We start from the raw sequence: 72089 nt of genomic DNA, 5'->3' as shown, positions 1-72089 counted from the left end.
GATACTCTACTAGAAGTAAATCATATAGAGTATTAAATAGAAGAACACTTTGTGTTGAAGAAGTAATTCATGTGAAATTTGATGAACTTAGTGAAGAAATCAAAAAGTCACGTGATGATGATGATTATGAACTAACCCACCGAGATACAAACCAAAATGAAATTGAAAATGAAGTGCAAGTTGATAATATTAGTGAAATCTTAGAGACACTAGAGCTAGAGAGTCCTCCTAAAGAGGTTAATGATCAAGGAAAAGGGAAAATGATTCTATCCAGTTACCCAAGTACCCAAATCATTGGTGATACCTCTCAAGGAGTTAAAACTAGATCACACTATAGAAATGTATGTGAGTTTGCTGTCTTTTTGTCACAAATAGAGCCTAAAAGTATAGATGAGGCCGAAAAAGATGAGTTTTGAATTATTGTCATGCAAGAGGAACTAAACCAATTTGAAAGAAACAATGTTTAAAAATTAGTTCCTAGACCTAGAGACCACCCAGTGATTGGTACTTGGTGGGTCTACAGAAATAAGCTAGATGAACAAGGAAATATTCAAAGGAACAAAGCTCGATTGGTAGCCCAAGATTACAATCAAGAAGAAGGAATCGACTATGATGAAACATTTGCACCCATTACCCGGTTAGAGGCCATTAGGATGCTTCTTGCATTTGTTTGTCATAGATGATTCAAGTTATATCAAATGGATGTCAAGAGTGCATTCCTAAATGGGTTCATAATGGAGGAAGTGTATGTTGAACAACCTCCCAAATTTGAAGATTTCAAATTTCCTAACCATGTCTATAAGTTGGACAAAGTCCTATATGGATTAAAACAAGCTCCTTGGTATGATAAGCTTAGTTCCTTCTTATTAGACAAGGACTTTGAAATGGGCAAGGTTGATAAAACCTTTTTCATCAAGAAGCAAGGAGATGACATACTTATTGTGCAAGTCTATGTTGATGATACCATTTTTGGTTCAACAAATGAGAGTATATGTAATGAGTTTGCTCAATGCATGCAAAATGAATTTGAAATGAGCATGATGGGAGAACTCAAATATTTCCTAGGTCTAAAAATTCATCAATTGAAAAATGGCATATTCATTAATCAAGAAAAATATACAAAAGAATTGCTTAAAATGTTTGGAATTGATAGCTCTTTAACAAAGCCTATTCCTATGAGTACATCCAACAAACCAAGCAAAGATGATCTTGGCCCATCTATTGATCAAAAGAAATATAGGGGTATGATAAGGAGTCTACTATATTTGACTGCTAGCCGACCCGACATTATGTTTAGTGTCTGTTTATGTGCTAGGTTTCAATCGGACCCTAAGAAATCCCATTTGTGAGCTGTCAAAAGGATATTCAAATATCTCAAGGGGACTCCGAGTCTAGGTTTATGGTTTGAAAGTTCCAAAGAATTTAACCTAGTAGGGTATTCGGATGCTGACTTTGCCGGATGTAGAGTGGATAGAAAATGTACAAGTGGCACTTGTCAGTTCCTAGGTAGATCCCTTGTACCTTGGTTTAGCAAGAATCAAAATTCAGTAGCCCTATCTACTATTGAAGCTGAATATATTGCGGCAGGAGCTTATTGCGCACAAATTCTTTGGATGAAGGATACTTTGGAAGACTATGGTCTCAAATTTGAGTGTGCTCTAATCCAATGTAATAACACAAGTGCGATCAATCTAACCAAGAACCTCATTCAACACTCTAGGACTAAACATATTGAAATTAGACATCATTTTCTTAGAGATCACTCACAAAAAGGTGATATATCTATTGAATACATGAACACTTATGCATAGCTTGCCGACATATTCACTAAACCCCTAAGTGAAGAAATATTTTGTGATCTTTAGGATTGGTTTGAATATGTGATCACTTCAACAAGTAAAAGAATTTGATTGAGCTATTGCATGTATCTACCTATATTCTATGTACTTAAGTGTTTGTGTGCTATTGAATGCATGGTCATGATGTCAACTTAACTTTAAAAGTTACTCAATTGGTGCTCTTAGTCCTCTTACCTAGTAAGATGAAGAGTGTACCCTCATCTTTTAATTAAGACATCTAATCACTAAATAAATGCCTCATCAAGACCATGAACATGCTCATTTGCTTCCTAGTACTATATTTATTTAGGCATGCATTTAGTTATCTAGGGGAAAAGATTTTTACCAAAAAAAAAAGAAGGGGGATTTTCACATGTTTTATCTTTCTCCATTCTTTTTTATGTGACTAAAGGGGGAGAAGAAGTGTATATTGATTATGTGTATGCATGCATGCTCACTTTTGCAATCTCCCTTAGTATTCCATGCATATGTTTTCTCTAGTCACCATAATAGCACTACCTATGCTTATCTTGTGCTCATTGTTTTAAATCTTCAATTAGTGCATAAATCTCTTAATCATCTTAATTATGATAAGCATATATTGAGGGGGAGGCCCATTTTGCATAATTGTTTTACTAAGGGGGGCCTCCAACCCCATAATCAATTTAGGTTTATCATCATAAAAAGGGGGAGAATGTAAGCTCAAGGGTACATCCTTCTCTTGTTTTGAAGATCAACAAATCCAAATTGATGGTAGTTTGCTAATGGCTTATCTAGTGTTGTGATTTAGACAGCTTATATTCATTTCAACACTTAAAGGAAGAAGAACCGGACTAGTCTTGGAGAAAGTCAAGTCATGGTGGTCAACCTTTAAGGCGGATGGTCTATCAAAGAATCAAGGGAACCACAAGCGCGAGAACAAGTTCAAAGACTATCTCAAGACAAGGAGAGGTTCATGCAAGCGTCCAAGAAGATTGAAGATCAAGAAGACTCAAGGTTTGCATGATTTAGTGTTTTCAAAGCTCATTGAAACTTATCTTTACAACTCATAAAAGGTATTTGAAAACATATGTACAAAGCCCAAAGACCATGGCCTAAAGTCCCTTGGAACAAAATTTTAAAACCAAGTTTTTAACACAGGGCCGATCAATTGGGCTAGGCCAGGCGACCGCGGAAGGTTGGCTGGAAATCCAGTAACCTCCGAATTTAAGCAGGCCGGTCGACCGGGACCATGCCGGTCGACCGCAGATCAATTTCTCAAGATAAAGAAATCATCCAGGAAGGTCTTGGCGGGCGACCGCGTAATGTTTTTGAGCTAAACAATTTTCCAAACAGAAAGCCTTTGGTGGGCGACCGCGATGAGCTGGTCAACCGCACCACATTTTGAGCCAAATATTTTATCGGACAGATTGCCCTAAGCAGGAGACCGCAGCCACCCCAGTAGACCGCGGCCACCCCGATCGACCTCGGCAGTTTGAAATTCAAAAATAAAAAAGAGAGCTCGATAAGGGTGAGCGACCTCCGTAGCTGGGTCAACCGCCCCGGTCTGGCAAAAGAGTCATTAGAGCCTGCGAAGGGTAGGTATACCTACCTAGTTTATTACAGTTTTGCCCCTAAACGGTCTTAAATGTGCTTGGGCTATTTAAACACTAATAAAGACCTTCTAAACCACCTTTTGAAATGAAATTCGAAAGGGCAACAACCAAGAGGGGGTGAATTGGTATTTTTAAATTTTTCTATTTGAAAAGCTAGGGCAAGTGAGTTTGGCCTAATTAGTTCTAACCCTTGTTCAAGTATATTAAAAATAAAAGGGAAAGAGATTACCAACACCACAAGAGAGATGATGAAGAGTAAGGAAACCACACGATGATTTATAGTGATTCGGTCACAACTTGACGTACTCCACTACTCAAGAACTTTGCTTTTCCTTGAAATTTTCTCCACTATGGTGAGACTCCTTGACACCGTCTCACAAAGCGTATACACATTCACCACCTCAACAAGGGAACACACCCTTGTATTACAAATCCACCTCCAAAGATATTCTTCTTCGTTGCACACCGGCCTTGAAGCAAGAAACTCCTCTTTGCAATCTCAAATACATATGAAAGAAAAAAGAAGGAAAAATGAAGAACACTCAAGCCTCTTGTAGGCGTATACAACTCTCAAAGCCCACAAGACTCCCAATGATTGAAATAAAAGCTTAGGGAGAACCTCTTGGCAAGAAGTGAATGCAAGTTTAAATGCTCAAGAAATTTGAAGAAGAATCCTTTTGATTTTCAAGAAAAAGCTCTAAGTTTGATTTTTTAAATATTCAAAAGGTAGTAATGAGGGTCTTTGTTGGGGTTTAAATAGCCCTAGTTCATTTGGGAAGAACCAAGGGCAGAACTGTAATAAAACTAGGTGGTTGCACCTACCCACTGTAGACCCTAACGGCTAATTCGTGATACCGTCGCGGTCGACCGAGCCACGGTGGTCGCCCGCCGTTATCGAGCGCCTCTTTTTATTTTCAAAATCTTTATCGCCGCAGTCGCTTGTAGAGGGCTAACTGTTTGAAAAATATTTTGGCTTGAAAAGGCTTACGCGGTCGACCGGACCTTCGCGGTCGCCCGCCATGGGCAAACTGTTTCTAAAAATTGTTTTACCTTAAAACGTTCCGCAGTCGACCGAGGGGGTCGTGGTCGACCGAGGGGGTCGTGGTCGACCTCCAATACCCATCTGGATGTTTTTTGGATTTCCAGAAAACAAATCCGCGGTCGACCGTATTGTCTCGGTCGACCGGCCCGATAAATTTTGAGATGCCCTGAAATTTCAGGTTCCATCCCGTAATCGCTCGGCCTAGCCAGGTCGACCGACCCTGAGTTAAAAACTTGATTTTAAATATTTTGTGCAAGGGACTTTCGGCCATGGTCTTTGGGTCTAAAACATGTGTTTTCAAATATAATAATGTATTTAGAAAAATAGTTTTAAAGATGATTTGAAAATATCAAAACATGCAAACACTAAATGCTAAGAGAACTCTCTTGCATTCTAAAACTATAACCATGAGTCTTCTTGATCTTCAGAGTGCTTGCATGATCTTCTCCTTGTCTTGAGATAGCCTTCAATTACATTCTTTCACTTGTGGCTTCCTTGATTCTTCAATAAACCATACGGCTTGAAGGATGACCACCAAGACTTGACTTTCTCCAAGACTAGCCCTTGTCTTCTTGCTCCAAGTGTTGACATGAATGAACTCTGTCTTAATCACAACACTAGAGCAATTATTAGCAAACTACCATCAATTTGGGTTTGTTGATCATCAAAACAAGAGAGGGATGTACCCTTGGGCTTACATGAAATATTATCTTTGAAACCCTAGAGCTTAAATCTTTGAACATAAAAAGGAATCCTCTTCTACCTCTTGTTCATTTACATTTGCATTCATTACTTGTCAAGAGGGTCTCCCCAAGCATTTAGTTTCAATCATTGGGAGAATATTGTGAGCTTGAGAGTTGTATATGCCTTAAAGATGCTTAAGAGTTTTTCATTTCCTTTCTTCCGTTATTTGGTGTTTGCAAAGAGGAGTTTCTTTCTTCAAGGCGGTGTACAACGAAGAAGAACGTCCTCAGAAGCGGATTGTATGCAAGGGTTTGTCCCCTTTTGGAGGTGGTGTTTGTTTGTAACGATTCGTGAGGCATCGTTGAGGAGTCTCACCATAGTGGAGAAAATTCCAAGGAAAGACCAAGTACTTGGGTAGTGGAGTAGGTCAAGTTGTGACCGAACCACTATAAATCGACGTGTAGTCTCCTCACTCTTTCTCTCATTGTAAGCCCAATAGTTCCCACCTTGGCATTCCCATCTTCTTTTGATAATTCCAATACACAAGTGATTTTATATCACTAATGTGTTTAATTGTCTAAGTTGTAGATCATGATTGTGTTAAGACAAGAGTGCTTGGATTGAGGCCAAGAAGCTCTCATTGGACTGCATTCGGAAGGCCAAAGGCATCAGAGATCCAAGACGCATGAAGACTTGAAGCATCGCAATTGAAGATCGAAGTCGTTTAGATTGTATAGGATCCAATCCTAGTTTTAGGTGTTAAGAGGCATGAATGAAGTAATCACACACCCCTAATGGACTAACATGTTTAAGTGATTGTCCTTTTGGTGTTCCAAGCCTTTGGAACCCTCATAACAATCCCAATCTTGTATAAAATGTGGAAGCTTGAAGCCCAAAACATATTTGAAAACCAGCTGGAATTAGGCTTCTCGGAGCTCCGAGAAATGGTCCAGTAATATTTTTCCAATTTATGTTTGTATTCCCGGAACTCCGAGAGAAATTCTCGGAACTCCAAGACCACTATGTCAGGAACAAAATTATAACCGTTGGGATTTTTGCCAGAATTACCACTATGCCCCTCAAACGGCGATATTTGGGTTTTCTATATATATGTGGGTTCTAAACTTCCCAACCATCAATCCTAACACACAAAAAACCTATTGAAATATTCTAAGAGTGTATTAAGCTTGTTTATGCCTCTCATCCTCTAAAATTAGGATTTTGATTATAGGCTCAAATTTGTACATCTTCTTCAACCTTGTAAACCCTTGTGAGGGATTTTTTATTTCTTTATTTCTTTATCAAGACGATTGTATTTGGGCAAGTGTTCGGAGAAGCGAAGTCCTCTCTCCGTGGTGAGGATTGCCACCAAGGTTAAAAGCAATTGAAATTGTAATCGGCGGCGATCTTCGCCGAAGTTAAGAAGATCAACATAGTGAAGCCATCAACGGGTTTGGTTGGTGGAGTGGAGTAGGCCTTGCGTTTTGATGACCGAACCACTTTAAATCTCGGGTGATTCTCTCTTATCCCTTGCTTTATATTTACATTGCACTTAGGATTTAAGTTGTATTCTTAATTTCCTTTTTGATCTCTTAAATCTTCAAAATTGGGTTAGAGTTTTCAAAAGCTTAAAACTTGTTAATAACCTAGTTTTCCCTCCTCATAAGTTGTCATTAGAATAGTACTTGGGCATACCCTTGGAATTTCACTCATCTTCTTTGGGTTGTGGTAACTTCTTTCCTTTACTTAATTATAAATTGAACAAGGGTTAGAACAAATTAGGTCAATTTCATATATTTTGCAAATTTGGGGAAGAAAATTTAAAACACCCAATTCACCCTTCTTTTGTGTTGCCCTTTGGAATTTCAATACTCCCACTTTTCACACCTTTAAAAAGAGTTTATGGCCAATGATGTTGAGGAAGGAGAAAGTGTTGGAAGGGTCGTAACCCCCGGGCGAAATCGCTGTGCGCAGCAATACTAAAAATCACGTAGAGCAAAAAATTTCTCGTCGATTTCACCATCAAGCCCAGGATTTTAGGGTCTAGATGATCTGATGGTGAATTAAATAAGAATATAAAATACAAAAATACTTTTGTGGCTATCCGTAATAACAGCCTCTGCTTGATCTACGCCTCGAACGGCCATGAATGATCTAATCGCCGTGGAGCCGCAAATTGAACCAATGGATTCCATCAAATTGTATGAAGGAAAATTGAATTACTGATCATATCAGCACTATGGATGGGAAATTTGAATTTTCTTGATGGAGCTTTAGTTCTTTTCGAAAACAAAAACTAGAAGAAAAAGAAATATAAAAGAGAAGAACCTGAGAGAGAGAGAGCTTTTGACAGTTTTTTAAAACGTAATTGGGCATTTTTCTAGCCTTGACTGATGTCCCAAAATGTCCTCAATTGAATACATAATATTTATAAAAGTTGTTTTCTCGGTTTCCAAAGATTTCTACACAAAAATAGGAAACTAGCTTCATGTTTAGGAAACAAACTTTATAAGAGACATACACAAAACCGTGTTGCACGTTTTTGCTTCCCAAGTCGGGTGTGTTCCCATCTTTGCAAAATATGGGTTTCTTTATTTCAAATTCAATTTCTAAAAGTTTTCTAACAATATCTCCTAAAAGATCTCCACCGGTTTCTCTTTCGCTTAAGTAATTCCTTTTCCTATTATCTCTCCGAATAAATAGAAAAACAAGATTCGAAATACCTTTTAAATATCTTCAATGGGTAGAAAATGTGCCTCTTTCAACAAGTTGGGCGTTTTTGCATGTGGGACCCACCCTAATGCAGGTACATTCCTGCTACAATGTTTTTAGCAAATTTTCAACCCCATTTTTGAACTGTTCATTTTCTCCTTAAGACAGAATTTGCCCCTTATAAATCTGCAAAAGGTAATCATCAAATCTGCCTCCCAAGATAATTTAGGCCCAGAAATTAATCTGTTTCAATTACAAATTGCAGTTTTGTAATTGAAGCAAAACTACAAAAGTAATAGAGAAGAGAGAATGAATTTGAAGTGCTTTGAATTGAATCCCAGCACACCTATTTCTAACCAACCAATAATCACTTTCTACAGACATATATTTTCGAACCATCATCAATGAATAGACATCTCTATTGCCTTTTCATTTGAATCAATATGTCATTTCAAAACAGATATGTCTGTTCATCTTATAAATTCGAAAGATATTTCAGTTTGAAACAATGTGATTGTTGGTATAAAATCATGACTGTTCACCAAAGATTGCAATGCTTGGGTATAGAATCATGACTGTTCACCAAAGATTGCAATGCTTAGGTATAGAATCATGATTGTTCACCAAAGTTTGCAATGCTTAGGTATAGAATCATGTCTGTTCACCAAAGATTGCAATACTTAGAATAATATTCAGAAACATTGTAACTTTTGAGAAACATTGTAACTTTTGAGAAACATTGCAACTTTTCAGAAATGTTGCTTTATGGATTTTAAAAATCCTAACAATGGGCCTATCATAAACACGGTATAATTAGTGTAAAAATCTTATTAGTTGTCCCGCCAATGGACCTTTTCTCTTGAATGTGAGCCGTTGGTATTTTTATTGTAGCGAACTTTTTGCAAGTCAATGAAGAATAAAAGTGGGTGTTTCCTTGCAATTTAGCAAGTGATAGCATTATTCACCTTCAAAATTCGACATCTATCTTTACATTGGCCCTGTTTGTTTTGGCTTATAAGAACTGTAACGACCCTGATTTTTTGAAAATGGTCATTATGAGCAAGAATAAAACCTGTCCAACTTACCATTATTATTTTTTAAACATAATCATTCTAACTTCAAACATGACCATCTACAAATCTTATTTCATGACTTAAAAGAAATTCCCATTACAGTTATTCAAATTCAATGTCTAAAATAAAAGCATAATTAGAAGTTCATAAACGTTTCTCCAAATAAAAATTTTAAACTGTAGAGATTGACGTGGCTCGTCATCTCCAATCTTTATTCGACTCCATTACCCTGCCCAACGAACTAAATGTCCTCGTCCGCAAACGCTCATCTTACATTCTTTGACCCTGAGATGAAAACCGAGTGAGGACAACAGGATCATATGGCTATGCTCAACAAGTATTGGATATCATTGAATGAGATAGGTTCATGAGAAATATCTATTAATAAACAAGTACTGGAAAGAAAACTTTATGAAACCAACTAAGATATTTAACTGTAAAGCATGAGACACTAAATATAAATTCCCAAAGTTTCATTATCACTTCATTTAAGTATCAATGTTACCCCAAGGTACTCCAACTCCCATTCGCCTGTTACCTTGGCCTACACGATCGGTTCCGTGCGGACTTGTTACGGTAGATCCTATCGCCTAGAGACTCGTGGTCTTCAGACGATTCCGTTATCAACAGGGGTTGCTCCTGACTCTCATGTTGTCTAGTGGTTTATCGAGATAGCTCCTGGCTTCCCTTCACCCTTATTCTTTTACGATTTTCATTTCTTTCCTTTCTTATGTATATTCTTAATTACATGTATTCTCATGGTTGAAACCTTTCGTCTCACATTATAATATCATAAAAGCATTACTTTAATTCAAACCTCGCGATGGTATAAAACAATAACTCATAAAGTTTCAGAATAAAATAGGATTAAACTTGCAATAAAGTAAAAACAACAAGATACTTATCACGTTCCAAATTGCTTTAATTGATAATTATACAAGCTGAGTGAAATAACTCAAAAGATCAAAGAGAGACAATGTTTTACGTGGTTCGACAGATTGCCTACTCCACGGAAGGAAGATATCTTTGTTCTTTCATTCATAATAAAATCAATACAAGATTACCGATATATATAGAGAAGGAGATGTACAGAAGTCTTGCCCAATTTACTCAATCATATCCCATGAGATCATGCCAATCTTCCATATAAGAGAGATGGCAAATCCTCTATGAATAGAAATAATCTTGCAACGGTAAGAATGGAGAACGGCTATATGCCAGCTTTAATATTTCCAACACTCCCCCTCAAGTTGGTGCGAAGATGTCAATGGAGCCCAACTTGGAAAGAACTTGTTGAAGTCTTGACTTTGAAGTTGCCTTTGTAAATATGTCTGCAAGCTGATCTTCACTTCGAGTATAAGGAGTGGTGATAGTTCTATCTTGAACCTTCTCGCGTACAAAATTGCAAGCTGATCTTCACTTCGAGTATAAGGAGTGTTGATAGTTCTATCTTGAACCTTCTCGCGTACAAAATGGCAATCAACCTCTATATGTTTGGTTCGTTCATGGAAAACGGGATTAGCAATAATGTGAATAGCAGCACGATTATCACAAAACATTTTAACTGGTTCTTTAGTGTAAAAACCCATGTCTCGGAGGAGAAACTTTATCCAAACAATTTCACTCGTTCCAGCCGCCATAGCTCTATATTCAGCTTCAGCACTGGATCTGGCAACTACTGACTGGTTTTTGCTTTTCCAAGTGACAAGGTTACCACCTACCATCATACAATAGCCGGTTGTAGATCTTCTATCTTGACTCCCTGCCCAATCTGCATCTATATATCCCATAATATCGACGTGTGAATTATTTTTCATCCAAATTCCTCTACCAGGAAATCCTTTTACATACCTTAGAATTCTTTCACCAGCTTCTAGATGATTCGTTCTAGGAGCATGCATATGCTGACTGACAATTCCAACGGCATAACTTATATCAGGACGGGTAATAGTAAGATAACTTAATCTCCCTACCAATCTTTGATATCTTCCAATATCTTCAAGCAATTTTCCATCAGAAGTATTCATCTTTTTGTTTATTTCAACTAGAGTCTCACATGGCTGTACACCTAATTTTCCAGTTTCATTTAGCAAGTCCAAAGCATACTTTCGTTGGGATAAAAAAAGCAGTTTTTTGAATATGCAACTTCAATCCCTAGAAATTATTTTAATTTTCTCAAGTCCTTAATATCAAATCTTTTATGAAAATAAGTTTTTAAGTTCGAAATTCTGTTTTCGCCATTTCCTGTAATAACTATGTCATCTACATAGATTAACACAATAATTATTCCTTTCAAACTTCTTTTTGTAAACATGGAAGAATCAGCCGTGCCTCTTTTAAATCCTACCTTAAATAGGGCGTCGCTCAACTTAGCATACCAAGCCTTGGAAGATTATTTTAACCCATATAACACCTTTTTTAATTTGCAAACAATTCCAGGCTTTCCTTCCATGGGATGCCCTTGAGGAAGATTCATATAGACATCTTCCTCTAGATCCCCATGCAAGAATGCATTCTTCCTCTAAATTTGAACAACAATTTTCCTATTTTCACCATTTATTGCAGGAACTATCCCAGAATACTCCACCCGAGTCTTTTTTCCAAGATTATTTAAATTGTAATCTTGGAAGGACTCATTTTCATGAAATTTTACATCTCTAGATATGTAGAATTTTTCAATTTTGGGATCATAACACTTATATCCCTTTTTTGTGGAGGAATACCCCAAGAAGACACATTTAATAGCACGCGGATCTAATTTATCTCGCTTTTGAGAATTATTGTAAACAAAGCAAACAGATCCAAAAACACGTAAATGAGATAGATCTATTTTCCTACCTTTTAAAATTTCAAGCAGACTTATTTGTAAGAATCTTACGTGGGAGTCTATTAATCAAATAACAAACAGTTAGAATAGCTTCAGACCAAAAATTTTGAGGAACTCTCTTCTCGAATATAATAGATCGAGCAACGTCTAATAGATGTCTATTTTTTCTTTCAGACACACCATTCTGTTGAGGTGTGGATATGCAACAGGTCTGATGTAAAATGCCTTGATCTTTGAGATATTCTGAAAAAACTTTATTTGTATACTCAGTCCCATTATCTGAACGTAAAATCTTGATCTTAGCATTATATTGAGTTTTAACTTGGTTTGAAAATTTCTTAAATTTTTCGAAAACATCACTTCGTCTTCTTCACAGAGACTTTCCAAAGGGTATTAACAAGAGAAAAAAAATAGAATGAAAAGGATCCACTTCCTTGTTTCTTTCCTTCACATCAAAGGGACAACATGCACATGATTGGTGTGCTTTAATACCATGAAATAACTCAAAAGATCAAAGAGAGACAATGTTTTACGTGGTTCGGCAGATTGTGTACTCCACGGAAGGAAGATATCTTTGTTCTTTCATTCATAATAAAATCAATACAAGATTACCAATATATATAAAGAAGGAGATGTACAGAAGTCTTGCCCAATTTACTAAATCATATCCCATGAGATCATGCCAATCTTCCATACAAGAGAGATGGCAAATCCTCTATGAATAGAAATAATCTTGCAACAGTAAGAATGGAGAACGGCTATATGCCAACTTTAATATTTCCAACATTGAGTCTAGCTATCACCTGCCTTATCAAACCTGGTTGGTGCGGAGCTTGAGACGAGTCTTACGGATGGGCAAGTTTAACCTGAAAATGACTATTCTATCTTAGGAATTGCAATGTGAAATTCAAATTTGATAGTCATATGGCTGTCGGGAGTCGAGGTCATCTGCAAACTTGTTTGACTACACTAACCATTTTACCATTATAGGTCCCACTTAATCATTCTTGTTATCAGTCCAAACCATGAAAAGCATTCATATTCTACTAGGATCCAACATGAGCCTTCACTTATGCACGTATGGATCCATAGACACACACATACATATGTATAAATTATTATTATTTGTTTTTTAGTTGAAGTCTTGCGATATTTTTCTATACAAAATATTCTTTTCAGCGGATGGAATCGAAAAAGTCAAAACTACATTTTCTAATTGAAATATTTTCATTTTATAAAAATCAGATAGGTCAAAACTCATTTGAATTCTTGTTTTGGTCATTCACGGAGATACAACTCTATGTGACTTCCCATCTCCTATCTCCTTAACCCTATGTGACTTTTGGGTCTAAGGTTTAAAAATAAAAACCTCATTTCCTAATCATATGGCTATACAACTGTTGAATGTACATATTATACCAAAAATATTCATTTTCCAACTATTGGGTCATATAACCGTTAGGTCTAAGTATCATTCAGGAAGAATTTCATTTTCTAACTCATATGAACATACAACTGTTGGGAATAAATGATACAAATTTTTCTTTATAAATACTATACTTATGAACCGATTAGATGATATATTTATTCAAGTATCTCTATAGAGAATAACTACCTAGTACTGTAAATTTATTTAATTTAAAAAGGATGTCTATAGACAAATCTTTGCATATAGGGTTATTGGATCTTACTGAACTGACGAAAAGATATATTTGTGGGGTACATAGAACAAATAAGATCATTTGATCCAATAGGAGTGCCCAAAATCATAACCGCATGTTAAACCATTTGATACTACTGCTCGGACACAACTATGTATAAGGTACATAAAACAATAAATACATAATAGAGTCATTTGATTGAATAGGATTGTCGAAAATCTATAGTCGCAAATAAATTTGTTTGTCCCAAAAGAACAGTCAAAAGTCAAGGATTACACATACATCAATACATAGGACCGATGAATTTTTGCATAAAATCAAGGGATTAAAAGAACTGACAAGAATAAAAAATCGTACTAGGAAATCATTTGGTTCCAGCAACTTAAAATATAAGTATTGGAAGAATGATCAGATACTTAGAGTTATATACACTCGAAATTTCATAATAGATATATAAAAATCATTTGAAACCTTATGCGTATGTACAGTTATATTAAGAGATCATTCGGCACCTTAGGTACTTATATTATTATAACAAAAAATCATTAGAAACTATATGCTCACGTACTGTTTGTGAAAGAAACATACCCCAAATTACATTTATCTCATATGTGCATACCCTGTTTCTGAAAGAAACATTTACTAATGGAAATTATGTGAGACTTAAAAGTGTATTTATGAAATCGATATGGAAGAATAACAATGCACTGATGAAACCCATTTTAAAAAAATGACATTCAACTGACGAAATGAAGACCATACAAAAATCCATTCGGTTAACATAAAGGCATTCAACTTTGACATAAAACTCTAGAAAAAATTTGATTCAATTAATATGAAGATATCCAACAGTTGAAAATAATAAAAAATTATTTGAAACTCATTTATTTAATATGGTGGCCATCAACAGGTGACAAAATTTATCAAAGGAAATTTCTATTTAATTAACACGGGGTCATCAACTGTTGATACAAATTCATCCAGAAATCCCATTTATTTAATATGGTGACCCTCAACTGATGATCAACCACCATAGGCGAAATGAAAACAAAAATAAGAAAGAATACTTACTTGTAGTCAACTTAGGGCTTGAAGGTACTAGATCTCTCTTTGTATGAGAGGAAGCAAGGGAGAAATGGGCTTCAATTGAAGGGAGAGAGAGTTGGGCATCCAACTTTTTGGACGTGAGAGGGAGAGAATCCAATATATTATTTTTCTTTTTTTTTTCTAAAGGATCTCAAATCTATCTAACTTTCCACTTCTATTAATTCTCATTCCAAGCATATATTAGTGATTAGTTAAGTTTCCATAATACCTTTATGATTTATTTCCCTTAAAATCTTTTATTTAAGAAAACTTTGTGAGCAAGACAATTATAATCCTATAAAATCTCCTTCTATGTATATCATGTTGACTTTAGTTATTTCCTTCCATATTTATTGGTATTTTCCCTTCTCAATATATTTTATACTTATCTTCTAAGATTTTGAAATCCTTTTTAAGTCATTTAAGCCACACAAGTGGGGCCCATATGATTTTGGGGAAGTGTGCACACATTTTTCCATGCCAATTAACTTTTCACATTATAAATTTTCCTTAATCTTTTTCTTTCCATGAAAATTGGTTTCCAAGGAAAATAAATAGCCATTTGCAGTTTTGAATATAGATAAACAAGGGCCCTTGATTCCGAGATCACTTGATCCGAGATAATCAAGGAAGAAATAAAGGAACCAATTAAGATCGAGAATCGATCTTAGGTGGATCGATGATCTCGACCATTGAATTACGATCGGGTGGTCAAAATTTCAGATTTTAAAGATCAACGAGGGGAAATAGAAAGGCGGACTTTACAATAACCAATTGTGACTCAATAATCAGTTTTGGATTTACAATCTGTTCTTACAATACCAAACAAACTGGGCCTTAAGGTCAAGTTTGGATACCCACAAGATTTTGATTTTGATTTCTCACATTTGCAGTTGAGATTTGGAGTTGGATCAGATCCTTCGATATCCAAATCAGCCACAACAGTGGAAAAAAAAAAGATTTTCAAATCTTTTATGTGGGACATTATTTGGAAATCCATATTTGTGACAATTACCTTCACCGTCGCTGCTCCTTGACCATGCTGCACAACACAGCAAGACGTTCCTCCCTTCCTCCCTCCCTCATACAACATGAGCATGAGGATGATTGATGTATTTTGTATCAAAAACTCAAATCCAAATTCAAATACAAAACCACGAGGTATCCAAGGGCTAAGTTTATTGATTGCTGGTCATTGGATAGAAAAACAATCTCATATTGGTCGGAGTACTCAAACCAAGTGGAGGGAGAGAGTGCGAGAAAGCTCTGTAATACGAGGAAGACATATTATGGCATAGTGAGTCACACTTTTGATTAATCTAAGGAAAAATTGCCAATGGTGGACACAAAAATACAAGAATTGCCAACGGGTACGCACGTTTGAAAAATTGTTAAAGAGGGTTGATAACCCCCTTTTGAGAGTTTGATAACCCATTTAGAGACTCGATAACCCCCTTTCGTCCCTCTCTAACAATATTTTAAAAGTGTGTCCCCCCGTCGGCAATTCTCGTAGTTTTGTTAAGCTTTCATTCGAATCTCCATTCAAAAATTACGCAAATACCCAACCCTATCATCCAATAATTGGGCAAGAAAACAGAAATGATATTTCCACCCCTGCACATCATTACCATTCCCTCCTATTTTTTCCCCAAGCCGCTCTCATTCCCTGTTCAATTTTCCTTCCTCATTCCACAGAAAGATATGTATCAGAGTGTAGATCGTATGACCTAGAAATTTCCTCATCTATTCCACATGGATTCTGCACCTGCAACTCCTCGATGGAACGTTGAACGGCCATTTCTAACCGGCCGTTTTCATCAGGTCCGATCATTTTCTTCTTATCTTGATTGCATTAGTAAGAGTTTTGCCTAACATTCCTTCAATGATAGTTAATATCTCCTTTTCCCCTTTTGAACCAGGAAAAAAGACCTCAAAATGCAGGAACCAAGGGGGTTTGCGTGGACTCCTTTAGGTAGGGATCTAATGCTCACTGCTCTCAATTTCTCTGAAATTACTCAATAATTTCTTTTGAATGCCAAAATTACTCAATAATTGACTCCTTTTTTTGATTATTTTTTTAAGTTGAAGAATGTAATGCTTTGTGTTGTGTGAGATTGTCGTTTCTCTTTTCAAAATCTGTTCTATTTTTTTTTTTAAATTCTTCGGAAAACCAATATCCGAGTCGCTACCAAAGAATAAAAGAACGTCAATTAAGTCATTCTATGGTTGTGATTTGCTTAATATTGTAGTCTTAACCTACTTGTTTTCTTCTAATATTAATTAAGCCATAATTTTATCCCTAACTAAGACATACGTGGAGATCATCTAAGGGATCCTGATCTATAACACTGATGGAGAGCCTCATCTTATAATAAGGTTATTATCATTATAACTTAGGTACACTGGTTTATGAAAAAAATATTGATATCATTCTACAACTCTATATACATGATTAACTGAAAGAGTAGGTAAAATTCTTAGTATTTTATTATTATTATTCTTTTTCTTTACTGACACCCGCACACTCATATATATATATATATATATATATATATATATATATATATATATATATATATATATGCGTGTGTATGTGTATCTTAACATGTAGGTTTGGAAAATTTCAGCCCAAAGTGGCACACGGTTAATAAATAGGAGGTGGGTTTTTGGGGTTTACTAAATTGCCCCCAAGACTTGCAATAATTGCATTCCAATGCTCCAAAACCAATTAAATCACATATGATTATAAAAAGGGGGTGTCTTTATCAATTATTTTGGTGCTTAAAATGAAGAGGACTTAAGTAGGGTGTCTATATCAAAATTCAAAAGGAATTATGTATTGTGGTCATTACATCTTTTATGTTGCAGTGACTGCTTTGTCACATATTTCATTTGAATTGTCCACAAATAATACTGTTGTGCTTATACTCTGTTTTTTTCTTTGTCTTTTTCGTTTTTTTTTCTTTTCGTAGTAACCGAGATTCACAAAATCCCGTTGGCTCTTATCCAGCTTCTATTCAGGTAAGTGTTCTTATTATAATGGGAAACATATCATTTAACTTATTGTATTCTAGCATAATTACGTTATTTTTAGTTTTAGGGGTGCAACTTGGGTTGGGTTTTTGGTAAAAAATTAATTGGAATCAACCTGGACCGGACCCAATTTTATAGTAAGAGCTCAACCCGAATTCCCGAAAAGCAACCCGAGTTGCACCCCTAGTTATTTTTTGTAAGCCTATATGCTTCACTGATTGTCCTTGTGTGTAGCAGTTAGGTGGATCATGAAAATGACGTCTTTAGTATTATTGGAAGTTGGTCAATTATAAAAGGAAATTTATAGCTAACACGTCCTTTTGAAGATTAGAGAGCTCATATTTAATTGTAAATGTTTCATCACCATGTTTATGTTTCATAGTATGGGTTTTATTTTTACATATGTTTTATGAGAATGCAGGAACTATTAGTTATCGATGACTTGCTTTACGCCTTGGTCGGCATTGAGGGACGGTATATTTCAATAAGAAGAGTTCGTGGGAAGGAAGGCCACATTACCTTTCAAGTTGATTCATCTATGGACTTAGCACTCCAGGTGAGACAAAAAAGCTGTATGAAATGTAGAAGATGATTTTGGTAGTGAATTTGGGCATATGATGGCAAGAACTGATTGTTTCTAATGCAGGAATTTGCAATGCGGATATTTCCTCTTTGTGAGAACTTTTTGACGATCAGTGAATTTGTTGAGTCGAGGTCACATTTCAAGAATGGCCTGGTCAATCATGCCTTTGCTGCTGCACTACGGACCCTCCTTCTGGTTTGTGTTTCTTGGGTCTGAATTATTTCTACATGTACCTTTCGTTGGTTGTTATGTTTATTTTAACTGTAGGTGAAACTTTACTTCGGTAACTGCTAAAAATACAATGAAATTGAAAATATGAAGCTGCAATTTTATTGATTTTTTTGCTAATTTTTGGTTCATGTTATATACTAATATAGAAACAAAAGCATTTTTGGAAGAAGGGCCAAGAGGTAGATAAAAAAAAGCTACAAAGGCTTAAACTCGCACAAGAAATGGGTAGGCCAACTGGCTTTGCACAACAGGCCTTAATTGGCTGCCTTTGAAAGTTTGAATCACATTCTATATTTATTTTACTTTATTGAATAAAATGAGCAATCATTACCACCTTCCATAGATGTACCGATTTAGATATAATTGTATGTACCAAAATCCTTAACCAATCGCTATCCATTTGCTAGCCTTCCTGTTTTCCAAAATTAACAGAGCCAAAGCTCATGATCATTTGATGCATCTTTGGATCTATTAATGTTTAGAAACTAATAAGGTATAATTTGCATGGGAGAAGAGGAAGAAAGCAAAAAAGAAAAAAAAGAGTAAGGATGGGAATTTTCGTGGAGGTAGGCTCTCCAACCCTGATGACTTCAAGCTTCATAATATTCATTCGTCACTTAATTTCATGGAATGCCATTGGGCCATCCATGGCAGGCCCTATCTTACTAATGTAAAACAAACATAAACTAAGGAAATTACACCAAACATAGATATGGGCCTAAATAGGCTTAATTCTTAATTCCACCCTCCCCCGGAAAAAATGGACCATATATATGTCATCCTTGCCGACTTAGAACAAATATTATCAAATTGTCTAAATCTGAGTGCCTTTCTGTATATGTTTGCCAATTGATCTCTAGACTAAGTACAAGTGCCTTTGTCAATATTTTTACCAATTTATCTTCTGACCTTAAACAACCAAGCATATATCAATTTTGTGGTGATCTTTTCACGAGCAAAATGACAATCTACCTCAATATGCATAGTCCTCTCATGAGACATCAGATTGATAGCAATGGAGGTGTAGCCTGATTATCACATACCATCTTCATTGGCTTGCAACCTTCAAACTCCAGATTTTCCACAAGTGTTTTCAACTATATCATCAACTCACACGCTTTGCACGATACTCATGAAACATAGGATTGCTAGCAATGTAGGTATCAGCCTGACTATCACACGTCTTCATCAGCATGCAAACTTCAAATCTCAACGTTTCCATTAGCATTTTCAACTATACCAACTCACACACTGTGTGGACCATTACACGATACTTTTCTTGCGAATTGGATCTTACCATAGTTTTAAAACTCCCCCGCATCCTCGTTCTACTTTTTGCCCTTCATAGTCAATAAAAACTCTTTTGACTCTCCCGGATTATGACCGCGTCAACCGAGTGCCCAGTCGTGTCAACTGAGTACTTGACCGCGTCGTGCCGAGTCGACTAGGATTTTCTTAGGCCGCATTCCGTGCCCCATCCGCGTTTTGAAACACTGGATCTTACAACCACACTTTTCTTTTTGTTGTGCTAGGTAGCCAGATTTCCTCAAACAAAATCAAGGTAGCCAGATTTCCCCAAATAAAAGCACAATAACCCGGTGTCGAATGTCTATTAGAAGGCAATTCAGCGCAATCTTTATGTGAAAAACATCCCACTCTTAAATGGTTATTTTTCTTTTGAAAAATAATTCCTCTGCCCGGTGCACCTTTTAGTTATCTTAGAGTCCACCGAATTGCTTCCTAATCATCAACAATTAGAATGCACATTAATTGACTTGCAACACATACATGAACTGGACTGATAATTGTCAAGTATTTCTGGACTGTTAATTGTCAAGCAAATAAATCTTTTAATAAGACGTGAATATCTATTGGGATCCTCATACAAATCTCCCTTGTCATTAAGTAAATTTACATTAGGATTCATAAGAGTACAAATAGGCTTTCCCCTAGCGTACCTATTGACAAAAAGGAATTATTGTTCCTTCAGTGCTTTTCATGGATAACTTGTATATACATTTATAGAATTACAAAGGATTCCAAAGTAGGAAAGAGCATAAAAGAATATACAATCAATACAATTAAATCCCATGATTATGGGCTGTACATGGTTGACATACTCAAAAAAGGCTTGCCAAATATTGGTGTTACCGGATATTAGTCTTGCCAAATATTGGTATTGCCTAATACTCCCCCTCAAGTTGGGAATGTATATTGTGAATGCCCAACTTGCGAAGGAGATAATGAAACTTGGATGCACCAAGGGGTTTAGTAAACACATCTGCAGGTTGGTGATCTGTGGAGATGTGGGCAGTACGGATCAAGCCTTTCTGGATTTTCTCACGAATAATATGACAGTCAATTTCGATGTGTTTCGTCCGTTCATGAAAAACAAGATTGGCTGCTATGTGTAAGGCTGCTTTATTATCACAAAAAAGGGCAACTGCTTGTGGGTGAGGGATTTGAAGATCTCGTAGTAAATAGAGTAACCATGTAATCTCACAGGAAGTGCTGGCCATGGCCCTATATTCGGCTTCAGCAGATGAGATTGAAACAGTAGACTGCTTTTTGGACTTCCAGGAGATGGGAGAAGCACCCAACATAACGCAGTAGCCTGTAATTGAGCGTCGAGACTCTGTGCAACGAGCCCAATCTGAGTCGCAGAAGGCTGAAAGTTGGAGTGAGCTAGATGATGAGAGCAGGATACCATGTCCAGGTGTTTGTTTGAGGTAACGAAGGACTCGATGCATAGCATCAAGATGCGGCTGGCGCGGCTTATCCATGAATTGACTGAGAATTTGCACAGAGTAGACAATATCTGGGCGTGTGATAGTGAGATAAATGAGGTGGCCTATGAGACGTCGATAACAAGATGGATCAGCAAGAAGGGGTCCCTCATTTTTGGTGAGCTTGAGATTTTGCTCCATAGGAAATGCTGCAGGGCGTGATCCAAGAAGACCAACATCATCAAGAATTTCCAAAGTATATTTTCGCTGTGAGAGATATATACCTCTTCGAGAGCTTGCAACTTCAATGCCCAAGAAAAATTTAAGTCGACCAAGATCCTTGATCTTGAAGCGGGAATGAAGAAAGTTTTTAAGAGCAGTAATGGAACTTAAATCATTTCCAGCAAGAATGATGTCATCTACATAGACAAGAACTGCAGTAAAGGATGTCCCAACAGACCGAGTGAACAATGAATAATCGGCCGGCGATTGCTTGTAACCAGCATCAAGAAGGGCAGTTGAAAATTTTGCAAACCATTGTCGAGATGCCTGTTTCAGCCCATATAAGGATTTGTTGAGGTGACAAACTCGAGTCTCCCCCTTTCGGGCAAAACCAAGAGGAATCTCCATGTAGACTTCCTCATCAAGGTCCCCATGTAAAAATGCATTGTTAACATCCAACTGATGGAGATGCCAATTGTTAATTGCTGCAATAGATAGTAAGCATCGAATGGTGACAAGTTTAGCAACAGGGGCATAACAACACAACTACCACTAACTCTATTCAAGGTGAAAGGAGTTTTGGATTTTGTAATAGCAGGGAATATATAAAGGAGTGGCTGCTCAGAATTGAGTATAGCCGTGACACCCAAGAAGGGAGAGGAAAACGTCAAGAGCTTTGTGGCTTTGATACCATGACAAAAAGGAATTATTGTTCCTTCAGTGCTTTTCATTGATAACTTGTATATACATTTATAGAATTACAAAGGATTCCAAAGTAGGAAAGAGCATAAAAGAATATACAATCAATACAATTAAATCCCATGATTATGGGCTGTACATGGTTGACATACTCAAAATAGGCTTGCCAAATATTGGTGTTACCGGATATTAGTCTTGCCAAATATTGGTATTGCCTAATACCTATATTTGACAAAAGACCAATGGCATAATTTCTTTGCGATAACCTCCTGCCAAATTTTGGCCGTTCGACTTCAATGCGAAGGAGAGCCTTACTGCCTCAAATCTTCTGTTTGCACATGTTCTTTCAAATATCATTTTACTATATTCATTTTCCTCTAGTCATTCCCAGAATAACAATGTTATCTACATATTGATGTAGAAACAAATCTAAGTTTGACACTTTGATACCAAATATGATAATTCTTTTACTAAAAAACAAGGTTCAAGAGTCGATAGCTATTGTTTTAAATTTCAACTATTATATTTAGATGTGGAATCACTGAAGAAACAAATTATTGCAGGAAAATTAGCAACTCGCTTCCAGCTGAAAACATATCCTAGAAAGTATATTTTGTAGCAGAATACACATCTATCTTGGTTGATTACAACCAGGCTGATCTATTGAAAACAACATCGCAAAAAACAACTTCCAGGGTTTTGTATGGAGATCTCCTCTTATGAACAGCCACATGAACTGAAATTTGCATAAGAAATTCATGCATAACTGAAATTTGCATGAAAAACCTGCTGTAATATAGTCCTAATAGGACTAGAACTACTTGTTACTATTCCTGTTACGGTTCATGTGACCCCATAAACCCTACCGAAATAAAACATAAAACTTGTAACATAGCAGCACAGATGGTCCCCACTAAAATAAAAGACAACAAAATCGAAGTAATGCGATTGGACCACTTGGAAGTGGGCTTCAATTGCATCAACTGTATTCTAAATTATAGCTGGTTTGAAAAGTCTTTGAAGTGGACTCCATCAAGATGATTCTCACTCTAAAAAACAATAACTTTTCACCTCTTTCTTGGCTCTTGTTCTAGCCCCAACTTCGGATCGCTAACTTTTTCTTCTTTACTCTTGATTATTTTAATAACTTTCGGATGTTCTAACTGCTGTACATGTTGTCCTTCTTAACCTCAATGTGAGGTTGTACATAAATCACCCTTTCTTGAAAAAAATTTGCCCTCGAGTTCTCGCCTTCAGATCATAGTTTTAAATTTTGGCCGAAATCCGAAATTTCGGACGACATATTTCGGTTTGGCCCGAAACTGAAAGTACATTAAATCGGATTTTTACATGATTTCCCTGAAATTTAGCTGAAATCCGAAATTTCATTTTTCATCCTTATTTACAAATTTCTACCGAAATGTTAAAGATTTCCACTGAAATTACCGAAATTTCCTCCAAAATGGCTGAAATTTCCACCGAAGTTTTATACATTCCGGTGGAAATTAAAAAAAAAAAAAACCAAAAATTTTGTCAAAGTTTTACATGATTTTGGCCAAAATTTCCACTGAAACCGAAATATAGGCATTGCAATTGATATTTCGGTTTCGGTGGTGGCCGAACTCGACACCGAATCTAACATTTAAAACCTTACTTCATATTCCTCATAGCAAAGAGAAAGATACTTGATGTTGAAAGTGTCACTAACACACAAATTCGGATGCCACTTCACCTTATAGGCATTGCAATTGATCTTCTTCAAGGTTTCACAGGGACTAATCTTCTAACGCTTAAATTTATGAATATCCATAAAATCTTCTATCATCTGATCCTCAAACTGATGTCTAAAAGGGCCTACTATACATTTTCCCTTCTCGAAATTTGAATTACCTTTGGAAGGCATCACGGTGAATTCCGTACCATTTATGTAACAATGTAAGGATTCTTTATACCATCATATATAGCACTCCTATCAAATTACTAAGGCCTCCCAAACAAAATGTGACATGTATCCATAGATACTATATCACACTACCTTTTTGCTTGTTTTCCTATAGAAAATAAAACCAGGAACCGTTGAGAGACTCTTACCTCATTAGAGTTATTGAACCAACGCTAGTTTGCATGGTCGATGGTGTTCTTGCACCTTCAAGTTCAACTTTTTCATCCCTTGAGAAATCACATTCTCGCAACTCCCTGAATCAATGATGAGCTTTGCTATATAGACTCCAATAGAACACATGATAAAGAATATGTTATGTCTCAACTAATCTCCTTCCTCCTTATGAGTAAGAAAAGTCTCCTACTAACCAATCAAGGGCCTTGAAAGTCTTCATAAGGAACATTACCCTCCTCTTCTGGAACACTGAAATCCCAATAGGCAACACAAGAGAAGGGGGGGGGGGGTGAATTGGGTAATTAAAAATTTTGCCCTAGTTAAGTATAATGTTAAGATTAATATTCACAATTAACAATTATAAATCTAACCCTTGTTCAAATAACAACAATAAAGGAAATAGGGTTTAGATTTTACCTATCACCATAAGATTTCGGTCGAAATTTTGATTTCGGCCGAAATTTTAGTTTCGGTAAGAACCAAAATGCATTCCGAAACCGAAATTTGAAACCATGGGAACTGTAACACCACGTCTCCTGTCCTGGATCTGTGAATCCGTAGCTTAGTGTTCATACAGTGTTGCCTAAGGAACCCTAGTTATCATATCATAACCCTACTTATCATATCAGTCATGTCTCATAGAAATCCAACTGGAGATGACTGAAACTGTATAATAGAAATCTAATTCCTCTCACAATACATTGAAGAGACGCAAAATAGGTAGGTAGAGCCCTCCCAAACCCCCAACCACACGCACACACACACACACAATGATTAGTAATGTCTTGTTGTAACTGATATATCCATTTAAAGTTCTTCACTTCTTAGTAAGTCTGGGATGTTGCATCCCAGATGGCTGCAACCGTGCAACCGTGTCTTCAAGAACATGAAGCGCTTGCCTCTAGATCCATGGAATTAATTAGGACAGACATGAATGAGGTTCTCTACTGTTAACAGGTCTTTAGGTCTTTATTGTAATGCCCAAGGGCATACTTGTCTTTGTACTTCACTCTTTATTATTTATATTACATGAGTGAGAGGGAGAACCCTAACTTAATCTTGTCTCTCATTCTTTACTTTCTCTCTTTTCTCTACCTCTCTCAACATGGTATCAGAGCTCTAGGGCATGGATGCCTAGGGCCATTTTTTTTTCCCTTTTCTTTTCTTTTCTTTCCTTCTTTTTTTCCCTAACCCTAACCTTAACATCCACCTCCATCTTCTCCATCCCTAACCCTAACCATAACCCCTCCATTCTTTGCTACAGTATCCGCTAGAGTAAATCGCTACAGTACTGCTACAGTGAATCGCTACAGTACCTGCTACAGTACTGCTACAGTGAATCGCTAAAGTACATTGCTACAGTACCCTCTTTTCCCCACTCTTCCTTGCTCTAATCTGATCATCATAATCTCTTCTTCTTCTTTTGGGTCATAGCTATGCCCTAGATTTTCTTGTTCGGCTTGATCGCTATCTTCATGGTGTTGTTCTGGATTTGTACTTACATCATTGCGATGTTTGTGGCTCGGAGTTGTCTTGACTTTGTCTTTATGTCGTGATGCTATCTCATGCCTCCCTTATGCATATGTTGTCCTCACAAAGCCGCGTTCTATTAGCTTGCTTATAGTCTTCATCCCTTGTCTCTACTTGCTTGATGTTGGTCCTCTTCAGTCTTCTTTCCGGTCTCTTATGGAAGATACCCTTCATATTGAGGACCCTACTATTCGTACTCCAGCTATGGCTACTAGTTCCCAGCCGCGTCAGGCTGCGTCGTCGTCTTTGTCTTCTGTGGATGCGTCATTCCCACCGATTACCACTTCCCGTCTTGATGGATCCAACTATTTGACTTGGAAGATTGCTGTGGAGACATATCTGAAGGCCCAACGAAAGATTTCTATTATTCGTCGTAATCCCCCTCCTGAGACTGACCCTACCTTTGATGATTGGGATGTAGATGATGCCCTTGTTCGTACACTTCTATGGCAGAGTATGACCCCTGCCATTGCTAGCACCATGATGGATCTCCCTATTGCCAAAAAAGTATGGGAGCACACTGCGGCATTATATTCTGATGAGGGGAATGTCGCCCGTCTCTGCGACACTTATTCGCGCTGGATGGGTCACAGGCGCGGTGATTCTACAGTCCATGATTACTATAGACAGTTTGTCTCCTATTGCCAGCAGCTGGATGCTCTTATGCCTCTCACCACTGATCTTACCACGGCAGCCAGACAGCGGGATCAGCTCCGTGTTGTTCATTTCCTTGAGGGTCTTGGACCAGAGTTCACTCATCTTCGACAGCACATCTCTGGGTCTGGTACTGTACCCACTCTTCAGGAGGTATTTTTACGAGCTCAGCAGTGTGCACTTGGCATTACTGTTCCTACTCCCGTGGATGTCTCGACTACTGCTGCTTATGGAGCCGCTGACCGCCCTTCCCGAGGAGGAGGCATTTTTGGTCGCGGTAGTGGTCGCGATACTAGCCGAGGCGGACATGGCGGTGGCCGAGAGGGTGGCCGTGGAGGTCGAGCTCGGCCCTATTGTACTCATTGTAGGCGTGAGGGTCACTATCACGAGACATGCTTTGATCTCCATCCTGAGCTGCGTCACACTCCATATCCTCGTCAGGGCCGTACTGCACATCTTGCCCTTCCAGATTCGCTTGCTTCTATTGACAGCCCCTCACAGACACCACTGGCTACTCCGACCGATCAGATGGTCGTCTCTCGTGCCGACTATGATGAGCTACAGCGTTTCAGGTCTGCCAGCCGCCCTCCTATTGCTGGTCTTGTTCAGCCAGGTAGTTCTCCTGCTTCGTTCCTCTCTAGTAAAAACTCCTGGATTATTGATTCGGGAGCATCTCATCACATGATAGGTACCCAGTCATCTTTACATGATTTTCATCATGTTGTTTCACGTTCTATTACTCTTGCTGATGGGAGTGCCTCTCCTATCACTGGTGTTGGCAGTTGTTCCCCTTCACCAGGCATTACATTATCATCTGTGCTCTGTGTCCCCAAGTCACCTTTCAGTTTACTTTCTGCTAGTCAATTAACAAAGCATCTTCATTGTTCTATCTCATTTTTTCCTTCATATTGTCTTTTTCAGGTCTCTCGACTAGGAGGACGATTGGCTCGGGCCGTGAGGTGGATGGCCTTTATCGTCTCGATTGCACTCCGTCCCATTCGATTCTACATGGCTCGGTCGATGCATACCAGTGGCACTGCCGTCTAGGATACCCGTCTATGGAGCGTTTACGCAAGATTCCCTTCGTTCCTTCTTCACCTGTTAGGTCTTTTCACTGTGAGGCCTGTGAACTTGGGAAGCATCATCGTGTGCCATTTCCCTCTAAGACTGTTGTCGGGCTTCACACCCTTTTGCTCTTGTTCATTCTAATGTATGGGGTTCTGCGAGGACTACCTCTTTATTTGGATTTCGCTATTTTGTGGTCTTTATTGATGACTATTCACGTATGACATGGACTTATTTAATAAAAGATCGTTCTAAAGTTTTTTCTGTGTTTCGTGATTTCTATGCTGAAGTTAGTAATCAATTCTCATGTGTTATCCAATGTCTTCGCACTGACAATGCAAAAGAATATTTCTCTTACTCAAATGGTTTTCAGGAATTCCTCTCTTCGCAAGGCATTCTTCATCAGTCCTCATGTGCTCATACCTCTCAGCAGAATGGAGTGGCTGAGAGGAAGCTTCGCTCCTTGTTAGATGGGGCCCGGACACTACTCTTTCAGATGTGGGTCCCTAAGACCTATTGGGCTGATGCTGTACTCACAACATGCTACCTGGCGAATAGGCTTCCCTCTTTGGTCCTTGGTGGCGCCTCTCCGTTCTTGATTCTCCGTCCTACCTCTGACCCTTTCCCTCTTACACCTCGAGTTTTTGGCTGTCTCTGTTTTGTCCACGTTCTTGGGTCAGGATTAGATAAGTTGGTTCCTCGGGCCGAACGGTGTATCTTTCTAGGTTACTCTCTCGGACCCAAAAGGGTTATCGTTGCTACAACCCTCACCTGCGACGATCCTTTGTCTCGGCGGATGTTACATTTTTTGAGACTCAGTCATTTTTTAGTCCGTCCATCTCGTTGGATCCCTACCCCTCTACACTTCAGGAGGATTCCTCGCATATTCCTGTTCTTCCTCTTCCGGTTCTTCCTAATCCCATCCTTGTTTCTACACCTCCGGTGTCCAGTTCCTCCCCTACAGTTGATTCTACTGTTATGCCGACGTCAGCGCCTTGTGCAGCCCCTCTACCTCCGCCATTGAAGCAGTATTAGCGTCAGACCAAATCTGTTGCTCATTCAGCCCCGCCCGAGCCATCATCATCTCAGCCGGAGATCCCCACTTCTGAGGTACATTCTGACTCTCCCATTGCCTCTCGCACTCGGTCTCGTAGTACTGCTCATCCCATTTCCTCTTTTGTGTCTTATGACTTTCTCACCCTGTATTTCGTAGTTTTGTTTCGTCTTTGTCCTCTATTTCTCTACCTAAGACTCTACAGGAGGCACTTGATCATCAAGGCTGGCGGGCGGCTATGGATCTTGAGATGCAGGCCCTTCAGGCCAATCAGACATGGGATTTGGTCCCCTACCATATGGTGCTCGCCCCGTTGGTTGTCGCTGGGTTTATGCAGTCAAGCACCTTCCTGATGGCACAGTTGAGCGCCTTAAGGCTCGACTTGTTGCCAAAGGGTACACACAGACATATGGGATTGATTATGGCGAGACTTTTTCACCAGTTGCGAAAATTCCTTCTGTCCGTGTCCTGCTATCCCTTGCTGTGAATCATGGCTGGCATCTTCATCAGTTGGATGTAAAGAATGCCTTTCTTCATGGTGATTTGGAGGAAGAGGTCTATATGGAGCAACCTCCTGGATATGTTGTTCGGGGGGAGAGATCTTCTCTTGTTTGCCGTTTGAGGAAATCCATTTATGGTCTCAAACAATCTCCGAGAGCCTGGTTTGGGAAGTTCAGTGCTACACTTATTCGCTTTGGCATGAAGCAGTGCGTAGTTGATCACTCCGTCTTCAGTTTTCAGTCTCAGGCTGGTTGTGTTCTGTTGATAGTATATGTCGATGATATCATTATCACTAGTAGCGATAAAGGTGGCATTCAGAGGCTCAAATCCTTCCTTCAGACAGAGTTCTCTACTAAGGATTTGGGTCGTCTTCGGTATTTCCTGGGCATTGAGGTTGCCTATTCGACTAGGGGTATCTACCTCTCACAGAGGAAGTATGTTCTGGATCTTCTTGATGAGACAGGTTGTTTGGGAGTCAAGCCTGCCTCAACTCCTATGGACCAGAATATGAAATTACTCCCTGAGGAGGGAGTCCTGTTAGAAGATCCAGGGCGATACAGACGGTTAGTTGGTAAGCTCATTTATCTTACTGTTACACATCCAGATATTACCTTTGCAGTTAGCGCTGTTAGCCAGCATATGAGCTCACCTCGCACTTCACACTGGGCTACTGTACTTCAGATATTGAGATATTTGAAGAGTTCGCCAGGTAAAGGGTTGTTATTTTAGAGGCATGGGTACCAGAGAATTGAAGACACTGATGCAGACTGGGCAGGTTCTCCGGCTGATAGGCGGTCTACTACAGGATATTGCACCTTTATTGGAGGTAATCTTGTTTCATGGAGAAGTAAGAAACAAGATGTCGTGTCTAAATCCAGTGCCGAGGCAGAATATAGAGCTATGTCTCATACGAGTGGGGAACTCATGTGGCTACGTTCCTTACTTTCAGAGATTGGATTTCCTCCTCCTTCTCCAGCTCAGTTATACTGTGACAACAAATCCGCCATTTACATTGCCACGAATCCAGTCTTCCATGAGAGGACCAAACATATTGAAGTGGATTGTCATTTCATTAGAGATTTGATTTAGCGAGGCTACATATCTCCCGTGTTTACCAGATCTACAGATCAATTAGTAGACATGTTCACGAAGCCTCTAAGTAGAGCTAAGTTAGTTGATAATTGTAACAAGCTAGGAATGTTAGATATCTACGTTCCAGCTTGAGGGGGAGTGTTAACAGGTCTTTTGGTCTTTATTGTAATGCCCAAGGGCATACTTGTATTTGTACTTCACTCTTTATTATTTATATTACATGAGTGAGGGGGAGAACCCTAACTCAATCTTTTCTCTCACTCTTTACTCTCTCTTTTCTCTACCTCTCTCAACATCTACTTTCACGGTTTCACCTATCATGAAGTGGATCATTATGCTTCTTTTGTCTTACCAGTTAGATATGCATTCTGACCTCGCCCTCCAATAAACATCTTCACAGCCTATGGCAACTGGAGGTAGTTCAGTCTGGTCAGTTTCATCGCTATCATGGGAACCACCATGCTTCCAAGTTCCAAGCGAACCAATAGCTCCCTTGTATTTGATGGACTAGCCCCTTTTTTCGGTGAACTAACTTTGAAGTTGGACATTGCTGTAATCACAAAGTAGCACTACTAGACAACAAATAAGTCCTTTTTCCAATGGAAAAATAGATCACACCACCTCGTTAATACCACACGGACTGGTACACCATAAATGACCCAAAACAATTAGCTAGTGAGAGGTGAACATAAACCGTTATACATAAATCAGTTCCATAAAAAAAAGGGCGGCCAAGTGCATGAGGCTCCCGCCATTGCGGGGTCTGGCGAACCTCATTCATGTCTGTCTACATAAATCAGTTCCATAACACAAAAAATTTCAGCTTCAGCATACCCCAGAATTTTCTGCGCATTTAGCACTATAATCAACACACCCTTTATGTACTTAGATGAACCGAAAAAGAAAAAAGCTTTACGGCAGGAAAAAACAGGCCCATACATCAACTCATAAACATCGATCTGAAAGGGAAAGAGCTAAAAAACTCATCTTCCAAACAAAATAGGCCAATCGGCAAACAACATATCTGTATTTTTCTGATATATTTCATCGATTGGAAATAAAGCATCTCGTACACCTTTAAAAACAGTCTATATATATCACACAATTGAGAAAAAATCAGATCCTTCCAACCAGTACTCGATCCGATCAACCTTTATTAGATCCGATCCTTCTTGATGAATCCGGCAATGGAAAAAACCTTCACATAGTGGTTGGGTTTTCCCGCATTACTTGGAGGTGCGCATAGCAGATCCATTCCCTTCGGCTCTGATAGCAAGTAGAGAGACCTAACTATGAGGAGGGAGGAAAAGAAGGAAGAGAGAAAGGAGAGAGAAATAGAGAAAATGTAAAGAGAGGACAATAAGAAAGGTTTCATTAGGTTGTGATAAGCACAACCCATGACCTTTTTTTATTCATATCATGGAAAAGGGGAAAACCCCACTTAATGCAAGAGGGAGAGGGGACCCTTTTAACATAAATGGGTCCCACGCTCATTACATCATATTTTAATATTTAACGCAAGGGGGGACCCAATTAAGGTAAATGGACCCCACCCCTATTGCAATTATATCTTGATAACTTGAGCACAGCATATTGCTCTACTCTATCTCACATTGTTCTTTCTTATGAGTAATTTTTGAAGGTTGAGTTAAATTTTATTCTTTCATGAAATCCGGGCTCATGTCACACTTGATTTTATTTTTTAATACCAGGATTACCAAGCCATGGTGGCACAATTGGAACACCAATTCCGTCTTGGAAGACTTTCCATACAAGGATTATGGTTCTTCTGTCAGGTTAAAGTTTGTCTTGAATGTACATTTCCCTGCCAACAGTCTTGTATACCTGCTCACCTCTGCAATGCTGGTTTTACTTTGTGTGCCAGCCAATGATGGGATCATTGCTTGCTTTGTCCACCGTGATAGAGAGGGCTTCAACCAACAATTTTTTGGGTTCATCGGTTCTTAACCTCTTGCAAAGCCAGGTAGAGTATATTCACAAGTAAATCCTATTCCTTTTGGAATAAATGCTAGTTTGTTGACATTGTTTTTATGTTGCATCTTCTCACAATTATTTCCTCTTTCATCTAAAACATTTAGGGGCCGTTTCGATACTCAGATTTTAGAATCCAGGTTTTTAGTTTGAAAACAGTGTAAATGAGGGTTCATGATCAAGGTGCTGTATGCTGTCCTGAGAGCGTTTCTTGGATTTTAAGTGAGAAAATCAGGTTTTAGAAATCTCTCCCGCATCCTGAGATTTCTAAAACGTGGAAACATGGGATGATCTGCTACTCTCTTGCCGTTGGAAAGAAGGGCGAGAAATCAGAAAACGACGGCTGGTCTGCTTCTTCTCTTGTCTCTAATCTACAATTCTGAAGAAATCCTGGATTCTAAAATCCGCGTATCCAAACGGCCCCTTGATTTCACTTGAAAATCATGATTATCATACGATTAACGTTAATCTTCTTGGAGCTCAATGCCCCCCTTAAGGATGTCAGAATTCAGGTCATTTTGGTGCTCTTATCTCAACATGAAGACATTTGTAATTGAAATCATTATGGACTAGTGCATAAGATATTTCTTTTTTACAATCAATTACCCGAGATTATTACTTACCAAAGGGAAAACAATAAAAGTCCAAGGTTTTACTATAATACCATACTAGTCATCATGGTCGGACTTGTGGTTCTCTTTGCCTGAGTATTGTTATGATCAATTTGCATTTCAGGCTAAGGCAATGGCTGGTGATAATGCAGTGAGGTCATTGCTAGAGAAGATGACAGAGCATGCTAGCTCTGCTTATCTCTGCATATTAGAAAGGTATTTGGTTATTGGCAGCCTCCTGTGACAATTAGTATTGTGATTTTTAGTTCAGTTTACTGTTGAACGGTCAACTGCTTTCAGTATCTTGCAATCATGGTTTTAAATTTCGGCCCGGTTGAGACCGAAACCGAAATTTGGCGAAATCTGAAATTTCAGTAATTTTGGCCGAAATTTGGTAAATAATTAAATAATATTTTTTAGTTACCAGATTTTGGCTGGAATTTTGGGATTTTGGCCGAAATTACGGTTTCAGTCATGGCCGAAATTATAACCGAACCCGAAATTTAAAACCATGCTTGCAATTTTAGGCTTTGACTGCCCATACTTCTCATGTTGGAAAGCTTCTTAACTTAAATTTTTTAGTTTCACACCATACATAAACCTGTTTAGGGAAGGGATTCTAAAGTGTTCTGTTGACTCTTTCATTCATATTATCTTTCACTTCATATTGAAAATTGTCACTCGTCTAGGTGGGTACATGAAGGGGTAATTGATGATCCTTATGGGGAATTTTTCATTGCTGAGAACAAATCATTTCAGAAGGTATTTAAGATTAATCCTGATGTGTGACATCATGACTCTACGGCTTGGACTCTGAAGGCTCTATGATTTTTCTTTGGTAGGAGAGTCTCACTCAGGATTATGATGCCAAGTATTGGCAACAGCGTTATAGCCTCAAGGATGGCATTCCTAGCTTCCTTACAAATGCTGCAGGGACAATTTTGACTACTGGGAAATATTTAAATGTCATGAGAGAATGTGGGCACAATGTTCAGGTTTTTCAGTTCTCCCATTCCGATAGAATATAAGCTTGATGCATTTGGCACCATTAGCATCAAGGTATAAAATTTCAGTTTCGGACATAACCGAAATCGGAATTTCGGCCTAAATTCGGTAAAAAAACAAATTTCATTATTAGGCCGAAAATTTGGAAAAAAAAAGAGTAAATTTCAGAAAAACATTACATTTTTCTGCCGAGATTTTTTATTTTGGCTGAAATTTCTGATTTTGGTAGTTTCGGTGTCGGTCCCAACAGAAATCCAAAATTTCGGTATTTCGGCCGAAATTTAAAACCATGATTAGCTTTCAGCAAATACCATAATTGGTTCTCATGGGCAGGTTCCTGTATCAGAAAGTTCAAAACTGATGAACTTTGGATCAAACCATCATTATCTTGAGTGTGTCAAAGCTGCTTATGATTTTGCAAGTGGGGAGCTTTTGAATCTTATAAAAGAGAAGGTATTTTATGGTTTTCATTGTTCATCTAAGTCTACGAGACGACCTTACCATCTTTCTATAAGCATGTATTCCTTTTTTTGTTTTTATGAAATGCTTATGTCAGTAGTAAATTTCTCAGAAGAGCCTTGTTAATTTGTACAGTACGATCTCATGGGAAAACTGCGCTCTATGAAGCGGTATTTTCTTCTCGATCAGGTAGTTTTATTTTTTATGGATTTATTTTCAACTAGTAATCTGGTTTTTCTGTTGGCCAAAGTCATTGCATCTACTGGCATTTCATAGATTTTCTTGACATTATTCGGCTGGTTGCTTTATAAGTTGTACTATATGCTCACTAGTCTACTCCTATGCTGCTGTTATGATGTTTTAAATGTTGTACTTTTCTCTCTAATATTGCAACTATGCCACTGTCATATACTATTCTATTGCCACAACATTGCAACTTTGGTACCATATTCATGCCACTAGGCATCAACAGGAACTAGTTACCTACACAAGACATGAAATTTACGTGGCATGAGTAGTTCTTGGTGTCTAATTTTTTTGACTTTACCAAAGCCATATCTTACAAAAATAGATTTTTTTTTTGAAAAATAATAACATATAACTTACTTTTGAGAGCTCAGGGGCGAATCTTACAAATATAGATTGACTCATTGAGTTGTGTTATTGTATTCCACTTTTATGTTAAGTGCCCTTGTGCATGGACTACCATTATGAATTAGCACATGACTTCTGTTTTATTGTTTTGAATGTAAGGAAAGGGAAGTGCTTGGGCTTTTAGAGTGACTTAATGAGTTGTAAACCTGTCACAGGGTGATTTCTTGGTTCATTTTATGGATATAGCTCGGGATGAGCTTGTTAAAAGACCTGATGACATTTCTGTGGAGAAGCTGCAGGTTAGGCTCTTTTTTTTTATAATGAATTTATCTTGAGCTCTGATTTTATCGTGATTCCTTTATGTCTTTCCATTCACATTCTTGTTCAATTATTTTATGAAAGCTGAGGTGAATTTAGGATCCACAGTTTCATATTTGATCCCTTGTAAAAAACAGTCTCTCTTGGACCTTGCTTTGCGCACCACTGCTGCTGCAGCAGATCCTTGTCATGAGGAGTTGACGTGTTGTGTGGTAAGCAATTTTCTTTATCTTCTTACATGTAGGTGCCATTTGGATACATGGATTTTAGAATCTTGGATTTCTTCAAAATTGTAGATGGGAGACGAGAAGGAGCCCAGCCGTCGTTTTCTGATTTCTCTCCCTTCTTTCTGTCAGCAAGATAGTAGGAGATCATCCCATGTTCTCAGGTTTTAGAAATCTCAGGATGGGGGAGAAATTTCTAAAACCTGGATTTCTTTCTTAAATTCCAAGATTCTAAAGAGAAGCGAAACGGACGGTCTCCTTCTTCTCGTCTCCCATCTAGAAATCCAGGTTTTAGAAATCTCTCCCTATCCTGAGATTTCTAAAACCTGGAAACACGGGACGATTTCCTACTGTCTTGCTTGACGGAAAGGTGGGTGAGAAATCAGAAAATGACGGACAGCCTCCTCTCGTCTCCCATCCAGGATTTTGAGGAAATCCGAGATTCTAAAATCCGCGTATCCAAACGGCCCCTTAATGTTAGAGAATTTGTGACAATCAATCTTCTGATTCCCTCGTTATGTATTTCTTTCTTTTTCCCCACAGGAACGATCCTCTTTACTTAACCGATTGGGTATGATGAAAGATCTGGAACATGGAATGAAAAATTTACTTGCTAATCATTCTGATATCAAAAAGTCTTTTTCCGATGGTAATGATCAGACAGAGCCTGTAAGCATTACTGGCCTGGAAACGTTCTCTCTGAGTTACAAGGTCTGTTGCATTCTGGCGGTCCTTGGACATTTCCTATCATAGTTCTTTCTCAGCAATCCATTCTAACTTTGGTACATGAATAGGTACAATGGCCACTCTCCCTTGTTATTTCAAGAAAGGCCTTAACAAAGTACCAGTTGATTTTTCGCTTCTTGTTTCATTGTAAACATGTCAACCGCCAACTTTGTGGTGCATGGCAAGTACATCAAGTATGGTTTTGTGTTTCATTCACTTAACATTTTTTGTTTTGTTCCTGTTTTGTTCTAAGTTAACTACTCTTTCTCATTGGAGCATTTGCTCAATCTATATTAACTAATTTATTTCAAGGGAGTCCGCGGTCTTAACATATTAGGAACACCCATCTCCCGATCGTCAGTGCTCTGCCGCAGCATGCTTAAATTTATTAATAGCCTTCTACATTACTTAACATTTGAGGTAGGCTTCAGTCCTTGCATTTGTAGTATTTTGATTTTATTAGAAGTTTGGGGTATCAAAGTGCTTCTTTTAGTTCGTTGTAACAGTACCTGTGCCTAAATTTTCAGGTACTTGAACCCAATTGGCATGTGATGAATGATAGACTTCGAACTGCAAAGAGCATAGATGAGGTCTCCTCTTTATTCCTTTGGACTTGCTATGTTATAGATACTTATCGTAAATTTACGACGAATGTTTTTCTGTATCTAACAGAACGATTTTTTTAATGGACGAGGCGTGACAGGTTATCCAATACCATGATTTTTTCCTTGAAAAATGTCTGAAAGAATGCTTGCTTCTTTTGCCTCAACTTCTCGAGGTCAGTATGCTCTTTACCTTATCTATCAGACATGAACACTGTACAATACTTTATTATGAGTTGATTTATGTTTCTCATGAGAAAAATCAAAGTCACATGCAATTACCAAGGGAAGTGTTTGCATTTCAGTTTGAATACTGTTTCTTTTGATAAAGGTCCATCATGTTAACTGGGTACTGTGAAGGTTGGAACTCAACATTTTATTTGCTGCTTGCACTCCTTATTGTCATCTTGGTAAGATTCATATAATATTAGTCAAGTATATGCCATGAACTGAAAGTCACTATTCATCAACAATTACATATGGATCCTCAGCGACCATATCTCAATATTCATATGTATTGTGTGGTTTTGTTCAGACACTTTTTAGTCTTGTTAGTATTGCTTGGAACACAAATAAATGGAAATTTTCTTTTATCATTCTGTAGTGCTTGTTTCTGTTAAAACCATTGGTGAATATTGAGACCAAGGCAGCATATGAGCGACACAAACTTAGGCCAATGTGAATTACTATGTATTTTGTGTGTTCCCTTATAATGTGTTCACCTAGAAGGATGTCCTGTTTTTAAAAGAGTGATGTGCCAGAGACATGCTTCAGATTCAGCAAGTGGGTATGTTGACACATCTTTTAGGAAAACCTCAATTACGTTTCTATTTTATGTTTTTCGATTTTTATGTAGTTCTATGTCATTTATCTGTAATGCTTTTCTAACTTCGTGCTTATAAAGCAACTAAAATTTATACTTTTTGAAAAAGATTACGATTTTATTAAAGATGAAGAGGTATTACAGCCAAGGGGACAAGGTGTCCCACAGATAACAACATTCTTACATAGCCATTCCAGACTCTGTCATAGCAGGTAGACTGTATGTTTGCCGTATTACAGTGGCTGTTAGTATAACCTACGGGAAAGGGACAACCTAAACTTGCATCCTGTCACGCAGCTGTCCAATGCATAACAAGATAGGAACTCCAGATTAGCCCGAGATGACTGGCACTTTACCCTCCCTGCCCGCTCTTTTTGCAAGCTTGTCGGCTTCCTCGTTCGCCGATCTCAGCTTATGCTACAATGAAGGATTATTGGCTGAGACTAAATCTCTAATTTCATCAATTATGCCTGCTAATTTTCATGGTCCGGATGTCTTGTTGCTGGCCCAAGCAATGGCGTTAAAGGAGTCCCTTTCCATAATTAAGGGATCCGATCTAGCATTTGGATACCACCTTAAACCCTAAAACAAGGCCTGTGCTTCTGCCTCATTTGCATCGTAGACACTAACGGGCCCTGAAAAAGATAAGATTTTCTGGCCATTTGAATCACGGAATATGCCTCCAATTTGTGCCCTACCCGGATTCCCTTTAGAGCTGCCATCAATGTTGAATTTCACCGATTCGGGAGGAGGGATCCGCTTTGGGGTAATCTTGATAATGAGCCCCCTTTCCACGATGATTGTTTGCCAGCCTCTTAGAATCCAACTGACACTGGAGGTAATCATAAGCTTGTCTCCTCTACCCCATGATATCGGATCAATCTTTATGTCCAAGAGATTTCTATCCTTTTCTTTTATTTGCTCCTTGAATATTCAGTCGTTCCTTTCTTTCCATACATGCTATATCATGGATAGAAGAACCAATTTTCAAATGATTTGTCCCCCTTCTCCAAAAGGGCTCGCGTTCCAGTTTAGCTATGATTTGTGGACATGGACACGAGTGTCGTGTGTCGACACGGACACGGCAAACCCCCAAGCTTTAGAAACGGGGACACGGCTAAAATAGAAAGTTTATGTAATCGTGATATGTGGATATGGATCTGTGTGTCCAGTTTCAACATGGATAAAAGTTGTCTAAAATAGGTAAACACAATATTCAATAAAAAAACAGAATGTCACACTTGACGCGGTACAAAAACATGTCCACACACCCACATTAAGTCTAACACTTCCAGCAATACAAGTAAAAGTGTCCAAAGGAGTGTCGACACGGGTGTCGTGTCGGACACGGCAGGACACGTGAGTCGGCAATAAATTCAAAGTGTCGGCCAAATCATAGCAGTTTAGTAATATCTTCTTGATGGAGTCTGGAAGAACCCAAGTTAGGCCGAAGCTTTTGATGATGCTTATCCATAAATAGTGGGAGAAAGGGCACCCCACCAAGAGAAGGTCCAAGGTTTCTTCGCTTTTGTTGCATAGGACACACATGCTAGCGAGATGGAAATGCCTCCTCTTTATCTGATCACATGTGCTGATTCTCTTCCATGCCACCGTCCATGCAAAGGCTGTAACCCGAGGGGGAGCGGCAAATTTCCATATTTTATTAATCTTGGAGGGTGCTTGGTTCATGGTAGCCAACCATTGGAAGAAAGATCTCACCGAGAAAGATTCTTGGGGGTCCAGTGTCCACACCCTACAATCCTCCATATTCGGAGAACAATAATAAGAGGATAAAGATTCATATTAGCTTTGTTGCTTTTTGTATATAGCCTTGTTCTTTTTGTATATAGTTTTGTTGCTTTCTCCTTTTTGTTCTTTCGTTTGACCATCTCGGTCTCTTTTAAAGAAATTCTTAACCATTAAAATAATAATAGTAATAATAATAATATGAGGATAAAGATTCAAGGAGGGTGGTAAGTGATGGCGTCTGGATCCGGGTCTGCGATCGCGCGGTCGGTAGAGGGCCTCCGCGGGGTCTGCAATCACAAACAAAAGGGGGTCAGGGGGTCCGGGGTGGGTCCCGGACGACCACTTCGACACCCAAGTCAGATCCTTCGACCAGTCAATATAAAGAACAGCTAGAAAGGGAGGGGGTTTTGATCAGGGTTACCAGGGCCGGTGCGCGGGGACATTTCTGGGTGCATAAATGAGTGAGTCGGAGGGGACTAGCAGGGAGGGCAGGATGGGATTCCTGGCCTCCTCTGTTGTTGCCTCGCCTCTTTTTCCGGTATTGCGGGGTGGAGGATGGGTGAATTCCCTGCTTTCCGGGGCAAAAAGAAAAAGGTCCTTTCCTTCTTCCTTTCCCTCCCCTTTTAAAGGGAGGTGTGCGGCCATTTTCATCATTATGGAGGGAAAAACTTCCTTTGCAGGATTGGGCCGTCCCTCTGCCTCGCCGGCGCGCGTGGCTTTGGCGGCCATTTCCTTCCCTAATTTGTGATGATGAGGCCTGGGTGGTGAGAGGGCGACATGTGTCATGAATGTGTGGTCTTTGCCGTTTTCCAACACCCTTCTTCATGACGGTTGGGCTCTGCTCGTGCATGGATGACACGTGGCGATATCTGGGAGCATAGCCGTATTTGTGCCCCATCATAACTCCCCCTTACTCCTTTGGTCCATTGAATGGGCCAAGGGAGTAACGTTTTGTTCGAGCTAAGTCATGATGAGGATATTTACGAGGACTCCGGGGTGCGAGGAGACGTGCCGTTTTATCCGGCGGCTGTCCTTGGGAAGCGGCAGCGTCGTTAGGAAGGCTGCGTTGTCTCGAGGCACCAGGATTTCTTTCCCGAGTTTAAAAGAGGGGAATTACCCTGGTGCCTTTTTGTGGCTCTTCGTGGCTCTTCTTCTTTCCTTTGCGGTAGGGGTTCTTTTCGTATATTCTTCAGCAACATGTCTGGCTCTTCTTCACGAGTTAGGGGCAAGGCCTGTTTCCTCCATGAGTCGTCGAGCGACCCTGACTTGTCTTCCGATCCGGGGGAGGATCTCGCGGCTCGTCGGAAGAAGGCTAAGAGGGGCCCGGGCGCTTCGTCGAGCTTCCCCCCCTTCGCCTTTCTTCCCTGCTTAGGAAGGACAGATCGTCCAGGTCCCGCGTTGCCCGGGAGTGGTGGTTTTTCTCTCGAGCCTATCGTTAGGGAACGGAACTAGGCGGACGTGTTTCGAAGATGGGTCAGGAGATCGAGGACTTGAAGCGGGAGAACGAGGTTCTGCAGAAGAAAGTTCATCTTCTCAACGAGCAGCTGTTGGAATACGAGGTGGACCCCCTGCTGGAGACCTCTTGGGAGGAGGAGGGGAACTCCTCTGGAGAGGAGTCGTTCTCCGATTAAGCTTTGGCTTTCTATGTTCTCCTGCGTGTCTATCCCCTTCTCTGGCGGGGATTTCTGAGGCCTGCGTGCCCTGTGCTGTTTTTTTTTTTTTTTTGTTTTCCTTTATTTTTGTAGGCCTATAGGCCAGGAGGATGTCAATGGGTAGTTTATGTGTATTTGGGCCGTATCTCTTAATGTTGTTCTTGGCTTGTGATGGAGAATCTCTGTTGTTCTTGGCCGTATCTCTTAATGTTGTTTTTTTTTTACTTTGAGCGATTGTTATTTTCTTGTTTTTGGCAGGAGAGATGTCTTCTTCTGGTGACGTTGGTAAGGGGAAGGAGGTTGCGGCGGTGACAACGGGCTTGTCGAGCCGTAAGAAAATTCCTTCTGACTTTATGGCTGCGGCCAGGCTAGGTCGGTCGCAAGCGAGGCTCGCAACATCTATGCCTTCCAGCCCCTCTGGTCGAGCGGTTGGAGAGAAGGGGCCGGTTGGTTCCTCACCCCCGGGGTCTGAGCATCCTGCCAAGAGGGTCGCCGGCCGCGTGGCGTGTCCTTCAATCTTTGCGGAGGACGTGCCAAGTCGGATGGAGGGGGCGGTAACGACCAAGCTTCTTCTGGAGCGGGCGGAGCTTCCCCCGCAGAGTTTCCAGGTGCGAGGGGAACTGTTTAAGCCTGGCTGGAGGATTGGTGTTGAGGACAGCGTTCTTGCGAATCCCCGGGTTGGGGTGGAGCTAGGGGTGACAACTGCCCTTCCTTGTGACGAGGCTGAGCTGAAAGGCTACGATCGTAGGGCCCTGGGGGCTCAGTATTTTCAATCAACTTCCTGCGTAAGTAACGAGTGGCCGGTTTTCTGATGGTATTTTTCTCTCCTCGCTGTTTTCGAGGTTGTATGTTGGAAGTTTTCTGATAACTTGCCTTTTGCAGTCCCAAAGTTATGCCAGGAGGATGGTGCAGTGCCTTCTTGAGGATGAGGCTGAGATGAGTGCTGTGGGGGAGCTAAACCGGCAGTTACGCGAGGAATTGGACAGAGCCCGGGCGGAGAGAGCGACCTTTGATGACACCGTTGCTCAACTCCGGGAAGATCTCCGGGTAACTGTGGAGGGGAGGAGCCGTGCGTCGGACAAGTTGGCGCTGGCTCGGCGAACTCATGCCCGGGAATTGGCGAAGGCACGGGAATGGCGCGACTCTGCGGAGTTTTTTAAGGCTGCGGCTGCGGCTGCGTTCAGCGTGGATATTGAGATTGATGCGTTTGCTGAATGCCGGCGGCGCGTTCAAGAGGTCTATTCTTCCTTCCCTCTCGATAAACTGATGCATGAGTCTGAGGTTGATCCTTTGCCGGTACCGGCGGAAGTGGTGGAGCCGGTAGGAGAGGGGGCCCAGTGATGTTGTGAATGCCTCGGGGGGCTTGCTCTTTTCTTTTAATGTTCCTGGTTATTTGGTCTGTAATAACTTTTGAACTACCTATTTTTTTGTTTGGTATGTAACCGTATTGACATCTCTGCATATATACGATGCGCCGCGAGGTTTTCGAATGTTCCTCAGGCTTTTGCGAATTTTGTTGGTGAGGGTATTCTTAGTGCACCCCGTAGGGCGTCTGTTTATGGGAGGACTATCTTCCCCTCGAATGATCAGTTCGGGGTTAATGGGTCCCGCCTGCCCTTAAAGGGGGAGGTCTTTTTTTTTCATGGGGAGCGTTTTAGGGTATTCTCGGGGGGATCGGCCCCGATGTTACCTCTGTCTCACTCCCTGTTTTCTTTCGGGTCCCTCATTTATCGTGGGCCGGAAAGTGGAGATGTACGCTGCTTTTGTAGAAGTGCTTTTCCATTAATTTGTTGACGACAATACATCTTTGCTTCTAGAACACAAAAAAGGAAACCAAAACACTTGTCATATTTTTAAAAGAAAGACACGGAACTTACCCTGTCGTTTTACTGATAGAACTTTCGGAGGTTGTCCATGCTCCAACTGCGAGGGACCGGGGTCCCATCGAGGCGTTCTAGTTGGTAGGCCCCGGGTCGAAGTGCTCGAACGACTTTGTACGGTCCTTCCCATTTGGGTGCGAGCTTACCCGTGTTGTGGGGGTCTGATACCTCTGCACGCCGTAGCACCAGATCTCCGGGTTTTACCGAACGCTTTTTTACCCGGGCGTTGTAGTATCGTGCCACCTTTTGCTGGTAGGAGGCGGTTCGGAAGAGGGCTTGCTCTCTTTTCTCGAGCACGAGATCGAGGTTGTTCCGGAGGAGTTCGGAATTTCCCTGCTCGTCGTAATTCGCGGTGCGGAAGCTGGGAGGCCAATTTCTAGCGGAATAACCGCTTCGGTCCCAAAGGTTAAGCTAAAAGGGGATTCTCCAGTTGCGGTCCGTGGTGTTGTTCGATAGGCCCAGAGGACGCTAGGGAGTGCGTCCAGCCAGTTTTTTCCGGCTTCTCCCAATCTCTTCTTGAGACTTTGTAGCAAAATCCTGTTGGTTACCTCGACCTGCCCGTTGGCCTGCGGGTGTGCTACGGAGGCGAAACGGTGTTCGATGCTTAGGCTATCACAGAATCTGCCAAATTCGGCGCTTGCGAACTGGGGACCGTTGTCTGTTACAAGGGTCTTTGGAATGCCGAAACGGCAAACGACGTCGTGATAGAAGAACTTCTCCGTCGCTTTGGAATTGGGTTTCACCACGGCTTTGACCTCAACCCACTTGGTGAAGTAGTCGATGGCGACGTATAACATTGTATGCCCCCCGGGGGCCTTGGGGAATGGTCCGAGTAGATCCATGCCCCACATGGCGAAAGGCAGGGGTCCTGCTATCGCGGTGTACTGTGTAGCCGGTTGGTGGGGGGTGGTTGCGTACCTTTGGCATGGGCTGCATTTTTTGACGAATTCCTTGGCGTCCCTAAGGACCGTGGGCCAGAAGTAGCCGTGCCTTACGATTTTCTGGGCTAGGGTCCTGCCGCCTCCATGGTCTCCGCAGATCCCTTCATGTACTTCTCGTAGCGCGTAGTCTGATTCGGAGGGTACCAGGCATCGGAGGTACGGTCATGTGTATGACCGTTTGTAGAGCCTGGGCCCGTGGACCACGTAATGGGCGGCTCTTGCGGTTAGGCGCCGGGCTTCCAGCTTATCTGCGGGCAGTATACCGTCTTTCAGGTATCGTATGATGGGGTCCATCCAGTTTGGCCCCGGTGGAATCTCCAGAACTTGTATCTCGTCGATGCTGGGGTGGGGCAGGATTTCTGTGAGCACGGTGCCGAAGTCATGGGTCTCTTCGGCGGCCATTCTTGATAATGCATCCGCTCGGTTGTTCATGTCTCGCGGCACTTGGAGGATCTCTACCTCTCCCATCCCCTGCAGTTTCTCTTTTACCTTGTGGAGGTATTTTTTCATTCTGAAGCCCTTGGCTTCGTATATTCCGTTTACTTGGTTAACGACAAGCTGTGAGTCGCTATACACTTTCAACTTGCCCGCGCCGAGCTCCGCGGCTAGACTTAGTCCTGCTAGTAAGGCTTCGTATTCGGCCTCGTTATTGGAGGCTTTGAAATCCAACCTGAGGGCATATTCCAGTGTGAACTCTTCTGGGCCGTGGAGGACCACTCCCGCTCCGTGTCCTTTATTGCCGGCGGAGCCGTCAACGTGCAGGATCCAAGGGGTCTCGCTGTTCTGTTCCGAGGAGTCCTGTATCCCGTCGTCGCAAACCGTGTGCGCAGTGGGGCCCCCGCCGCTCCCCATTGTTGCTGGTTCTTCGGCCGGGGCCGTGAATTCCACTATAAAGTCAGCGAGGGCTTGAGATTTGATAGCCGGCCTTGGGCGAACTTGTATGTCGAACTCGCCCAGCTCGACGGCCCAACTTACCATCCTACCCGAGGTCTCTGGTTTTTGGAGAATCTTCCTGCGGGGCTGGTCGGTTGGCAGGACTATGGGGTGGGCCTGGAAGTAGGGGCGGAGCTTTCGAGCGGCACTGACGACTGCGAGGGCGAATTTCTCTATGTTCGAGTATCGGATTTCTGCACCGTGGAGAGTCTTGCTCACGTAGTACACAGGGTGTTCCTTTTTGTCGCTTTGTTTGGCCAACACCGCGCTTACTGCTGTGGGGCTGACGGCCAGATATAAAAATAGCTCTTCCCCCGGCTCGGGTTTGGCGAGTACGGGCGGTGTCTGGAGGTATTGCTTTAGAGAGTCGAAGGCCTCTTGGCAGGCCGGGGTCCATTCGAATTCCCGTATGTTTTTTAATTGTTTGAAGAAGGGTTGGCACTTCTCTGCTGATTTGGGCATGAATCGGCCGAGGGCCGTGATCCGTCCTGCGAGCCTCTGTACTTCCACTGCTGTCGTCGGGGGTTCCATGTCTAGGATGGCCTGGATTTTTTCTGGGTTGGCCTCGATCCCTCTTTGGCTGACCATGAACCCCAAGAACTTTCCGGAAGTTACCCCAAAGGCGCATTTCGCGGGGTTCAGCTTCATTCGGGCTCGTCGTAAGGTGTCGAAAGTTTCCTGAAGGTCGGAGATGTGTCTGGCGGCTTCTAGGCTTTTTACCAGCATATCGTCGACATACACCTCTACGTTCCTTCCAATTTGCGTTTGGAATAGCTTATTCACGAGCCGCTGGTAGGTGGCGCCTGCGTTTTTTAACCCGAAGGGCATGACAGTGTAGCAGTAGACGCCCTGATCGGTGATAAACGCTGTTTTCGGGATGTCTGGCTCGTGCATTTTGATCTGATTGTAGCCTGAGAACGCGTCTAAGAAGGTGAGAAGTTCGTGTCCGGAGGTGGCGTCGATGAGTTGGTAAATGCGCGGGAGGGGATAGGGGTCTTTTGGGCAGGCCCGGTTGAGGTCAGTGAAGTCTATACAGGCCCGCCATCCTCCGCTAGCTTTCTTGACCATCACGACGTTTGACAGCCACTCGGGATACCGGATTTCCCTGACGAATCCGGCTTGTAGCAGTTTTTCCACTTCGGCCTTTATGTGAGTTTGACGCTCTACTGTGAAGTTCCTCTTTTTCTGCCGGACGGGTTTAAGGGCGGGGTTCACATTCAACTTGTGGACGGCCATTTCCTTGGGTATCCCGGGCATGTCCTTGGCGGACCATGCGAACATGTCTCTGTTTATTCTGAGGAAGTTGATCATCTGGTCTCGCAGGGGGCCTGTTAACATGGAACTTATCCGGACTTGTCTCTCCGGCTGATCTTGGGTCAGGGGGATGGAGTCTAGCTCCTCGGCGGGCTCTCCTCTGATTGCGCGAGCCCGCTGCCGAGGGTCTTCACTGCCGATTGTGAAGTTTTCGGCTGGGGCGTTGGTTCCTCTCAGGCTTGCCGCGTAGCACTGGCGTGCTATCATTTGCTGTCCCCTGACCTCTCCTACTCCGTCCGGAGTGGGGAATTTCATCTTGAGATGGGGGGTGGAGACTACGGCTCCCAAGTCTCTGAGAGCAGGGCGCCCAATGATGGCGCTGTAGGTGAACGGTATGTCTACGACCAGGAAGGTGGTCAGGATGGTTTTCTGCAAGGGGTACGCTCCGAAAGTCACGGGCAAGTCGATCTTGCCGTCTACCTGTACGGATGCCCCGGAGAAACCGTAGATGGAGTATTCCGCGGGTCCCAGCCTTTCCCTGCCGAGCTTCATTTCTTCGAAAGTTTCGAGGTGTAGCACATTGACGGAGCTTCCTGTGTCCACCAAGATTTTTCCTATATCGAAGTTGGCGACGACTAGCCTGATGACCAGTGCATCGTCATGCGGGACTTGTAGCCCGTCGAGGTCTTTGTTGGAAAAAGTGATGATCTGGTTTTCATGGGGTGGATTTGTTCGGGCCTTCTTGGAAGGTATATCCATGGAGAATACCCGTTCCGCGTATGCCCGCCGACCGGCTGTTGTCGGCCCTCCCGCCGCGGGCCCGCCTGCGATGATATTGATTTTTCCTATGATGGTAGGCGGTTGCTCGCGAGCCTGTGGCTGTTCGGGGGGCTCGCCTTTTCGGGGGCGCTGGTGGCGGCTCGTGTCGTGTCCGCTGCGGGATCGGCGTCGGCTTCGTGAGTGATGCCTACCGGGGGATCGGTGTCGGCTTGTGGACCGGCGGCGGTTTGGTGACCGATGCCTACCTCTGGGTTCGTCGAGCGGGCGCTGGGCCTCGCATGGGCTTTTGTCAGGACTCCTGAGGTACTGGTTTAGGTGTCCTTCTTCGGCCACCCTTTCCAGCTGGAGGCGGAGGTGGAAGCAGTGGTCAGTTTCGTGGTCGTGGTCCCCGTGGAATTCGCAGAATTTCCTGGCGGACCTCTTCTTTGGATCTGTGGCCATTTTCTTGGGGGGGGTCAGGAGACCCTGATCCCTAATAGCTGATAGGACGTGGGAGAGGGGGAACTTTAGCGGGGCGGTTCCCAGCCTTTCGAAGACGGGGACAGGGTTACGGCCTGTCTGTCTTTCATCGGTTCGTGGCCTTATGGCCCTTCGGCCGTCGCTTTTTCTCTCGTCGGGGCCGGGCCGATTCTGTTCTCGAGCGCAAGCTTCTTCTGCTCGGACGAACTTATCAGCCTTTGATTCAAGCTCCTGTAGGTCCCGCGGGGGCTTGAGGGTGAGGTGCAGCTTAAGATTCGGATCGGTGGTGGCATGCTTTAGTGTGGCGACCGCTATCTGGACGTCCATGTTGGAGAGTTGGGCCAATTCGGCGTTGAACTTCAACATGAAGTCTCTTAGGGTCTCGTTTCTGCCTTGGCGGAGGGCTAGGAGGGCGTCCGCAGGATCATGGAGGAGGCAGTTGTTGGCGAACCTTGTGCTGAACTTTCGCCCGAATTCGTGGAAGGATGCGATGGAGTCGGGCTCCAATCTCATGTACCAGTCGTTGGCGGTTTTTCTTAGTAGGGATGCAAAGGCTCTGCACATGAATCCATCCGACGCGCCTCGAAGCGTCATTACTCTCTTGAAAGTCTGGAGGAACTCGAGGGGGTCCGTGCTCCCGTCGTATAGACCGAAGCGGGAGAGGTCTATGCCTGCTTCTGCGGGGGTCTTTAAGACCTCTGAGGTGAACGGGGATGCCGTTTCCCTTTCCCACTCATCGAGGATGCTGTGGGCGTAGGGTTTTTTCATTTCTAGTTTTACCTCTCGGATTTGCCTTTGCAGGTCCGCTATTGGATCCAAGCTGGGCGGTTGTGCCGAGGTTGCAACTTCTTCTGCCCGAGCCACGGGCGGTTCCCGGAGACGGGTATCTTGGACAGGGGGGGGGCGGCTGTTAGTAACCTGTCTCCCGCCGCCTCGCTGGTGTCCCCCGGCTGCGTGGGGCAAGGGGCTATTTGTTGATGGGGATGGCGTTTTGTGAGTCGGCGCTCGCTTTCGCCGGGGATGTCGTTCCCCTGACTGTTCCTCGTTGCCTTCGTCGTAGGCTTCTGTCCGGTCCTGTGTCGTCCCGGGCTTTTTCGAAGCCGGAAGAGGCAAACGCTGGAGTAGTTCGTTGCGAAGTTCGTTGAACATCTCCATGGTGGGGACCATCTGCGGCATGCTAGAGGAGGGTCGGGGTCGGTCCGAAGGCGGTGAGTCTCGCTCTTGGGAGCTTGAGGAGCTGGCTTGTGCGCGCTGGGCCTGACTCCTGGTTATTACCCCTGTTTCTGGCTGTTGGGTGTGGTTTCTCATCGCCATAAGGCGTTCAGTTACTCGACAAGGTCCCACGGATGGCGCCAATATGATGGCGTCTGGATCCGGGTCTGCGATCGCGCGGTCGGTAGAGGGCCTCCGCGGGGTCTGCAATCACAAACAAAAGGGGGTTAGGGGGTCCGGGGTGGGTCCCGGACGACCACTTCGACACCCAAGTCAGATCCTTCGACCAGTCAATATAAAGAACAGCTAGAAAGGGAGGGGGTTTTGATCAGGGTTACCAGGGCCGGTGCGCGGGGACATTTCTGGGTGCATAAATGAGTGAGTTGGAGGGGACTAGCAGGGAGGGCAGGATGGGATTCCTGGCCTCCTCTGTTGTTGCCTCGCCTCTTTTTCCGGTATTGCGGGGTGGAGGATGGGTGAATTCCCTGCTTTCCGGGGCAAAAAGAAAAAGGTCCTTTCCTTCTTCCTTTCCCTCCCCTTTTAAAGGGAGGTGTGCGGCCCTTTTCATCATTATGGAGGGAAAAACTTCCTTTGCAGGATTGGGCCGTCCCTCTGCCTCGCCAGCGCGCGTGGCTTTGGCGGCCATTTCCTTCCCTAATTTGTGATGATGAGGCCTGGGTGGTGAGAGGGCGACATGTGTCATGAATGTGTGGTCTTTGCCGTTTTCCAACACCCTTCTTCATGACGGTTGGGCTCTGCTCGTGCATGGATGACACGTGGCGATATCTGAGAGCATAGCCGTATTTGTACCCCATCAGTAAGACTCACAATTTCTTGGTCTTTCAGTTTACACCTAAGCCCAGGGGTCAAAACTATCCCCCCTCTCCAAGTAGTCACAGACTCTGGCTTCCCTACGGTGGCTAATTGGAATAGGCACGGAAATGCATGGCACAACCTAGACTCTTCTAACCAGAGGTCTACCCAAAACTTTGTTCCCTCCCCCTTCCTACCTTATATCTAACAAAATGTTCATACTGAGTCTAGACCGACAAATGGAATTCCATGCACCCGAACCTTTACCTACATACAGATCTCTACTCTCCCATTCTCCCAATCCCATCCCATATTTATCCCCTATTACCTTATGGCAGAGAGCCTTTTTTTCCTCCCCAAATCTCCATAGCCATTTTCCCTAGAGGGCTTTGTTTCTCAACTTGCCGCCATATTTTTTCAATTGACAGAACTTGTTCCACCTAATAAGATGCTTGAGCCATTTGTTTGGCTCATTTCCTTCCCATAGGAAACCCCTTTGCAGCTTTAATATCTTCTTGGCCACCTTTCTAGGGAATTTAAACAATTTCATGAAGTACATTGGGAGATTGGAGAGGGCCACCTTTAGAAGTGTTATCGTGCGTGCAAGAGATAAATACCTTATCTTCCAGGTTGCCAGCTTTCTTTCCATGCTGAAAAAGCCAGCAGGTTCTCCATTGAGGATGATGGAGAAAGAGGATGATGACACGCATACTGTCATCTGGTGTCTCCATTTAACTCCAAATTCCATCCTTTCTTGGATGTAGTCCAAGAAGCTGTAGTCGACATGGTCGTAAGCTTTCTCCAAGTTGATTTTGCATATGAGGGCCCAGCTTTCTTCTCTCTTTATATTGTCAATGATTTCATTTGCAATAAGGATTCCATTTTGAATGTCTCCCAGAAACAAAAGCACCATGGAATTTGGAAATAATCTTTTCCATCATCTCTTTAACCCTCTTGCAAGAGCTTTGGCCAAGATTTTGTATATACCATGTAAGATGTGCACGATGTAGTATTGCTTTCCTTTCCCAATATACCTCTCCTATGAAACTCATCCACGAATGCCATAATATCCTTCTTTATTGTCTCCAACTACTTTTGAAAGAAAGCCATAAGAAAGCTGTCCGGTCCCGATGCTTTTTCCTTTTTATGCTCAAGATCGCATTTTGAACTTGTTCTTCCAATAACTCCCTCTCTAACTTGTTAGATTGGTTTTCTGCTAATCGTGTGAATTGAAGCCCCTCCAATTTCATTCTTCAGTCATGTTCCTTTGAGTATAGGTTGGAGAAGTCCTGTATGGAGTATGGACAACTCTTTGATTCAGTCTTTGTCTTCCGCCAATTTGTCCCCGACCATTAAACAATTAATAGCATTGATTCTCCTTCTGGCACAAGCTATTTTGTGAAAAAATCTTGTGTTCTTGTCCCCCGTCTTGATCCATATAGCTCTAGATTTATGCTTCCAACTAATTTCTTCCATTCTTAGAAATTTTGCTCGTATTCCACTTTCATGGACTCTACAAAAGGCCTATGTTCTTCTAATCTGTCCGTATTTTCAATTTCATGGAGCACTTGGTGATGCAGATTATAGGCCAATAAGAGGCATATTTGCCCATTAGGATTTATTTCCATGTTATTTAGTTTCTAGGGTTCTTATTTCCATGTTTTTAGTTTCTAGGATTTATATTTCCATGTTTTTAGTTTAGGGGTTTATTTTCCATGGAATTTTATTTCCATCCCATCAGCTATATATAGGCCTCATGTATTAGGGATTTTAACGTTTGATGAATAAGGATCGATTGGCTAAATTCTAGTTCTAGTTCTCCTACTTCTAGTTCTCCTTCCTCTATTCCTCTTCTCTTCTCCTATTCTTCTTCCACTTCTCCCTAAATTCTTCTCTTCTCTTCTCTTCTCTTCTCTTCTCCTATTCTTAATCTACTTCTCCCTAAATTCTTCTCTTGTACTTCTAATCTTCTCTTCTTCTTCTTTCTCCTCTTTCTTCCATTTCCCTTCCTGGTTCTACACCAAATTTGGTATCAGAGCAAAAGATCCAAGTTGTGTCATTCGTCTGTTGCTCAGATCCGAGGTGCCGTCGTTAACACGCCCTGCAAAAGTTTCTAGCGAAACAGCCCAGGTACACACAAAAACCCATACTTAGCCTTTTCTTCTGTAGAAACCAACCTATTAGCTTTTCCCCTAAACTCTTATTCCATACAAAAACTCTAACCTAAAATTGTTTTGTTTCAGTCCCTTAAATCTATCCCGAATCGCCACCAAAACAAACAGTCCAGCCACCCATCTCCATTGAAATCTCAGATCTACACCCATCATCCTAACCCCAAAAATACCCAACCCCTTACTTCCCTTCATAGCCAACCCAATAGGAACCCAAACGCCACCAAAATTTCCACTCGAATCCATCTCCATCAAAACCTACCTTAACCTTTACCTTTTCCCTCAAGCAATTTCCACCTTTTCTTCTGTCCATAAGCCAGCCCCAAACTCCTCATCAACCTTCAGAAAACATTTTGTCCGAGGAGTTCTCACACTTTCCGGCAAAGTTTCTACGACAAACTTGCTCACCAAAATTGGTTATGGATCTGTCGGCCGAATCCCGTAGCCCTGATGCAAGGATTAGAAGAAAGTTGCAATAGAAGAGGAGTTCTGTTGCAATAGAAGAACACTACTGTTGTTGCCGTATTGCTTTGTTCCGCCAAAAGGGGATTCTTGGGTGAGTACGCAACTTGCACAACAAGTTTCACCATGCCTTAGAAAACAGATTACGTAACTTGCTAAAGTTACATCTTGCTACCTTTTAGAAAAAAGGTGGGGTCTCTTAGTTGGTAACCGAAAAGGCAGGAATATTGCTGGATACCTAATTTCCTTTGCCTCATAAAAGTACCGAGATGACAGGAAAGTTTCTGGGTCAGTAATTTCCATGCCTTATCAAATTACTGAGAAGATAAGTACTGACATGCTCAATACCTTTCTAAAAAGCACCGAGGAAACTTTCTATTTCAGTGATATGCAGGGAACCACGTGTAGCTTACTTGAATAGAAAGACCTGCAAACACAGATAATAAAGTAGTTGCGAAATAAAGAAAGAGTTCTGGGTATAAAGGGAAAAAGGTAACTCCATCCCTTTTGTGTTAGAAAGTCAGTCACGTGAACACTTCATTGACCACCTCATTGACCACTTAAACTAAAAAAAAAGTCTTTCCTTCTCTTATACGGAACCACTAAGCAAAGGATATTTCCAACCCCTCTTTTCCCCTCGGGCACCCCCTTTTATGTTATTTGGTCTTATAAAGCACCCCCATTCTCCCCTTGACACCCCTTGCATCAAGTAGTTGACGTGACCAAGACTTGTCTGTCATGTGAGCTACTTTAAAAAAAAAGGAATCACCCCCTTCCCCCCGTCCTCTTCCATTAGTAAAGACCTATTAACCCCGCAGTTTTTACTCCTAGACACCCCTCCAAAAAATCAGAAAAAATAAAAAAACATGGAAATAAGAATCCTAGAAACTAATTAACATGGAAATAAATCCTAAAGGGAAAATATGCCTCTTATTGGCTTATAATCTGTATCATTGGATCACTCCATCACCGAGTGGTTTCCACGTAGATCGCAGCAGCAATCCTTCTCTTTAGTTTACTTGGAGTATAAGGTAACTCACTTGCTGGAGAAAAAAAATTAAAAGAAAGAAAGTGATGTTCACACAACATCTTGCAAGGGTAACTATCTTTCAACAAAGGCAGGTTACTAGTTGGGGGATAGGAATCGTGTCACATACACAATAAGCATTCTCCAATGAAGGCAGTTACCAATTGAAGGGAGATAAGGTAAGATATTGCTTACTTTATTTTTCCTTTACTTTTAGAGGTAAAGACAAAAGGGTATTTTCCAACCCCAACCTTTTCTCCTTGGGCATCCCTTTTGTATTAGTTGGGCTTATAAAACACCCCCATTTATCCTTGATGTCTCCTTGGGCACCCCTTTTGTATTAGTTGGGCTTATAAAACACCCCCTTTTGTATTAGTTTGCGAAGTTTACAAAGTATCCCATGCCACCAACATGGCTCAATGATGTCTCACACGCAACACCGAGAACGCTTTGCAACCACTCTTTAGAAATGAACATACCCATACAATTTCAGCTCTTCTTCTGCTGACTAATGGACTTGCAAAGTGTTAGTTTCAAAGACATCCGCGACTCTGCACACCAAGATGCCACCACTTTGCTAACATTCAAGCTTTTACCAACTCTACCATAACTGAAGGCGTTTCCCGTTCTTTTGTGCATTGCCACATGCACTAGAAATTCATTAACCATTGCCACAAACGCTGCAATTTGCTGCAACTATGCCAGCACAGACACCAACTGTATCATAGCTCATTGACAAGCCCTTGCATTCACAACTAGCTCTGATCTGCCACTTGATACCCATCTGATACCAACTATCAAAGCACACTCTGAATTCATAGCTTGGACCATTTTGCTCTGATACCAAATTTGATGTAGGACCGGGAAGAGAAACAGAAGAAAGGGGAGAAAGAGAAGAATTAGAGAAGGCAGGGAAGAAGAGTAGGTTATTTCGTGTAACTATGAGAGGACAAGCTCAGCATTATTGGAGACAAATGGAGACGAAGCGCCCTCACTTAGGCAAGCCTCCATTCTGTCGATGGGAGGAGGTTCGTGGGGGGTTTCTCTACGCTTATGCGAAAGTAGCTCTTTATCGGTACGAGCAGAGGATAGTACAAGAAGAGGCAGCTCGTTGTGAACAAGAAGCCACAACCGCCGTGAGAGAAAAGCTGCAACCCGTGGTGCACGAGAAGCCGAAATTGCAGCAGCCACCAGATATTAAGAGCGTTGCATGCGTGAGTCGAATTTGCAGAGCCACTTCACTACTTCCCCCATACCACTTGTTGATGATATTATTGAGGAACTAGATGCTAGTGTTGATGAGATCATTATAGTTGAGTCCTTGATTACGTCAGATACAGAGTCCATGATGGCAGATACAGCGTCAGAGATGGCATTTATAGAGCCAGAGACTCCAGTGATTGATGAGGCCGACGCCGACGATCAGGGCGATTCAGAGATTTTCCTAGGATCGATTGCCGAGCATCTAGAGAGACAGCTTGACACTTCCGCAGTCGAGATTAGTGTTTTAAAACTCGGTGACTCGGCCTGGAACTTGGCTGAGTCGACGCGGATTTGAAGTTGCCGCGTTTTGGAGTCTCAGACTCGCCGAGTCCTGGCCTAGTTTTGGCCATTTCAAACACCTCGTTGTTGCAATGATGTCAAACCCATGAGATTGTCCCGAGTAAAAGAATAAAGAAAGGGGCAAATACATTATTTGACTTTTATGGGGTAGTGTGCACTGAAATGTCACATCCAGCCTCCTTTTGCTTTTTTCATTTCTTGGTTTTCCATCTTTTTTTTTTAAAGTTTTTATGTATATTTCACAAAAGAGTACATCTTCTATGTAGAGTTGTTCACAAAAGAGTGCCTCATTTTGGCCGTCTCTAGTCATGTATGCAGGTAGACAGGGATATGACCTCTCTTTTCATTGTTTTTTAAAGGATGCTGGTGTTTAACACAAACTCACCTTGTCTTATTATAATCAATGGGCTGTTGAGGCTTCATGGAAATTGTAATAGCTTTTGACAGCTGATTAAATAATAAAAAGACAAGGTGAGTCTGTCTCATTATTAAACAATGGTAATGTGAATATGATAGCTAGTAGCTCCCACATGGTGATGATCTTTACCATTCATTTGGTGTGCCCTACTTGGTTTGGATTTTTGTATTTTCTTCATTTAAAAATTACGACACATTGATCGTGTCAACCGCGTTATTGGCCGTGTCTGCGCTCTGTCGACAAGTATTTTCTTCGGCCGCGTTCCGCGTCAGATCCGCATTTTTAAACACTGGTCGAGATAGATATTGTGGTAGAGCCACATGAGGTTGATCCATTGACAGAGTCAACTGAGCATCGTCATGAGTCAGAGGTGGGTGACCTGACTGATGAGCCATTACTTGAGACAGATGATCGAGAGCATATTATTGAGGATTGCCCCTATCTTTGAGCCGATTGAGCAGATTGTCAAGCTTTGTGCTGACACAAAAGAGCTTGTTACACAAATTGATCCGGTGGTCTTAGCATTTGCAGAGATTGGTTCAGCTCGGCCAGATGAAACTACAAAACAGAGTATTATTAAAAAGTTTTGCCTAGGCTTGGTAGAGATTGACCTTATAAATCATGGATTGATGCTACCCATGGCCATCACTCTAGTACAGGAGGAGTACGTTTCTATATTCCCCGTCGCATTACTTGTCAGGGGAGGTTCATTTCTTTATGGTCCTCCATGGATGATGTCTTCTATATCACTACACTCGCGTTCCATACCACTTTTACAGATATCACGAGCATCATATGGCATTCACGGCTATGGTGGATTGCGACTCATGCTGCTTGAGTGGGTCGTCTACGTATTTGATCCAGGTGGACTTGAACTCGAGGGCGAGTTCTTTTCAAGCAGGGGAGAATGATGGCCAATAAGAGGCATATTTGCCCATTAGGATTTATTTCCATGTTATTAAGTTTCTAGGATTCTTATTTCCATGTTTTTAATTTCTAGGATTTATATTTCCATGGTTTTAGTTTAGGGCTTTTATTTTCCATGGAATTTTATTTCCATCCCCTTGCCTATATTTTTTTGAAAAATGACAATTTTATTCATATAAAAAATTAGATTGGGGAAGATTTTTTGGAATCCCATTGCATGCCCGCTGGGGAGTTTGTTTGGAACTGTTATGGAGGTGAAGATGGAGGGTGACAAACCTGAAAGCATGGAGAATGCGAAGGTCAGAATCTTCACATCAGAGTGGGCATTTTTGAAATCCGTGGTTCATTTGAAGGTTGAAAATCGATAATGCTCAATTGGTATCGCAGGTGAATTTGGGGATGAGACAAACCTCGCGGCTAACACCGGTGGTCAGCAACATGTGACCTACCCGTTTGACGAGGGTGACGAACTCGGGCCGCAACGGAAGATGGAAAGGATGAGAACGGAAAAAGGAATAGAAACAGGGGATCCGACCTGGAAGAACTGCCTTCGGATCGGACAGGATCTAACGATCCTAACATCTCAAATGCTGATTGGTGGAGGGAAAGAAAGAGAAAAGGGAAGGAACCGTTGGATGGGGAGTTCCAGATAAGGGGATCATAACCGTTGGTTCAAAATATGACCTCGGGCGGGAAAGGACTAACGTCAAAAAGAATGTCACGAGGCCTGGGAACGTGTCGTACGGATGTGATGTGTTGGGGGAAAACAATTGGCGGGATGGTGGTCAGACGGATCGTGCAAGGGCGGCATCAGAAGAATCGATCGGCACCGTCATTTCAAACTCTATCAAAAGTCGAAACATCCTGGAAAATGCGACACGTATAAACCCATCACAGAACGTGTATGTCGGGGAGGATATAAGTGGCAAGCTGAAGGTTATTAACAAGGCACGTACAAGCCATACTACACCAGAAAGCCAAAGCCAGCAAGCTAGCTAGCAGCATATCCAGTTCCAGATCCTCCAGCATGAGTTTTTGATGCTATTTATGAAGCTATTGATGCAGCTGCCTATGGTTCCTTAAGGCTAATGGAATGAAGGGACCCTCCTTAATAGATGAGGGGAGAGCCTTTGATTAGTAGGGGGAATGGTTGTAGTGTGTTGGTGTGAGCCCCCCCGCCCCCCCCCCCCTCCCCGCCCCCCCTGCTACTATTAGTAATGAGGGTTAGGGGGGAAGGGTTTTCTGTCTGGAATTGGAATCCGTCTTTCTTTTTCCCTTCATACTTCGCCATCAAAGACAATGTTACATATACTAGGTAAATGATGAACGAGATCGACGAAAGGGAGAAGGAGAATACAACTGCAGCTTAAGGCAAGGTGAGGGGTAGTGGGGATCTGGCACGCCTGTGTTGAGGCAGGTGCGTGTAACGGCGCCAGGGAGGGTGGTGGTGGTGGTTGGGATCGGAAAGAAAGAAATTGGCGGTCAAAGATATGCGCAAGGTCAGGGGGCCATAGATAATGGCTATAATCGAAACAAAACTGTCCGGGGTAACGAAGAATATAATCAATGAGATTTGGGGAAGGTCGAACAGAAGATGGGTGGCAAAAGATGCACAAGGAAATTCTGGGATGCGAAATTTATCAAACCTCATTTTGAATTGTGAGATGATAGATCGTCTACTTGAAGGCGCAAGATATACATGGTCGAATAATCAGGATAGACTGATCATTAGCAGATTGGACCGGGTTCTCATATATAAGGAATGGGAGGATATCTTCCCTCAAATATATCAGCGGGCATTGCCAAAGCCAATGTCCGACCATAATCCGGTGATGCTGGAACTGGCCCAATTCACTAGTGGTCCAAGGCCATTCCGCTTAGATATGGGATTATGTGATTCGAAGGAGTTCAATTCTAAGATTCCTGAATGGTGGGATGGGGTATCACCAAATGGATGGAAAGGTTACGTACTATGTGAGAAATTCAATGCACTCAGCAAAAATAAAGGATTGGGCGAAGCAGGAGAAACACAAGAATGAACACCGGAAGACGGTTATAATGACAGAACTTGAGGTGCTGGAGGGTAAAGAATCCTTGAATGGGTTGGAGGAGGATGAATGCCAGAAGAGGGTGGAATTGATGGTGGAATATGAGGAACTTATTCGAAGGGAGGAGATTAGTTGGCGCCAAAAGTCACGTGTGGGATGGCTGAAGTAAGGAGACAAAAATACTGTTCTTTCATCAGATGGCCAATGCGAGACAAAGGATCAACTCGATAAATTGTTTGCGGGTGAGAGGAAGAATGGTCGAGAACAGGGAGGTCATAAAAGATCATATCATTGATTACTATACAATTTTATACACGGAAAAACATCGATGGAGACCAAAGCTCGCGGGGTTGCCCTTTAAAAGAATTTCGAATGACAGAAGGGAATGGATAGAAAGACTGTTTTCGCTGGAGGAAATCGAGGAGGCTCTGAGAAAGCTGAAGAAGGACAAGGCACCTGGCCTGGATGGATTTCCATCGGCTCTCTACCAGCATCACTGGCCTGTAATCAAGGACGATGTCTTGGTCTTGATGAAGGAATTTCATGAGAGGGGAAAGTTGAATAGAGCCCCGCCAATACCAACTTCATATCACTGATACCAAAAGTGGAGGATGCCATTGAAATTAAAGATTTCCGGCCTGTCTGCCTGGTTCACAGTCTATACAAATTGCTCGCGAAGGTGCTTGCACTAAGACTGAAGGTTATGGGGGATATCATATCCAAATTTCAGGGTGCATTTGTGCAGGAGAGACAGATTCTTGATGGAATCCTCATCGCAAATGAGATTCTGGATACAGCCAAACGGGAGGGGGAGCAGGGAATAATCATCAAAGTGGACATGGGGAAAGCATATGATCACATCGATTGGAGCGTGCTGAAATATATCATGAACAAAATGGTATTCGACACGAAATGGAGAGGGTGGATGATGACTTGCATATCCTCAGCGTATTTCTCTATTCTAATCAATGCAGTACCGGAAGATTCTTCAAGTCATCCCGCGGTCTCAGGCAAGGCGATCCCTTATCTCCATACCTTTTCATAATGGTAGCTGAAGTGTTGAGTCTCCTACTTAAAAAAGCGGGTGAAAAAGGCTATATTATTGGGCTTAAAGCATATCGTAATTCCGACACTGTCTCTCACCTGCAGTTTGCCGACGATACAATGGTTCTTTTAAAGGACGAGGAATCACAGGTTATAAATCTCAGACGGCTATTCAGGTGGTTTGAGATAACAACGGGCCTAAGGATAAACTTCTCAAAAAGTGGAATTGCAGGCATTAACCTGAAAGACCATTTGGTCAGAAAATATGCACAAATTCTGGGATGCACGGTGAGTAAATTACTAATGATTCACTTGGGCCTCCCCTTGGGTTATGGGATCCCCAAGAAGGCATAATGGGACACAGTCGTGGAGAGGATTGAAACAAAGCTAGCATCGTGGAAGAAGAAATATCTATCGTTCGGGGGTGGAATCACCCTTATTAAGACGGCTTTGTCCAATATGCCTGTATACTTCATGTCATTGTTCAAGATACCCGCCAAGATTGCAAGCCGAATTGAAAAATTACAAAGGGAGTTTCTATGGGAAGGGGTTGGAGGGGGGGGGGGGGACTCAAACATCTGCTCAAGTGGGAAAAGGTATGCATGTCTAAAAAGAATGGGGGGCTTGGGATTGGAGGAATCAATCTTCAGAATTTATCACTGTTGGGGAAGTGACTGGAGATTTGGGGCTGAAAAATTGGCTTTGTGGCACACCATCATAGGTGGAAAATACAGAAGGGCATGGGGAGACTGGATGTGCAGAGACCCACTTAGGGGGAAGGGATCCTCCTGGAAGTCAATTGCATCCGCGAGGCCGTTCTTTGTAAATTACATCAAATTCAGGGCGGGGCAGGGAGATAATATGAGATTTTGGAAGGACCTATGGTTGGGGGAGAGATGTCTATGTGATTCACACCCTAATCTTTTCATATTAGCAGTTAATCCCGAATCCACGGCGGCAGATAATCTGGTGAGAGAAGGCCACGGGAACATTGTCCGGGACATCAGAATTCGTAGAAATCTAAAGGAAGGTGAGATTAACTCCCTTGCTACATTACTCCAGACTTTAGCATAGGTATATCTGTCTGAGTAGGTGGCTGACCGATGCATATGGACATCGGAACCCGAGGGGGAATTCTCTGTGAAATCTTTCTTTCAGGAGATTAACAGTAGCAATGGAAGGCCCTCAAACCGGTCTCGCATATGGAGAGCATCGATCCCCCATCGAATTACGGCTTTTGCTTGGACGGTTTCACATGAATGCATCAATACCTGCGATCATCTGAAGAGGAGATCTTTGCACATGGCAAGCTGGTGTGTACTCTGTGAAGCTGAGGAAGAAACGCTCGACCATCTATTCATCCATTGCCCGTACTCTTACGCAATATGGATAAATATTTTCAGATTTTTCAGGATATCTTGGGTAGTGCAGAGGAGCATCTCTAAGGTGATCACGAATTGGGGGGGGGGGGAGCATTCCATGAAAAGCTCGGCCAATCATTGTGAAACTTCATTCCGTACGCAATCATATGGAACCTTTGGGTGAACGAAATAATAGTGTTTCAAGGAAATGATTGACACCGGAATCATATAGCTCTTCAGATCAAATTGGATATAATATCATGGACGGAATCGATGGGGGCTATACCATATTCGACGGGGGCGATATTAAAAAAATTCAGTGCGGTCATATCGGAAAGAAAATGAAGGGACTCCATCTCTCCTCAATGGTGTCCACCACCTGAGGGATACCTAAAATCGAATTTTGACGGCAGTTCTCTTGGCAACCCGGGGAAAGGTGGTTTCGGGGGCGTGGTACGTGACTCCAGTGGGCGTATAATCATGTCCTACTCGGGTCCTGCTGGGGAATGTGATGCTAATCAGGCGGAGGCCAAAAGGACTGTTGTTTGGTCTAAAATGGTATGTGGCAAATAACATCAGACCTTTGATTGTCGAAGGAGACTCATTGAATGTTATAGCATGGGCATCAAACAGATGCAGCGGACCCTGGAAGATGTACCAAATTCTGGAAGAAATCCGTGACCTTGTGGGTATCTTGCACCCACAGATTTCACACCAAAGAAGATCGGCAAAAGCAACGACGGATGGTCATGCAAAGGAGGGTGCTAATTTATCGCACGCGATTGTAAATTGCAATGAGAATATAGTGGAACTGTAATTTCTCCCATTAATACGGGTCTTGGGTGAGTCTATTGTACCTAGGTTGACCTGTAAGGGCTTATATTTTGGACTGCTGGTCCCCGTTGTACATTTTCTTCTGTGCAATGAAATCCTTAATTTTAAAAAAGAAAAGAAAAGAAACAACCATAGTGATTGCACTCTACCAGAGCCTGGCTTATATATACTCCTATATATAGGCCTCATGTATTAGGGATTTTAACTTTTGATGAATAAAGATTTATTGGCTTCTCCCCTCTAATTCTTCTCTTCTCCTACTTCTAGTTCTCCTTCCTCTATTCCTCTTCTCTTCTCCTATTCTTCTTCTACTTCTCCCTAAATTCTTCTCTTCCTCTTCTCTTCTCCTATTCGTATTCTACTTCTCCCTAAGTTCTTCTCTTGTACTTCTAATCTTCTCTTCTTCTTTCTCCTCTTTCTTCTATTTCCCTTCCCGGTTCTACATCACTTGGTCTTTTCTGAATCTCTTCTCTTCTTCGTTTGCCTCCTGTCGTTCTTTTATTTTTCCCTTCACCACTTTTAACTTTTGGGCCGATATGAAACCCTTTCATCCTTCAAACATGTCTTCTTGCCACCATTTCTTGATGTTGTCATCAAAGCATGTTATATCCCACAATGCTGGATCAAATTTAAATGGTCTCGGCTCGCTATCAAAATCCTTTAATTCTAGTAATATAGGACAATGATCAGATGTAGGACTTGGGAATGCTCTTTGGAAAATGCTATGATTCGTGGACACGGCAGTTTTTGACTTTTGGCCCATGTCGACACGAACACGTCTCTAGACACGTGTCGACACGGGCTTCAACACGTATGCTGGCTTCCTGCTGTGTTTTCTATTATGTAAAAAAAATAAAAGTATCCTATGTTGTTACACCCAAAAAGAAACCTGCCAGACTTTCCTTGCTCCTGCATGCTGTTCTGACAACTTTGTATTGTCTTGTCTTGCATGGACTGTTCTTTGACAGACTTTGACAGACTTTGCATGACAGACAGCTGTTCTTTGACAGACTATTCAGTTTTTATTTACTACAGTTGCTGCAAGTGTCAAGTGCAATGGAGCACGGATACGGGTACGGGGTGTGGGTACGACACAATACAGGTACGTGGATACGTGATTTTTTTAAACAATAGGATACAGGAACGTTGGGGGTACGTTGAATATAATATATTTTTATATTTTATTACATATTTATAAAAATAAAAAAAATAAATATTTTGTTAAAGAATTCAAACAATTTAATTGGAGAACAATCAAATAACAATAACATCACCAAAATCTAATATTACTTCACCAAAATCTAATATTACTTCTAAGTTGTTAGGTTTTTAATTACGGGATATATATATTATAGATATTTTGATATATTCAACCCCCCCTTTTGTTAATTGGGACAGCCCCTCTATTGTAAATCTGTAATTTTCGATTTAATTTGAACCGGATGCGCACCCGATACGTACACAAACCTGGGTGCGTACCCGGTACGCACCCAAAGAGTACCCAAGAGCACCCGCACCCGATACGCACCCGACACGGGTACGTGGGCCTCTGGAGAGTACCCGTGCTTCTTAGGTCAAGTGTCAACATCAATAATAGTTGTCAACAGCAAGGTTGCTGAAAAAAGCAATTTTCCATGCTATTAAAACACTCTAACACAGGAAAAAAAGGAGAAACTCACAGCAACAGTACTCTTGAAATCAATCGCATTCATAGCTACTAAAAATCTAGGTGAGTAAAATAGGCGTAGTAGGCATATGTTGAGTGATCTATTATCCATGTGACGATTTTTCTAGACTTATTTAATTATTTTACTTGTTTTAAACATAAAGGGGGACTTATTTAATTATTGTACTTGTTTTAAAAATAAAGGGATATATACCTCTTATACATTAAAAAGTGCCTGCTACCAGACCTATCATTTTTGGAAACTGTAATAGCCTTTCACTTGTGTTTAAATAATAAAAGGCCATATCTGTGAGTGAAATCAAACTATCAAAACATGTTAATCCATGTTCATATCTAAGAATCATTCTATAATAGTCTACAATCTTCATATACTTCTTAAGTGTACAAAGGTCCCATTAATTTTGCATGGTCTAGTCATTTAAATAAGTCGGTAGAATGCATCACTAGCATGACAGAAACATGTTGGCATTAGAATATTATGTGATGATATTTAGTAGTTCTATGGATCATTGCCAACATTTCTTATTTATTATGTGTGTATGTATAGCCATGTCCCCCATTTTGGTAGCCGTGTCCTTATTGGTAGCCGTGTCCCCGTTTCTGAATTTTGGGAGGTCGCCGTGTCCGACACTCCGTGTCCGTGTCGACACGCGACACCCGTGTCCGTGTCCACAAAATCATAGGGAAAATGAGTAAATAATTCTCCTTCAAGTCTTTTGAAATCAGTACTCGGTCTAATTTGCCGAGGATAGGATTATCTTGATTGTTGGTCCATTTATATTTGTCCCTCTCCAGTGGGAGGTCCACCATTTCACTGTCCTGAATGAAATTGGATGGTTTCAGCATACTTAATGTAGCACTTCCAGCCCGATTTTTCTCGTGCGAGAATCTCACAATATTAAAATCCCCACTTATATCCAATGCCTATTCAATCCTTCATCGATTTCCTGAATATGAAACATACATTTTCTTTTTTTTTTGAAAATTGACAAAATTTCATTAATATTAAGGTAGCATTCGGGACCAGGAGTCCCATCTTGCTTTACAAAATATTAAAGGATATAGGCATGGGCATTTCCGAGGCCAAATCGAAGATGTAAAAAGTAAGAAAAGTACAATATCCTGAACTATTCCTTACTTCCTTTCAACAGCCTGTTTTCTTTACAACTCCCATAACATTCTTTTTGCACCTACAACTGTACCCCTCTAGAACTGCGGATAAACTAGATTTTCTAACAGAGATCAAACTTGCACTCTAAAGTTCCGAAGCTCTAAATCAAACATGAATCTCCAAAAATGTATAGCGAGGCTAAAGTATCTATACAAGAAAACCTTTCTGGATATAGACAGGAATATAACACTTCTATTAATCATTAGCTATCTTGGTTGGGTGTCAACAGGATTTACCATCAACAAACCTGCCACCGAAAAGTTGAGATTCCCAAATCAATCAACTAAAACCTCCAGGCTAATATTGGTGAAGCTCTTCATCGTTTCGTCCAGTCTGATACTTCCTCAGGAATACTTACAGAGGCTAATCAGAACATAGCAAATCCTCAAAAAGGGAGTGACAGAAATGCCCCGAGTGGCGAAAACTTATCAATGCCCTTCCATACTTAAATTTGTTCCCATGACCTCTTCTACGGGTTCCAAAAAGACTCCTTAAGCTACCAACTATTCAAGACATCAATCATCCTCCCTTTAATCTTAAGCTCATCTCAGAAGAAGTACTGAGCTAACATAGGAGCTAATTGCTTAAACCCCTTTCCTAGCCTTCTTTTCAGCTTCTTTTTCTCTTGCCTCCTTCTCTATCTTATTTCTTGCCGCCATTGCGAGAAACATGTCTTTGGTTGCCCCCAAGTCTTCCTCGTATTCAATACTAAATACATCCCCCATTGTTAACAAGTCATCAAACTCTTCCGAGAACGATCCATGACTCCTTAATTCTTCTGAGCTATCATCAACCCGTGTTGCCTTACATTTAGGGTCTCCACTAGGCCCTTGGGCTCCCCGGCTCGCTTGTCTATTTCACGTCCTAAAATGACCGAGGTAACAGCTGCCTCAAAATTCAGGTTGCCTCGATTATTCTCCAGGTCCCTAATAACAGTCCTTCTTTCCTCCTCTCAAAGGCGTCGCCGGGTGCGTCTGTCCTTTTCTAGAATTTTGCTGAACATGGGGAGTTCAAGGAGAGGTAGATGCAATTCCTTATCACTTGTCGATTCAGAGTTAAGGTCGATGCTGGTGTTACTCCTTAGCTGTTCCCAACGCTTCTTTAGTGGGCTGAGTTAAGCTTCACCAGGGGTGGGTGACTCCTTCCTAGCTAGCTTTTTATTATAGCGAAGATCTTTTAGTAGTTAGATATCTCCAGCCACATACGAAAAATCCTGGGTGGCCGGCGAGTTTCCACCCTGAGTCGCTTCCTTTCCTGGCATATCTGGTGTAGTGGTGATATCGAAATTTCGAAGGAGTTTCTGAGAGTCAACAACCAGTCTCCTCTTGCGATCCTCTTTCCTAAATATACCTTTAAGTTTTTTTGTAAAGACTACTGAGAGACCACCTCGAGTAGCTAACACCCATACTTCTGAATTTCTACGGGGTATATTACCTTTTCATGTACGCAGGTGTTTCTCCTTTGACCCTTTACTTTCATTATTAAATCTGGTTTTTATTTTTAGGGCCTTTTTCTCCTCAATATACAATTGTCAATGATATCTTTACAAAAGGCTTTTCCTTTCTCGCCTCGTGCTGCAGCTATTAATGATTTATAGGCCGATCCAACTCTAGACTGACTCCACCTCCCATTCTCCCAAGCACACCAGCTTTTTTGTCTTCTGACTTTCTAGGTGGGTTGGTGTCAGCGGGACCAGGCAAGGACTTAGATAATTCAAAATTCAAATAAGGGCCCACCAACGGCTCCCTGACGCTATCACAGACCTCAGGATTAGCATCTGTCACCCTTTCTGGTGGATCAACCATCGTCGGCGACTGGGCGTCGGACGCCTGCTCAGGGCCTCACAAGTAGCCAAATTATTCTTTCTGCTTGATTCTCCCATTACGGACAAAGCTAGACTTTTAATACTATCCTCAAAGGTCATCTTAACTCCAACATAGTAAATGCTGGAATCCACTCTTAGGTTAATGGATGAGGGGATAGATTTCCAAAGGGAAGTTATGACCAAGGCTGAGGCGAATGTCCATACAGTGGTCATGATTACCAAAGAGCTGAGTTTGGACCACCTGGCCCAGGTGTTGCCCAAGGGTCTCCACAGTTGACGTTGACCATGCATCAAGACGGATATCATAAAATCTAACCCTAATGGTTCTATCACCCGTGTTATATGCCGGAAACCACGGCTGAAGGGAGGAGAGGTACCCCCACAGTGCATCACCTCCACGCCTGCGAATGGCAGTCGCCTGTGATTCTGACTCAAAACAAACAGAATATCCGTTGAGTTAATGGAGTAAGGCTTTTGCAAATCCAGAAGGCCCCAATGTCTTTTAGCCCGCTCCCATACGTCCTCCCGCAACCAAGATCTAGTTTTCAAACTCCCAATGAGGCAGTTCTTTAAACTCTTCTTTCTTTCCTCCACCAAGGTAATCGAGATCTCAAGGGCCAAGGGGTCAGTAAGTACATCAGCCTAAGAGGGGCCCACTTTAAGCCTCCAGACCATGGCTAGGGCCAATATGGTCTTAGGCTCTGAGCATTTTCTGCAGACGTTACGCGATCCAAAGTTTTTGTATTGACATTTCGATCACATCCAATCGCTACCATTAGAGGGCAATCGACAGTTAAATTCAGTGGCTCTACGGCCAGGGATTCTTCTGGCTCCAAACTCCAACCGTCTCGCTCTGGTGTCCCTGTCCTCGATACTTCCCAAGGACCCAAATGGGATCTGGGAGGAGCCCATTGAGACCTTACCAGGTTGTCACCTTGCCCGTATAAACTTAGAGTCCTCCGACAGCAAATATTAAGGATCCCCAAGGATTCAAAAACTTCCAGAGCATGATACCCTGCTTCAAGGAAATTTTGGAAGTGATCCACTGCATGGTCAAGGTTAAATCCACACGAGCAGGTAAGAGAATCCATCGGAAAGTCCGGGACGGCGGCCACCGGAGGAAGGATTCAACGGCTTCTGAAAACGTCCCTAATAGTCATCGTTTTAGAGTTGCTCCTTCCTTTTGAAACAGACGTATATTCTTTCACTGAAGTCTTGTCTGCAGCAAATCTGGTTTCATTCCAAATGACAATTATCCCGCCTGCTGATCCCTTGACGTTTAGGGCTACCCACTCTCTGTTGCTTCTTCCGCACAAATTAATGATTAGTGTCTCCGTTACTCCTCCCACTTTAGACCCAATGATCACTAATATATTAACCCCTCCCTTTCCCTGAAGTTCCTTGCCTGCCGTTTTCTTTTCATCAGCTCCCACTCCTCTAAACATTCCAAAAGATTATTTTCATTTGTAATTGTATTTGAATTTCCCATTCATTCCTTCCTTTAGGCCAAAGCGGTCAGTCCCCTCGAGCCTTTAGCTCTTGATTTCTTCGTGGTTTTTGCAACAAGCGTCTTCAATTTCCTTTATCATGGCTTTAGTTTGGTCTTCCTTCTCTTTAGAAGAGATACCCAGGTCCTTGTTCATTTGGAGCAATTCTTCTTGCTTAGCTTCCAAAGAGTCTAGATCAGTAACAACTTCTTGTTCTCTCTGAGATGGACTACCACTTGATGAAAGGGAGATGTTCGTATGATTCGATGAGGATTTTTCGTTCTCTTTGGTCTAGGACCTTTTTTAGGGTCCCTCTCAAGTCCTTCTGTAGAGAATCTTCCTCCATAGTTTTTCCCCATTTCATAAGTGTTATCTTTAGACATCCAGGACCCATTTCTCGAAGATTCGGTCTGTGGATCTTCGCTCTCATTCTGTATACCTATCGGCTTTGACAAATTTTTTAACTTGGCTGAAGCTTTGTCAACCATTTGAACTGATAGATTGTGCGAGGTTTGAAGCCGGGTGCACTTTTCCTCGAGAGGACTTTGGTCCAAAGGTTTTGGGGTCCTAGACATACCCGATGCAACGATCTTGTTCGTGGATGATGAAAGTGAGACTTTGCTTGATTTCTTCCACAAATACTCCAGAGCTGCCATCGGCTGTGGAACAAAGGATTATCCCGGATCGACACCGAGGTATTGACGGTGATTCTCAAATATCGTAGAACAGAATGTGATACGATGAGATAGAATGCAATAGAAACAAAGACAGGGCATGGGTTACCTACTCCTAACGGTAAAAAAGCGAGCCCTTTTATTCTTTTCTTAATTAAAGAATGAAGATAATTCTTAATTAAAGAATTTTCCACCTCCGTCCATCGATAATTTTGTCTTCGCGAGGGACAGGGCTTAGTTTTTACCTGAACTCTGGATTTCTTCCTTACCTCTACCCTATTTCTATTTTTAGCTGTCTTTACTGTCTGCTCCCAAAGAAAGTCCAAAATGTCATCGTAGTTTAAACAACGACGAGGTGTAGCTTCCTTAAGGCACACCTTCTTGGCTATTTTTTTTTTTGGCTAATTTCTCTGGGCCCCGTTATGATTGTAATTACTTAGATCAACCCGATACATTTTGTTTTGCTTAACTTTAAGCGCAGGATGAGCTTGGGCATTTGGCACCTCTATCGTGAGATGGTCTATCACACCGGACGTATTCATACCCTTGATTTGATTCTTAGGATTATCCTGGACACATGGCACGAAGTGGTTGGCATGGCTTTCTGTAGCCGCTAACTTTTCTCCCACTATGTGCTTTTACTCGAAGTCGGATGCTACATGGCTGTAACGGCCCATTAATTGACGATTTTCCTTGAAGGAAATTGATTGCGATGGCTTTCCTATAAGGGGGATTTGAAATTTGAATGGATGGTTGCGATGTTCTCCACTTAAGCCCTTTTTTCTATCTGTCCGCCTGTTGATTTTTCCTAGTCTTTTACTGTGAACATGTCATCTTTGACGTTGATTGCATTAGATACATCCAACCGCCCAGATTTAACGTACTGGTTTTTTGCTGGAGGTCGTCTTGAGCCAGAGGAAGAATGGTACGACACCGGCCGCCAGTTACCGCCATGGCTAGCGATTCGAAGCTCCATTTTATTTTTTTCTCGTCACAACAGAGTTGAACGGTTGACAAAGGCTTAGTTGAGTTGAGTACAGCAGAGTTGAACGGTTGACACTGGCTCTCCCACTGGAGGTTTTCTGCTGCTAGAGTAATCTCCTCTCCGAACTCTCCTACCCACCAATCGAATACCATCGATTTTCCACTTTCATTCTGATTGATGATCAGAGAAATGCCCCCAGTCCACAGTAAATACCTGGGCTCTCTGCCATATTTCAGATTCTTATCGCCATCCGACTTCATTTCTACCTTCAGGATGGAACCTAATAATCTCCCCAGAGCTTCGACTGTTGATGAGGCCCAGGCGTGCAATGGGATCCCATAGAACCTGATCCATATTGTCTTGGCACCCATTCTGTAGGTAGGGTTCCAAGGCTCAGCTTTTTCATCTTTTCTCCAAGCATTCTTCCACCCTTCCCAAGGATGTAGTTTGCCTGAGCTTTTGATGATAACCTGAACAGGATTTCTTCCCGGATGAGTTTTTGGGGAGTTGCCAGATCTGGTATATCCCAGAACCATCTGGCCCACTCTTGAATGGTTTCCACCGGCCATTGTTGTTGTTTAACCCTTCCTATCAGGCGAGCCCTTTCTTCCACCTCTTTCCCAGAGACTGTCAGGGCGTGGTAATCTCCTTCCTCAGCCACTTCTACTGAACCTTCTTCCGGCCAACCATCTTTGATTTTTCCTGTTCTGGAAACCGGGGTAATGTGAGCTTCTTTGTTTTCACATTTCTGTTCCGTGCCTTAATTTCAAGCTAGATTAAGTCCATCTGTAACCAATACTGGAAAAACCTAGATTTTGTGCTTATTTGTACAATTGGGCTCATTTAACCACAGATGCATGTGTTAGCACAAACTGTTGGAAATCAAATAATATTTTCAGCGTCATCTTAAACATTTCTATTGTAGTGGGCTCATTAGTACTATGTTTTAAAACTCGGACGTGGACAAAAACTTGGCTAAGGTAAAAAGTAGTCCACTAGTGTAAGTCAATGATTGATGCAGTCAATGTTTTATTAACTTGGGTGCAATTTTTTTTTTTTTTTTTCGATTGACTTGGTAGGGAGAAACTGACTTGGCCAAGAACTCTACCAGGGTAAAACCAAGTCGAATCCTGTGAGTCGATGATTGACTCGGGGAGCTTTTGAACAGAGCGTTGATCTTAAGTTTTTCGTACTCGAGTAACTTTAATGTTTCTACACAAATGTTCTGCTACCTTCCACCTAGCTTTCTTTTTTGGCTCTTATGCTAGAATGTCCATATGCAGAAGGTGGAGAAGCTAAAATCAATATGCCTTCAATACGCAGCAGCAATTCAATGGTTGATACCATCTATTAACATTTCCAATCCTGAAACCACCACTGATAGTTCTTTTGGACTGGAAAAATCAAAACCAAGGAGATCAAGGCATAGATTTCAGGCATTAAAATTGTCAGCGGAAGACACAACAGTCACCGATTCTGTTATGTAAGCTGTTGACTAGAGCCAATGGAAATCATTATGATGAAAAATAAATTTCCAAGCAATTTATACTGAACATGTTTTAATTCTTTATGATGCAGGAAATTTGAGAAGGAATTCAATACTGAACTTCAGAGTCTTAGGCCCATCTTAAGCAACAGTTCTCAAGCTGAGCCATACTTGACACATCTCGCACAATGTATTCTGGGTATTGGAATTGATCAATGAGTCTTAGCAGTCGACACCATTCTCTTAATGCCCTCTGAGCCTCATTTTTTATTATATTTACCTGTTTATGAATATATTTTTTTTGTTAGATAATGGTTTTGATTTTGCTATAGTTCGCTTGACAGTTTACGGATCACATTTTAAGGGATTTAGGACTAACTTGGGTGGATTTAGGAGTAGCTTGCGTGTTCAATCCAATTGGATTTTAGGTGCAATTTGTGTGTAAATTTGCAATCTAAACAAGCCTATAGATCCTACTATAATGGGCTGCGTGATTGCAGGTTTTCATGGGTAAGACTTTATCCCATATTCCAGGATAGGTTTTGAACTGTTGTGTGACAAACAATGGACAACTCGTATCCTGGGAGAGATCTTATCCAGCACAATCTATTTTGCTATCAAACAGTCTCTTTTGTTAAGATATTATATTGTTTAGTATCTTTTAGTGCAGATTGTTATCATATTATCTTTTTACCTTTTATCGATTTTTATCTCCAGATGCTGCTGCCTTAGCCTTTCTCTGGCTGAGGCTGGTCTTCGTCCTCTACAGACCGTCGAACTCCATAGTGAAACTGGCTCTTATTTGCTATATGATGATTAAAGGCGGAAAACAAAACCTACACGATCCTGATTTGCATGTACACATATGGCATCTGTGTCAAGACCCGGGGCAGGAGAGCGGCAGAACCGCCGTATAATATAAATACTGCTCGAAATGAGTCATCGGGGAGTGCTTTAGTAGCGCCTGAACTCTTTGTAATGCAATTTAGCTGATCCTACCTTTGAATGATCTGAACCGTCCATTTGACAGGTCTTGCTTTGGATCTCCCACACCAAAAGAATTGCCAAAACATCAGGCCAATTGCCCATTCTAACATGTAGTATGTACTTTTTCCCATGCAAAATGGATGGTGAAAAACTATATCTAGTTCAACAAAGATTGCATGTTATAGGAAGTTAGAATTGCATGATTGGCATGAGTTTTGGCTATAAGAGATCTAAAGCAGGGCCTTTGAAATGTTGAAACATTTGATAGGTTTGAATGTTGCCTACTTTGGTAGCTACCGGATTTTTGCAAATACAGCAAAATACTGGAACCAACTTGTCTATGTTTGGACGTTTTTATCTTCTTTTCTTCATAAAATGTTCTTTGTTAGGCATGCGAGTCTTCAAACACAATTTGAAGCATTGAATGGGATGTGCTTACAAGAAAGATGTTGCTTCATCAAATCTGTGACGCACTCAAATGATGCACGCTGGTTTTTTCTTTTGCTTCGAGAGATGTTGGGATTTTACACCTTTTTCCCAGCTATGGAATATTTGCAAACATAACAAAATAATTTGAAGGCCTGCCAAAAATTGAGTTCTCTACCAGAAGTGGTTAGCTGCAACGTCTCAAGTAATGGATGGGTAAGGTGGCTGTGGGCTGAGATTGTAACAACCGATTGTGAGCACCAAACCTATTATTGGATTTTTGAATCCAATATGGGCCCGTTTGGATACCTCCCATTTTGTATTTGGATTTGGAATTGAGTTTTGAATACAAATTGAATAGATCCGGCAGCTCATGCAGAGGGAGACAGAGAAGGATGGGGGTACTTCCTAGTGGAGGGGAGAGGTTGAGGAGCAAAGAGGGCGAAGGAAATTGC

At 41.8% G+C, this 72089-nt stretch overlaps 1 protein-coding gene across 1 annotated transcript; it reads left to right on the top strand.

Moving 5' to 3' along the window:
- Positions 1 to 16077: 16077 nt before the first annotated feature.
- LOC143854963 (gamma-tubulin complex component 2-like) lies at positions 16078 to 71600 on the top strand. Its single transcript, XM_077365116.1, has 21 exons — positions 16078 to 16339; positions 16438 to 16490; positions 17491 to 17539; positions 17973 to 18107; positions 18198 to 18329; positions 31737 to 31820; positions 31910 to 32008; positions 32752 to 32843; positions 33317 to 33389; positions 33470 to 33622; positions 33966 to 34085; positions 34227 to 34280; positions 34901 to 34984; positions 35141 to 35215; positions 35771 to 35938; positions 36022 to 36147; positions 36266 to 36373; positions 36481 to 36543; positions 36657 to 36731; positions 70019 to 70218; positions 70314 to 71600. Exons 1-21 carry the CDS (start codon positions 16271 to 16273, stop codon positions 70438 to 70440), a joined length of 2139 nt encoding a protein of 712 aa, XP_077221231.1. The 5' UTR covers positions 16078 to 16270; the 3' UTR covers positions 70441 to 71600.
- Positions 71601 to 72089: the final 489 nt, after the last annotated feature.

Source organism: Tasmannia lanceolata, unplaced genomic scaffold (assembly GCF_043159265.1).
Source record: "Tasmannia lanceolata isolate RefF3 unplaced genomic scaffold, GAP_Taslan_0.1 ptg000003l, whole genome shotgun sequence".
Classification (NCBI taxonomy): Eukaryota; Viridiplantae; Streptophyta; class Magnoliopsida; order Canellales; family Winteraceae; genus Tasmannia; species Tasmannia lanceolata.
This window is presented reverse-complemented; position numbering and strand designations above follow the sequence as displayed.

What these genes read in the sequence shown, in the direction of transcription:
- LOC143854963 (XM_077365116.1), top strand. Translation starts at nt 16,271, where the DNA reads ATGGATTCTGCACCTGCAACTCCTCGATGGAACGTTGAACGGCCATTT. An exon ending in GTGCATGGCAAGTACATCAA is followed by an intron (nt 36,148 to 36,265) that starts GTATGGTTTTGT and finishes ATTTATTTCAAG; the next exon opens with GGAGTCCGCGGTCTTAACAT. An exon ending in TACATTACTTAACATTTGAG is followed by an intron (nt 36,374 to 36,480) that starts GTAGGCTTCAGT and finishes CTAAATTTTCAG; the next exon opens with GTACTTGAACCCAATTGGCA.